Source organism: Leguminivora glycinivorella, chromosome 19, assembly GCF_023078275.1.
Source record: "Leguminivora glycinivorella isolate SPB_JAAS2020 chromosome 19, LegGlyc_1.1, whole genome shotgun sequence".
Lineage (NCBI taxonomy): Eukaryota > Metazoa > Arthropoda > Insecta > Lepidoptera > Tortricidae > Leguminivora > Leguminivora glycinivorella.
The window spans coordinates 15,922,852-15,994,940 of NC_062989.1; the positions used below are offsets into that span (position 1 = coordinate 15,922,852).

The 72,089-nt window shown below is 38.6% G+C and overlaps 3 protein-coding genes and 1 long non-coding RNA gene across 6 annotated transcripts; 1 reads left to right on the plus strand and 3 right to left on the minus strand.

The window, feature by feature from the left end:
• Positions 1–17,596: 17,596 nt before the first annotated feature.
• On the plus strand, positions 17,597–52,781 carry LOC125236383 (hsp70-binding protein 1-like). Of its 3 annotated transcripts, none has more exons than XM_048143165.1 (8): positions 17,597–17,853; positions 43,123–43,243; positions 43,347–43,427; positions 43,775–43,967; positions 45,352–45,570; positions 46,502–46,657; positions 48,668–48,829; positions 52,006–52,781. In XM_048143165.1, the coding sequence occupies exons 1-8, from the start codon at positions 17,597–17,599 to the stop codon at positions 52,146–52,148; spliced, it is 1,332 nt and encodes a 443-aa protein (XP_047999122.1). In that variant the 3' UTR covers positions 52,149–52,781. The 3 variants fall into 3 exon arrangements, with proteins under 3 accessions (XP_047999122.1, XP_047999123.1, XP_047999124.1); XM_048143166.1 differs by lacking the exon at positions 17,597–17,853 and adding an exon at positions 36,954–36,972 and having other exon boundaries at positions 52,006–52,779; XM_048143167.1 differs by lacking the exon at positions 17,597–17,853 and adding an exon at positions 37,867–37,885 and having other exon boundaries at positions 52,006–52,779.
• LOC125236385 lies at positions 37,498–40,229 on the minus strand. Its single transcript, XR_007178203.1, has 2 exons — positions 38,988–40,229; positions 37,498–37,865 (listed from the first exon to the last, which is right to left on the minus strand). It is a non-coding gene; the product is annotated as an uncharacterized LOC125236385 (long non-coding RNA).
• Positions 52,782–55,495: 2,714 nt separating the features above from the next.
• On the minus strand, positions 55,496–58,460 carry LOC125236706 (DNA repair and recombination protein RAD54-like). The gene has a single exon (XM_048143625.1). It carries the CDS (start codon positions 58,363–58,365, stop codon positions 56,077–56,079), a length of 2,289 nt encoding a protein of 762 aa, XP_047999582.1. The 5' UTR covers positions 58,366–58,460; the 3' UTR covers positions 55,496–56,076.
• A 6,438-nt stretch (positions 58,461–64,898) lies between these two features.
• Positions 64,899–70,953, minus strand: LOC125236684 (leucine-rich repeat-containing protein 47-like). Its single transcript, XM_048143593.1, has 6 exons — positions 70,250–70,953; positions 69,672–70,103; positions 69,234–69,393; positions 67,845–67,947; positions 66,874–67,023; positions 64,899–65,844 (listed from the first exon to the last, which is right to left on the minus strand). The coding sequence occupies exons 1-6, from the start codon at positions 70,869–70,871 to the stop codon at positions 65,734–65,736; spliced, it is 1,578 nt and encodes a 525-aa protein (XP_047999550.1). The 5' UTR covers positions 70,872–70,953; the 3' UTR covers positions 64,899–65,733.
• Positions 70,954–72,089: the final 1,136 nt, after the last annotated feature.

Here is a 72,089-nt window from a genome sequence, read left to right on the forward strand (position 1 = left end):
TTGCTTCTTAGGTTAAGCTTTTTATAATATGAATATAAAAGTAAAATACAAAAACACATACAAAACAATATAAAAAACATATAAACACATTATAAAAAACCTAACCTAGGGTGCCGCCAGCAGCGGGGCAGGGCCCAAGCTGCCGGTGGTTAGGGCTGCAGAGAGAGGAACCGTCGGACTATCCGCGCCGTGTCCAAGATCACCGCCTTCTGCATCTGGCCCTTGATCCAGCCACCTAGCGAGAGTCTCTTAAGATGTTGGTCGAGACTCTTCGCTATGAGACCGTTCGATATTAAAATTATTATTACACCGTAGATTTAAGGTGCACCCAGACGGTACAATAAAATTGGCAATTTGATCTTTTAATCAATATACCAACTTTTTTTGTGATTTCGACAGATCGAAAGGTCTGTAGACCCCTAATTAGATATAAAATGTTAATTTCAAACCAGCAATAATGTAAATGAAATTTATATATTTATTATGATAGTTTATTGAATCTTTACAAATGAATTATTACAATAATTATTGTGTTACAGCCGAAAGATGAAAAGATTGTGTAAATCACATAATAAAAACCGAGGACAAAATGTTACAACTCGACCATTTAGTGGACAATGTCTCGGATCGTTTCATTATAAATGTAACTGATGATGATGATGATGATGATGAAGATGACGAAATAACGGAGCTTGGAAATGAATAATATTTTGAATAAAGACTACTCATTGTCGGACAACATATTTTTTTTTACTTACTGGTTCGGATACCTTTTTATGCTATAAAACTAGTGGGTAAAAACGCATTTTATCCATCCACTACCTCGAAAACCGAACAAAACAAAATGTTTACCTTGTATTTAAAAGTAAAATACGTATTTTTTTTATTTAAACTAGTCTGTTATTTGTACTTTACAACTTGTCGATATATTGTTATCGACATATACCCTTCACTATTTTTATTTCACTGTTCCTGGTAACATTTCATCTGTCAGTCATTTGTCAATTTAGTCCGCAGAATTGTGAATTTTAGTTTACTACTACATGTTTTTCTCTCTCTCACATAGGAATGACAGTCACATGCCTACTTGCCTAGGCACTTCCACAGGCGCCGCCTGGCGGGATAAAATGTCAATGTGCCTCCTCATTCTGCGTTGATCGCATAAAACAACCGGGCGTATATTAGTATTTTAAATTTCGAAGTCATAACGTGAGTATTTTTCTCACATTCCCGCCGTGGTTAAGACATCACTCGCTACCCACACGACGCCATGACAAATATAAAATTGTCATGTCACTCACTGTCACGTCGTAATGAGCGTAATTGCTCTTATTACAAATGCATACAGACGTTGTTAGAGTTGTTACCTACTTTGTTGCGTCACATCTCGGACACTGGCGATCAAATATATGAAAGAGGCGCGTTCCTAGCACACATTCTAAACTCGTGTAGGTGAACGCGTACCATGCTTGTATGAGTGAGATATGACAGGTCGATTGTTCGCGTTTTTGACAGGCGGTAACTGTCAGGTAACCGACAGGGGGTGGGCGGCACTTTCAGCGGGGAGCGGGAGTGGCCATACTGTACGATAGTACTCTTTATTATACTGTGGTTGCGTAGAAGCCGCAGCAGTGTAAAAAACTGCTTGAAGGAGCAATTTGGCAGTTGTACTGATGTATTTGTGGCACCTTGTGGCTCTTGTAGAACTAAATAGTAAATACTAAACAAACTATACTAAATTAAATACTTCGTTGAATTTATTACAGTGACTATTGAAAAATTTAACGAGGTTGGATCCATTGGATTTATGGGGGCCTTTTAACTGAACTAATCCCAAAATAATCTCGACTTATTTATCTAATTTTAACTTTTAAGGTTACTGAAATAAAACATTACTGTAAGGCCCACTTAACTCAAAGTTAGTGGGCTGTCAACTGTCAAATTCCATATAAAATGGTGGGTTAACCCTCGGCACATCTCGGACACTGGCGATCAAATATATGAAAGAGGCGCGTTCCTAGCACACATTCTAAGGTCGTCTAGGTGAACGCGTATGTACCATGCTTGTATGAGTGAGATATGACAACAGGTCGACTGTTCGCGTTTTTGACAGGCGGTAACTGTGAGGTAACCGAGAGGGGGTGGGCGGCACTTTCAGCGGGGAGCGGGAGTGGCCATACTGTACGATAGTACTCTTTATTATACTGTGCCCTCGAGTTAACCAACTATTTTTGTTGGTGCAAGTGACCCTAACTAATATACTGTAAGTACATATTTAAAATACCTGAGCGCTTAAATACCAAGGCTTACTTATTATACCTACTTCTTCACTCTTTGCTTGTAAACTTAACCCAAATAACCCAAATTACACTTTTTACAGACATATCCAAATCCATATAAGTAATATATTTAATTTAAACTGGTTACTCACGTTTTAATTAAGTCGAAAAACTCTTTGAAAAAGATCCTCGATATGGGTCGAAACATGTCGAGCGTTTTTCGACTTAATCAAAACGTGAGTAAACCCGCTCAAATTATATGATTGAGTCTCACGGGAGTTTTATAGTTAAAAATATTTTTACAAAATTCCTAACATTTTCCACAGATTTTCCCAAAAGTGTAGTAATATTCGCAGCGTCACGTTAATTAATGTCTAGCGACACGCCCGGGGCAAAACACACAAAAACCTTCCTTTCCCTCTAAATATAATATTAAAGCAAATGTAATCCATCGTGATAGCTCTGCCTCGAGCTATGTACAGAATACGAAGACACTGTGACTACCATTGGTTTTTTTTTTTTTTAATTATAAATGGGCGTACTCTTGGCCACAGACTAGCCAAAGGCAAAGACGTGGCCTACGATGGAGTGAGCTCGCCCAGAAGATGCCTGTTCACTCTTGGTTTTTTATACGCTAATACTCGGCACTACTCAGCAGCGATAAAATCACGGAGAATCATCATCATCCTCCTGGCGTTATCCCGGCATTTACCACGTATCATGGTAGCCTGGGGTCCGCTTTAACAACTAATAACAAGATTTGGCGTAGGCGCTAGTTTTTCGAAAGCGACTGCCATCTGACCTTCTAACCCGAATGGTAACTAGGCCTTATTGGTATGTAACCATATGTAATGTGGTTTTAGTCTAATCTAAATATATAAAAGAAGAAGCTGACTGACTGACTGACTGACTGACTGACTGACATATCAACGCACAGACGAAACCGCTGGTCCTAGAGATTTCAAATTTGGCACGTAGGTTCCTTATATAATGTAGAGGAGCACTAAGAAAGGATTTTCCAAAATTCACCTCCTAAGGGGGTCAAATGGGGGTTCAAAGTTTGTATGGGGAAACAAGATTAGTTTGACTATTTTATTCGAAACTTCACAGGAAGATTCCTTAAGAAATATGACTGAATACGTGTTTCAGGTTTTTTGAAAATTTCACCCCTAAAAGGGTGAAAAGGGGGTGATAAAGTCAAAAATCAACATGGGTATCGTTTTTATGGTTTATCGGGTCGCTGATCACGATAAATACAACGTTTTTAAAATCTAACGAGGCTGGAGTGAAATACCTTCTCCCCTGTTGTGGTGCAATGGGGTTTAAATATCAAAAAAATATATAAAAGAAGATATTGACTGACTGACTGACATATCAACGCACAGTCGAAACCGCTGGTCCTAGAGATGTCAAATTTGGCACGTAGGTTTTCTATATAGTGTAGAGGAGCACTAAGAAAGGATTTTTCAAAATTCGCCTCCTAAGGGGGTCAAATGGGGGTTCAAAGTTTGTATGGGGAAACAATGTTAGTTTCACTGTTTTATTCGAAACTTCACAGGAGGTATCCTAAAAACACATGACTAAAGACGTGTTTCAGGTTTTTTGAAAATCTAACCCCTAAAAGGGTGAAAAGGGGGTGATAAAGTAAAAAAAACAACATGGGTATCGTTTTTATGATTAATCGGGTCGCTGATCACGATAAATGCAACGCTTTTAAAATCTAACGAGGCGGAAGTGAAATATCTTCTCCCCGTTATAGTGCAATGGGGTTTAAATATCAAAAAATATATAAAAGAAGAAACTGACTGACTGACTAACTGACATATCAACACACAGCCGAAACCGCTGGTCCTAGAAATTTCAAATTTGGCACATAGGTTCCTTATATGGCGTAGAGGAGCACTAAGAAAGGATTTTTCAAAATTCTTCTCTTAAAAGGGTGAAATGGGGGTTCAAAGTTTGTATGGGGAAACAAGATTAGTTTGACTATTTTATTCGAAACTTCACAGGAGGATTCCTAAAGACATATGACTAAATACATGTTTCAGGTTTTTTGAAAATTTGACCCCTAAAGGGGTGCAAGGGGGTTAAGTCAAAAACACAATATGGGTATCGTTTTTATGGTTTATCGGGTCGCTGATCACGATAAATACAACGATTTTAAAATCTAATGAGGTGGAAAAGAAATTTTCTCCCCTGTTGTTGAGCAACGGGGTTAAAATATCGAAAATAGCCATAAGTATAGGTTTAGTTTTTATCTTTACTTCTGGTTCAAGAGATTTCAAATTGACACGGAAGTTCCTTAGAGGAGCACTAAGAAAGGATTTTTCAAAGTTCACCTCCTAGCGTGATAATTTGACAGGGGCAAGGACAGGGACAGGGACAGGGTCAGGGACAGGGACAGTGACAGGGACAGGGACAGGGTCAGGGTCAGGGACAGGGACAGTGACAGGAACGGGATAGGGTTAGGGTTAGGGATAGGGATAGGGATAGGGATAGGGACAGGGATAGGGATAGGGATAGGGATAGGGGTAGGGGTAGGGGTAGGGATAGGGATAGGGATAGGGATAGGGATAGGGATAGGGATAGGGGAGGGACGGGGACAGGGACGGGACGGGGACGGGGTCGGGGACAAGGATAGAGATAGGGCCGGGGATAAGAATAGGGATTGGGGTCGGAATAATTGGTCGGCAATCGATATCTAGGCAGTGTAAAATGCAGGTGGCTCAGTGGGAAGGGATTAGTAAGTAGGCATCGGCGAGTATCCTGCATCCGTAATAACTATTACATTCAATGTGCTGTAAGAAGATCGTTGTTTGCTTGCCTTTCATATGTTTACGTTTGCAATAAGTATAAGCAAAATGGAAAAAAATGTAAGCGATAATGCAAGGAAGTACTTTTTACCCTACCGACCATAGCGTCGAGATACTGGCTATGTGGGTTGGATGAAGTTTCCCCAGTATATTATTTATATAGGTAAAATACATACATATTCGTACCTACTACCTACGCTGTGTAACAATTCTACAATCATTGCAAGAGTTCTTGGCTGACCGTACAGCAAATAGATCAGTTACAATGGCCCCCCAGTCGAGAATTGCCCCGCTTTACCTTAATCGAAATAATCGCGGACAGATGTACCTACAAAGAAACCTACGGATCCAAATGAAAATCTTATTTTTTGTAAACGTTTTATTAAGAATACTTTTATTACGCGGGCGAAGCCGCGGGTAAAAGCTAGTACCTACGATAAGTCATTAAATTTGTGAAAATGTCGCTTTTCGATGATCGTAAGGAAACCGGTTCAATCCTTAAAGTCTAGTTACCCTTCGGGTTGGAAGGTTAGATGGCAGTCGCTTTCGTAAAAGGAGTGCCTAAATCTTGGGATTAGTTGTCAAAGCGGATCCCTGAATCGAAGATTGAGCTGTGGCGACTGACTGATGAGTTTTGTGAACTTTTGTGTAATGTCGAGTCTTTCATAAGCCAAGATCTAATAACTCTGCCCACTTTACGCAGTGGCTTTCTCCTTTCAAATCAAATTTTCATTTTCCATGACGTTCTCGCCATTTCGAGTTACGTATTGAAGACTCGTGGTTACACAATACGAGGAAATCTTGTCACTCGTTACGAAAAAATTGCTCGTTAAAATAATGTTTAATATTGGATACAGATTTTGGTAAATTCAGACGAAACGAAATTAAGGACGTAGTCAAGGTGACAAATTGACAATCGTTTCGCACATCGAAACGCAAATAAAATCGAGCACATGTGCAAAAAATTAATGTGATGATTTTCATACATCATTTAACTTTTGAATAGGAATTTATAGGTTTTCTACGTGACTGAAAATAGTCTTTCACGTGAAATAAGGAACTTTTTATCCGAATTCGTGAGGATGAAAATTATCTTTATTATTGCACCTGAAGGACCCTTTTGCCATGTTTATCGCAATAAAACGCTCCAGGGGTGGAATACCGCTAAGGTGAGCTGACACCGTGAAGAAAGCTTGTGGTTCCATGCAGAATGGCAGTCCATATGGCCCTAGACCGCGTCACGTGGAGTGAAATCACTGTTGGTCACGATCCTCAGCCATGAGGGAACGACATTCATTCATTCATGGTAAGCCACACTTGCCTTCTGTTATGGTAAGCCACACTTGGGTGCCTTCCCGCCAGAGATGCGCTGGTTTGATATCCACGAATCAGCTTAGTTGAACCTGTTCCCACCAATGCTATGCTTTGTGGAATGGAACAATGAACATGATTGGTGGATAATTGGATATCAAACACATCCACGCAACTCAAGCAAGGGCATCTCTGCTGGAAACACACCTTTGCTCAGTGTGGAGATATTACCTACATTATTGAACTTCATGCGAATATGTGCTACTAATGTAACCTAGGTAATTCATCTTTATTTGAGAAAAACATGATTAATTTTGTTAAATTTTCTTCGGGAATCTTGGTATCAGGATATCGGGATCTTCGTGGGTAGGATGGGATGGGATTCTGAAAAGGGTGAAACAAGTTAATTCGGGTAAAGGGAAGATTAAGGTGAGGGTAACCGTTATCTAACAGAGTATACAATTTCTAGCTGATTGGAGAACACTACTGAGTGAGATTACCAGATTCTTCCTATCAATACATTCAATATATTGAGAATTCTAAATATGCGTTTTTAACAAATCGCTACGATTTTGCGGCGCTTGCCATCGAAACGCTCGGCCCGTGGTCGACCGACACTAAACATTTTATAAAAGAAGTGTCGGTCAGACTAATAGGTGTCTCGGGGGACTACAGGACAGGGTCTTTCTTTGCCCAAAAATTAAGTCTAGCAGTGCAAAGGGGCAACGCCGCCAGCATCCTGGGTTCACTTCCAGAGGTCGGTTCTCTAGGTGAGATTTTTTATATTTAGTTATAGCGTCAATTTTTTTTTAGTGTGTATATTTATATGTCTTGTTTAATAACTATTTGCACTACACCTAATTTTCACACTTGCGGATGTTTCCAGATCATTCTAGAGGTATTCTAAAGGACCACGACCTAGCACGATAACGATAGTGTGAACAAGAATACATGCTATGGACAATTACGATACGATACGTCAAAATTCAAATCAAGGGCATCCATACATTCTGATTTCGAGGGTTTGAAGCCCGCTAAACCGCTAAAGAACGTTGAGGACATTGCACATACATAAGTATGTAGTTCGAATTTCATAAACCAGTTAGCTCAACTTATCTGGTTTGACCACTAACCCCTAGATTCTGTCCACAGACTGCCTAGATTTTAAGATCCGATCGCTGTTGTCACCAAAAAAAACACCGTGTTTTCTTCGACTTAGAATCGACTAAACCAACTCTTCTTAAAGCTCGGCCACACGTGCGCGTTTTGATAGCGTAGGCGGAGCGGTAGCGGACAGTGGAGCGTCAGCGGAGCGCACCGCTTTCAATGCGCTGCTCCGCTAACGCTACCCTATCAAAGCGCTTTATGTGGCGGAGGATTTAGATCTAGATTGAAGTACTAAGTATTACCTGTGCATCGGCTGTGTCCTCTGTGTATATTGCGCCATGGCCCGGACGCTGGCATGGCTAGAAGCGCATGCCGGGGCAGGCGGACGCTAGCTGCTTGTTTGCGACACTCCGCACATAACGCACTATCACTGCACACACACTGCACCTGTGGGCAAACACATATGTGGAGTCAAAATCTGCTGCGTGTGATGACGGGTTAAGAGGATACGGTAGCGAAAATGCTAAAATGGAAAATCCCTTTCAACTTGGGAATTTTAGTTACCTACATATACAAGTGTTATTAACTAGATTTATCGAAAAAAAAATTGTCCATTTAAGAACAACTCAGTCAAAAGACATTTCAAAAAAATCTTTAAAATCGAGGTTCCGCTCTCGACTCTTTCCTCCTTCAAAACTTAATCAATCGGAACGAAATTTGAGAATCTGAAAAACAATGAAATAACCTATGTCGGACCGTTTAGCTTTTTTGGTTAATTGTTACCAATCTTGAGTATCACACCTTTTTTTGCGCCACAATGAAAAAGGCCGTTTTTGGAAATTTTTGGTTGGCTCTAGAGTCTTTAAAAAGCAGAATATCGAAAAAATGAAAACGGTCCGACACAGATAAAAATAATAACAATCTGTGTTGAAAAAATCATTGTTCTATCTTCAAAAACCAGGGAGGAAATAGTCGAGAGAGCGTTTGTATGGAGAATTGACCCCTACCGTATCGTCTTAAGGGACCGTCCATACTCAAGAGACGCATGTCCGCCGACGCGGAACGGACGTCAACGCCACGCCGCCTGAATACATACATACATACATACAATCACGCCTGTTTCCCAGAGGGGTAGGCAGAGATCACGGATTTCCATTTACTACGATCCTGACAAACCACTGCCGCCTGAATGTAATTTAAAAAACGTCTCCTCAGTACATTTTGTATAGGAAGGTCGCAAGGGACGTCGCTTGGTGCGCCCCAGGCGACGCGTCGCTTGGCGCGCGCCGCGCCGCTTGGCGTGCGCCGCGCCGCCTGGGGGCGCGTCTTACGTCTTTCCTATACAAAATGTACTGAGGAGACGTTTTTTAAATTACATTCAGGCGGCGTGGCGCTGACGTCCGTTCCGTGTCGGCGGACATGCGTCTCTTGAGTGTGGACGGTCCCTAAGAATTTCACCACCCTCTTTCTTCCCGTGGGTGTCGTAGAAGTCAGCTGTGGGATATGGGTTAAATTGTGGCGTAGGCGAGAGACTGGCAACCTGTCACTGCAATGTCACAATTTGGATTTTTTTCAACCCCTTTTTGCCAAGAGTGGCACAGAAACTTAGTAGTTCATGTGCTCGGCCTGTTACCCCTTTATGGCGTACAGACGTGATTTTATGTATGTAAAATCTGCTATTTCCAGGGTCAAGCCTCTTCTTAAACACGGGAGGAATTGAGCTGGACCAAAGCGGATTAGAAACAGGACCAGCATTTCCCTAATGTATTATAAAACTCGCAACAGAATATCTTTGAGTGGGCCCTGAAAGTACTATATCTGAAAATCTAAGCGCTCACAACATATACAAGACTGCCAATAGTTGTGAACCAAAATTGGTAATGTTTATTATTTGATTGGGAGCCCAGTTAACTTTAAAACCACTAAATTAGACTTATATTGTCTTCGGATACCGCGATAGTTACTAATGAAATAAAACTATGAGATGTATTGTAAATTCATTATACGCGATATAATCCGTTTCCATAGTTTTATTTTCTACGCCCTTATCTCTCTAGGATTTCGCCACGATGATTTCTTTCATTAAAAACTTCATACCATCAAAAGCATCTCTCAAATTGTAGTCACTTTCATCTTAAAGATACTTCGTGGCGTAAAACAAAACTAAAACCAGAACACAAGCTACACTGATGCTTTAAAAAACTCGTATCTATCATCTCACTATGACATCGTCAGAGTCTTAACTGCATTAGTACGTTTTCACATTATCGGATCCGATATCGGATGCGGCAGGATTTCAAAGGCAAAAAATAAAGATGGCGTCTTTAAGCCTCCGCCACACATAAAGCGTTTTGATAGCGTAGCGTTAGCGGAGCGCAATGATAGCGGTGCGCCGCGCTCGCAATCCACGCTCGTTAGTTCCCGCCGGCGTCCGCTGGGCGCAACGCCAGCGTTCGTCCGGCGCACCGCTATCGTTGCGCTCCGCTGACGCACCGCTACCGCTCCGCCTACGCTATCAAAACGCGCATGTGTGACCGAGCTTTTAGTGTGTATCGGTCCTACATTCGACATCGGATCGGATAATGTAAAAACGCACTTATTCTTCGCCACATTCTTACTTCTTATCTTACATAACAGTACACAACCTCAGCGGAAAAACCCAGAAACTACAGCTAACTAGTTTCCTCAAACGTGGTTTATTCAGTTAAATGTACCAGAGACAATTAAGACTATTAGCAATCAATAATCATTAGAATACAATATACTTCATTAATCTATTTATATGCTAGTTGAGGTGCTGGCGAGTTCAAACATTCAAAATGGTTGCACGATGCACTCTCATCTATCGGAAAGTCGAAAAGGTTCCTAACTTTTGTAGATTTAAAACATAAAAAAAAAATAAGTAAAGTTTATTGTTACAGGGCAAACCCGGTGTATCCAACTGTACATAATTAGGCATTAAAACACTCGTGTTATCTTATTGATCTTATTATGTAACTCGTCTTCCACCAACCAACTCCTTCATTACATAAATTTACTAATTATAAATATCCTTTTAATTAAGTGGGGACTACTTATTTAAGATTTAATTATTTACGTATTTCCCGGTAATCTAATAATTGCACTACGAACTAACGTAGAATGAGACCTTGGGGTCTAGTATACACTGTTAAGTGATTTGAAGACCTTGGTCAGAGGAGAAGGGCAGGCATGCTTCTATGGCTACGTCATGTTATATTTTTAGACAGGATAGTAATTACTAATTATCTTAGTGGGCTTTTAGATACAGGATAGTATATACATTTTGTTATTAAGAATGTTGTCAGATATCTTGTTTAAGCGTACAAAATTGAATTACGAGATTAAAGTAATGATATCTTTTTCTTGGCAATATTAAAAAATATTTTACATGGCGAAATAGGGCACCAAAGGGCGATTTTAAGTTCCCCGCGGTAGATACATACTAGACTAGATTGAGACCAAGCTAGGTTAGGTGCGCAGTGTGTAAATGTTATTGTAAACGTCAAATTCTATGAAACTATGGGTACTTAAAAAACTTGTAGCGTTCTGCCTACCTAACCTAATTCTCAATACACCGCATTGATAACGGGAATTATGTTCCAAAAATAACCCAAAGACCAAGGTGCTGCATTTACAAAGAGCCTTTCTCGATTTTGCATCCATACAAACTGCAGTGTCACTGATAATATCGAAATTGGGCCCCATCCTTTCATTTAAAACCTTTGTGTGCTCACAAAGCGACTTCTACCTACTACCTACCTCACGATAATTCTATACCTTTAACGCGATAAATCATAAAATCAGGCCGTCCCTATCGCACTATTTGTAAGTGCGATAGGGAGGCCTGATGTTTTATCATTTATCGCGCGGCCATGCTTATACGCCTGGACTGTACGACGGTATGGATCGAGGTACCTGATACCTTACCTGGTACAATACAAACTCACGCCCAAAAAGGCTTAAGTTTCTTGTGTTTCCTATAAAGATACGCGTTTGGGTTACTTTCCGGAGTGACAGATGTACCTGAGAAGTACAATTGTTATGAATTACTGATAACATTCGCAATAGCAGAACAGAATATACCTGGGGTCCATATTTAGGGTTCCGTAGTCAACTAGGAACCCTTATAGTTTCGCCATGTCTGTCTGTCCGTCCGTCCGTCCGTCCGTCCGCGGATAATCTCAGTAACTGTAAGCACTAGAAAGCTGAAATTTGGTACCAATATGTATATCAATCACGCCAACAAAGTGCAAAAATAAAAATTGGAAAAAAATGTTTTATTAGGGTAGCCCCCCTACATGTAAAGTGGGGGCTGATTTTTTTTTTTCATTCCAACCCTAACGTGTGATATATTGTTGGATAGGTATTTAAAAATGAATAAGGGTTTACTAAGATCGTTTTTTGATAATACTAATATTTTCGGAAATAATCGCTCCTAAAGGAAAAAAAAGTGCGTCCCCCCCCTCTAACTTTTGAACCATAAGTTAAAAAAATATGAAAAAAATCACAAAAGTAGAACTTTATAAAGACTTTCTAGGAAAATTGTTTTGAACTTGATAGGTTCAGTAGTTTTTAAGAAAAATACGGAAAACTACGGAACCCTACACTGAGCGTGGCCCGACACGCTCTTGGCCGGTTTTTTTTTTCTTTTATTTTAGGATTTTTCGGTAAATTCAAATTTAAAGTAGATAGATATACCAGTTTCCAACCCAACAGATTTAAGATTAAAAAGTGGCATCAACTAGGACACTGTGTCGACCACTGGTTACTTTACCGACTATTTGTTTGTTTTGGGACTCATTTTGCAAATCAGTACTGACAGCAAAACAGATTACTTCGTATTTATGATAAGCGAAAAGTCGTGATATCGTGAAAACAACTCATTTGGATACAATGTATGAAAATCGTGAAATACCAACTTGCAATGGCTCTTACATTGTATGAGTCCTACCTATTCGAGTGTTATTATTTAATTCTGGTTTCAATTATATCCGTTTCATGTAAATCCTGCCTACGTTATGTCATTTTAAATTTAGACATTCCTTGATGTAATCCAGGAGTCGTCAACTTTTTAGAAAAGAATATGGTATTAAATATTTTTTATGACTTTCATAGAATGTGTGTGTGTGAGTAATTATTTATTATCGAAATTCCTCCACTTCCCAGCAAAATTAGTCACACATTTTATAAATTACGAAATACATCATCACAGATTGATCAGAATCTGAGGCATCCTCGTGAGACGAAACCGTGTCGAATTTTGTATTTGGTTAATAGATATATTTATTTGCGTGTATTTATTTTTACAGTTAAATTCATTTAATCTCCTTCTTCTGCCTTGCTTTACCCCAGCATTTTACCCTGGCTCCTGGAAGGTGAAATTCGAACCTAAACCAGAAGAGAATGTAGTTATTTTAATCCTATCATTATAAGAATATACCTATAGGTAAATAACAAAGATATGTAATCTAACTCCGTATAGACGGATAGTCTAAGAAAAAAACGTACCTCAAAGCCCTAGAGAAAAAGGTACGGTGGCCTAGATGGCGTTACACGTTTGGGGAACGCTCGGCTAGATGGAGCTAATATTAATATTTGACATTTTAACTCATATCAAGCTAACAACATGGGCCAAATTGTCAAAACTGAGGTTCAAAAGTTTTAAGCTTGTGTCGAGAGATGGCAGTCTATGCACTGTGATTACAAATTTTACTTTGACAGTAACTCTCTATTAAGACTCAATACTCTTAGGTAAATTAAATACGTGAACGTAATAAATAAGTGACACAGCTAATATTGACACGTATAAGTATGTTGATTCACATGACCGTAAAGTCCTCAAAGCTTGTCGCATTAATTACAAACAGTTTGTCGTAATGCGATCCCTCGCCGATAATGGCGATAATATAATGAAAACAGTTTACTTACAAGGAATGTACTCAATGAAATCATCACTTGCGACAGTTGCGACGAGCTTGAGCAAAGTAACTAGGTACTTTATGAGTATAAAAGATGAAAATCGATAGAAAACAAAAAATAGTACATTACGATACAAGTGCGAAAATAAATAAATAAATATTATAGGACATTCTTACACAGATTGACTGAGGCCCACGGTAAGCTCAAGAAGGCTTGTGTTGTGGGTACTCACACAGACAACGATATATATATAATATATAAATACTTATATACATAGAAAACATCCATGACTCAGGAACAAATATCTGTGCTCATCACACAAATAAATGCCCTTACCGGGATTCGAACCCGGGACCGCGGCGTAGCAGGCAGGGTCACTACCGACTGCGCCAGACCGGTCGTCAAAAAAAAAGAAGCTGAAAAATTAAAACACGACCGAAGGGAGTGTTTTAAATCGACACTAGTACGACGTTTTTTAGTACAGGCCATGCGAAGTTTTGACCTGACGTGTGTTTTGTACTGAAAGACGTCGTTTGATACACGTGCGGAAAGGAAATTCGTAACTAGTGTCGATTTAAAACACTCCCTTCGGTCGTGTTTTCCTTCCTCTTTTTCGCACTTGTATCGAAATGTACTAGTATTTTGTCTGTACGTACTACGAACAAAGCGATTCACGACCAGTATTTCTCTTCCAAAACTATAATCTGCGAAAAAATGCATACAATTATGTTACAAGATTTTTTCAAATGCCATTTCAGGTTAATTTTTCTGGTATCTTTACAAAGGAAAATTAAGATTTTAATCCAAGATTTCTGACCACGACACACTAAAGTTGTCAAAAAACTTTTTAAAATCCTCTAAATAAGTTAGAGTCATTTCAAATCACAGAAATGCTCGGGTAATTTCGAAAGTGGAATCTGGATATCATGGAAATAATGGTGGTTTTTATACGACTTTCGAGATTACCCTAATACACCTTAAACAAAAAAACATTCATATGACCTTAACTTTTCGCTATACAAGGTGTCGTTGTAGCTGACTGTACTACCTACATGGCTGAATGCTTGTTTTTGCTGACACTCGACGGTAGCGAATTTTGAGAAGGTAACTCGATATTCGATATTGTCAAAGTGATCGGATATCTGCTATTCCAGGGGTGACAAACATTTGGCCAAGCTATTTATTTATTTAAACTTTATTGCACATAAATAAAAAAATGTACAAATGGCGGACTTAATGCCTAATGGCTTAATGCGTTATGGTTATAAATCCTTTTTAAAAGTTTTACGTGATAGCAAGCATGAAATTAAATACCAGCACGTTATAGAAAAATGTAGGATGCCATTATTTCTGGATGTAATACAATTTATATCTTTAAAACATACGGAACTTTATAAAGTAGGTAGTTTAACCGTGAGTACCATGACGTCACTGTGTTACGTATGAATCGTATGATATTAAATTCTACAGTAAGAAATCGTTTTGACAGTTCGAAAAAAGGAGCCGATTTGATTAGTAGTCAAGTACCCTATTGGGTAGCGGTCACCTAAGTCACCCTCACACATGACATGGATTTAAGTCTTAGAAGTCACTTATGCGTGGCGACCCTTAAGAACCCTTTTACCTGCCTAGAACCTCATTTCAGTCAGTTCGGAGCAGTAGGTATGAGTTGCGGCCGTTGCGGGTGGTTAGTTGGTTACGGATCATACTTATAATTTTTTGTACATGCATTCAAGAATTCTAGCAATTATGGTCTGTTGCTAACTGATAATATTCTCTTAAAAAATAACAGAAAAACGTATATAAAACACAACTTCCTGGTATTGATGCAAAGAATCATACTTAATCAGTCTGAAAGACTGGAATGCTCTTATGCTCCACTCGAAATAATAACTAGCTGCTCCAATAGTTACGAGGTATTTTATAAAAATTAAATAGGTACCGGATATATGAACATGAATTATGAGAGATAAAAATATTATGTCGATGGCGTGCTAGACGTACTTTACTTGATAATTTATTTTTATGAGTTAGCGTCTTTGGAATCTGCCACGTGGTAGTGAGCGTACCGATGGTTGGGTACCCCTGGACTTTATAGACGCTATACACCGACATAATTAAGGTAGGTACTTATACGGTATACCAAGGGTATTTTGACGTGCTATAAATATTATAATACTTGCTGAATCTCATAAAAATGGTCACAAACATATTGGATGCAACCAAAAAGGACCTATTGGACCCTTTTCCTTTATTGCGATATTTAGACATCTACATTACAATATGGTCATAATTTTTTGCTTTTTAGACCAAAATTGAGGTTATGATTATTAAAACTATATCAATTACAACTTATTTTACCTATTATCGAATAAACATTACTGAAAAGCATTGAGCAGAGACTTGCGTCTCATCTATAATCTTGAGGTTTTTCGATTAAAATCAGTTTCTCAGTTTATACGAATTTGGGATATGGCATTTAGGGTGTCAAAATGAATAGATTTTTGTGTAGAATCGATTGGTGTCATTATTGACCGATATTTTTTTTTTTACACATGTGTCATAAAGTAAGGTAGGTCTACCTATATGTCTATCTGATCAGCCACGTAGGTAGGTATACAGTTGAAATCAGGGTAGATCATAATAATTCATACTGTAGTTAATTTCGTAGGTAGGTATGTAAGGTATGTAGTTTTGTTAAGAGGGCTAGATCGATAAAATTAGTCATGGCGCTGCGTCACACATTCTACGATTTCTACGTGTGTTCAGAGTCAGTTTTTACTTATAAACCGATATTTGAGTAAATTTTAACAGTTTTCACTCGACCTAATTGTAACTTCGAAACTAAAATCTAGATTCGGCAAAGTGGGACTTTTTTGACGAAGCTAGTCACATCACAAATAAAAAAAACACATAGCAATAAAATTCCACGAAATGACCACGAAATTGATCCATAGTCGCATAGGTTTAGGTTGAGTACTTAATTAGTTTTTACTAAATGTACGAATCAAATCTACGAATACGGGCCTAAAGGGTCCTCAGGTCCCTTTCCTAGGCATGAGTAGTGGCAAAAAGCCGAGATAACTCTGAAGATGACTTTTGAATGAAAGAGACCAAGAGACTACTTATCAATACTTTAATAGTATTTTGTATATTTTATTGATGTGATACATAGGCAGCCATACTAGCTAGGTAATGAATTCATTCATTATTTCTCCATGCAATTTTGCAGCTGATAGTACTTTAGGTAGGTGTAGATATTTTAGTGGAATAGGTAGGTATCGACGATGACGAGCCTAAATTTTATTGAAAAAAACCTGAGCAAATACTTTATTTTAGTAATATTTCACAGGATTCTAGCATTCAATAAGAATTTTATCATCGGAACGTAACTCTACTCGCAGTTCACACGGCTTGCTTTCACGCTACCTCGTATTCCGATCCGAGGTTTTTAAAAAAAAATCTGTTTCCCGGCTTCTAGAATTTTTAGACCTGGCATATAGGGTATCAAAATGGACCGATTTTAGTGTAGAATCGTTTGGTGACATCACTATGAAGATTAGAAAAAAACGTTTTTATTTTTTTGCCACATGGCGTGACATGGCCCGTTAGATGGTCGTCCACGTTGGCATAAAGTTAACTTAAAACACATGGGTTATATTTAAAGTAACTGGAGATATGAATTTATCTAAATATTTCCGTGTTGTTAATTGACGGATGTGCAAAGCGCCGTGCTATTTCTGCAAAGCCAAAGGGCGAGAGGACGAAAATAACAATGTCTCTAGCCACTAGATAAGCTTATCGTATGCCTTATGTAATGGTTAAAAACACGTGGTCTACTACCACATAAGCTACAGGCCTGTTACCCTGCTTTACGCGATGCCTGAACCGTTATATGCGCAGCAAAATGAACTAGAAAACTATGACGAAATAGTAAAAGTTTTGAGAAATGTTAAGTCAATTTTCCACTAGCGACACTTATTATAAGCAATTTTCTGATATCCCAAATGGGTTTTGAGTACAGGAAAACCGGTTAAAACGTACCTTTTTAGCTGTAATCCAACGTGGTGGCTCCAAGCAGATCGCGACACCACACAAGACACGACAACGGAACTTCGCACTTAGAAAACACACAAAATAACGCAAATGAACGCTTTAAACAACACTTACGACGATTTCCTAGTTAACACATGCCGTTTTACGTATACTGACACGTTTTTAGTTTTCAGAAAGTCCATTGAACTGTTTAGTATGAAATTTACGTCGAGCGAAATTATACGGAGTGGCAACGCCGTAGAGACGATCGTGTTGCGCGGCGCGACCGCCAGGCGGCGCGGCCGTCGGGGGGAGGGGCCGAGCGAGACGGAAGCGAGTGGGACAGAAGACACACAAGACGCCACGTCGTAAGATTATTTTTTTTAACTATGGGATAAAATAAAATTTTATGAAACTGCGATTGTTTAGCCAAACGAAGACATTAGCGGACGGTGGACGCCGCGGCTGGTGACCTTTCAGATCGCGTCACCGCGGGTGGCGATAGCGAGGTCGACGCGCAACGTTGCGAGCTCGCCCAGGCATTCGGTACCACGTTCCACGGATTACGAAAGTGCTGGGACGGGCGAAATCCCTCGTGGGCCTTTTGATACCTGACTCTGGTATAGATATAGAGATCCTAGCTATAGTAGCTATCTAGACATATATGCGCATTGCCCTAACCCACATAGTTGGCAGAATCGCGAACTATGCTAAAATCGTGTGGCGTACGAATCCGGCCTTCCCTACGGTGTCGTTTTCATTTCACGCGTGGAATTTTTATGAAAAATTGCACTTTGAGGCAAAATTACGTTGGAACTTGCCGATAAAAATGCCTGGCAGAGCATAATTCCGTTAGGTACACCTTACTTGTTTGTATCGTTGAAGTGTTTGACATAACAATAAAAATACTTCATAAGGAAACTTATTGCTGTTGCAATCCAGAGTATTGCGCTTATTATTTTAGGTTTTTACCTTCCTATTACACTGTAATACTTGCAAAGCCAGGTGGTCCGTGCCTTCGGAGTCCTCGGACCTCAGTCCCAGTTGCATGAAACCTGTTTTGCACCTTAGTTGTGCCCAGCGCAGCGTAGGTAGGTAATACATTATTCGGTAGATAGGTAGGTATTCTGTGCGTTGGAAGTTTGGCACGAAATTTAGAAATTGCCTCGGTCACGATTACTATCGGCCGCATTCGAATTAAAATGTGTCTTGACTTGGCAAGCTGCGGAACTCCTGCACTACGGGATATAAAAGTACCTAGAATGAGAGGAAATGCTTACTTTAGTTTTTTAGGGTTAGTGTGCTAGTTTACGTCCAGCGCTAGTTTTCGTCCATTTCACGAAATTTTATTAAAAGTCCTTTTTGCCACATTGCCTATTCTTTTAATATTTCCTATTTGAATTTTTTTTTTTAAATCATATGCAACAAAATGTGTATACTTATATCATGTATTTATGTAGAATGAAAGAAAATGCTTGTGTTTATGCTAAGCCTTAGTGACCGGCCACACCTCGGACTAATGTTGAGACAGCTCGCCTAGTGTATCATAGTTATTTTCACAGTGTAATGTCATACGGTATTCTGGTTTGGGGCAAAGCAGCTGACATACAGACTATCTTTGTATTACAAAAGAGAGCCATTCGTTCTATTTACAACTTAGGAACACGTGAATCAGTAAGAGAACTCTTCAAAGAAATTAATATCTTAACTGTAGCTTCCCAATACATTTATGATAGTATAATTTATGTTGTTAAGAATTTAGACTGTTTCACTAAGAATTCTGATATCCATAATTATAACACTAGAAACAAAAATAAGCTTGACATAAAGAAGTTTCGTGTCCGTAAAGTACCTACAGAAGTCATTTGTTGGGCAATGCATTCATTTTTATAATAAGTTACCTGACACTGCTTTGAGATTACCCCTCCCAGCTCTTAAGAACTACTTAAAAAAATCATTGATGTTAAAGGCTTATTACAGAGTCGAGGACTATTTGACAGACAAACATGCATGGCCCGAACCAGAAACTACAAAAAACGAATAGCAATTAAAATAATTGTATTATGTATAGAGGACACAGTTCAGATAAGAAAGCACATCAAATATTTTATATTTTATGTTGTGTAGGTAAATTACATATTTAATGATATTGAGATTCATATTATCTTTTTCTTCTATGACAATTTGATATGTTTTCTCTGAAGAAGAACGACGTATTATTAAGCAATAATATAATTTATTGAAATTGATTTCCATAGAGTACCTAGTCTGTTCATATTCTTTGATGAATACTTTTGCATGTTAAATTGTATGTTGTTATTTAATGCATGTTAATTATAAGATGTAATGTTTTGAAAAGAAGTTGCCCGCCGAGTTTCTTGCCGGTCCCATAGTGGATACCCCCCTCCCAACTGAGGGGGGACTGAAATCTTCTCGAGGCTGAGGCGTAGGGTTAGAGCCGGCGTAGCTTTATTTGACGTTCATATGCGCATTGTAATATGCCTACTTGAAAAATAAATATTTCATTTTCATTTCATTTTTCATTTTCACCAGAGCGTCGCGTGTCTCGGGGCGCGCAACGGGCGTCCGCGCCACGCCGCTTCAGTGTAATTCAAAAAACGCCTCCTCAGTACATTTTGTATAGGAAAGACGTAAGACGCGCCCCAGGTGGCGTGGCGGCGGCGGGGCGCGCGCCGCGCCGCTTGGCGGCGCGCCTTACGTCCTTCCTATACAAAATGTACTGAGGAGACGCTTTTTGAATTACACTCAGGTGGCGTGGCGCGGACGCCCTTTGCGCGCCCCGAGACACGCGACGCATAAGTGGGAACGCTGCCTTACAAAGCTTACATTCATAAATCTACTGACAGTCATTTGTCATATCATCCATACTAATATTATAAGTGGGAAAGTGTGTGTGTCTGTTTGTTTGTCCGTCCTTCACGGCAAAACGGAGCGACGACGTATGGACGTGGATTTTTAAGTGGAGATAGTTGAAGGGATGGAGAGTGACATAGGCTACTGTTTGTCTCCTTCTAACCCCCCACTTCCCAAGAATAGGGGGTGGAAGTTTGTATGGAGCATTCCGCAATTTTCGAATTTAACGCGAGCGAAGCTGCGGGAAAAAGCTAGTATGATATAGTTGTAGGTACTTTGGCTGGTTGAAATTTTGAACACTGATGAGTAGACATCCACAGACCGAAAACTAAATAGGGTAAGTGTGCTGGTTACCGACCATGCTTTAGTTTTCGTTCAGATCTTAAGTAGTTAAACGGTAAATTTCAAAATATATTTTAAGCCGATATGGTTAGATATCTATGAGCACCTTCGCAGCTCCGATATTTCTGCCAAAATGTCTATAATATCGCAAATAATAAGTAGACGGTACAGCATATTCATTAAAAGGGACGAAACCCTTCAAAGTACCTACTGCGGAGGGTTGGGGGACTAAAATTGCAGGAAATACCTATTACTACGTAAAAATAGCCCAGTGCGCGACGGACGAGAAAATGTAGGGAGGTAGGTACATATTACTATGACGAGTATTATGGTATGCGAAGGGCGCGGCCGGCCCTTCTGACTGACCCTACCTGGACAAGGTACCTACATAGTTGCCTAGATTTATCTCAGAAATTTTTCATATTCAGTTTAGGATTTTTTCTTATCCAATCCTAAAATATTTTTTTTAACAGAAAATAGTCTGCCAAACGAGGAGCAATGAAAAAAGGGCAACATTGTAACTATATCGTCTCTTTCATATCAGTGTGTTTCATACTTATACGATAACGGGACAACACTACGATATTGCTAATCTTTAGAGTTCCGTAGTCAACTAGGAACCCTTATAGTTTCGCCATGTCTGTCTGTCCGTCCGTCCGCGGATAATCTCAGTAACCGTTAGCACTAGAAAGCTGAAATTTGTTACCAATATGTATATCAATCACGCCAACAAAGTGCAAAAATAAAAAATTAAAAAAATGTTTTATTAGGGTACCCCCCCCCCCCACATGTAAAGTGGGGGCTGATATTGTTTTTCATTCCAACCCCAACGTGTGATATATTGTAGGATAGGTATTTAAAAATGAACAAGGGTTTCCTAAAATCGTTTTTTGATAATATTAATATTTTCGGAAATAATCGCTCCTAAAGGAAAAAAAAGTGCGTCCCCCCCTCTAACTTTTGAACCATAAATTTAAAAAATATGAAAAAAATCACAAAAGTAGACCTTTATAAAGACTTTCTAGGAAAATTATTTTGAACTTGATAGGTTCAGTAGTTTTTGAGAAAAATACGGAAAACTACGGAACCCTACAGTGAGCGTGGCCCGACACGCTCTTGGCCGGTTTTTGACTTCTACTAGTACTCTTATTTGCCAGGCTGTATAATCTTGTGATCTTTCGGGAAACTTTGCTATTGCTAACTGTAAGAAAAAGATCAAAATATTCCTGGATGTCACGTTTTAACTGTATGTTAGTGCTGCAGTGGAAATTTAATTTTGGTTTGAAAAATATCGTTATTGTTATAGCTACCTACAGAAACATTCCAATTCGGAAAACGCTTGCCACGTAGTGTCTTTACAAAAATGTTGGCTTTCGTCCAAATGATTGTGACTGAGTTGTTGATGGTCTATTACTAAATGTGCGGATTATATCACTGTAGTTAGTAGTTTGGGGTTTCGTTTCTAATATGTATAACTACTACTAATATTTTTAAGACTTTTTTTTTTAACTTTATTTTTTTAACTTTTTATATTGAATAAAACACGATTTAGGACAGTTATATGTCCTGTTATTACAGTATGAGCGATGCAACGAAGTTATAATATTCAAATTTCGTGTCAATGGACAAAAACTAGCGCTCGCTGGACGGACACTAGCACATCGACTTTATAAAGAATTGTTACATTTTTGTGTGATGAAATATTTTATGATTCACACTCAACTCAACGCGTGACCATCCGGAAAACACGATGTGGAATAAAATAGTATTTGAAGCGTGAACATAAAAAGAGTAAAAGATTTAAAGTAAAAATACTCTATTTTTATTGTGTGATATTTTTTTGTAGAAAAGTTTGGAAATCGAACTGTCATGCTTTTCGGAAACAAACATAATGACTAGACACGTCAAAATGACGAAAATGACAATTTCACTACGGAGTGATCGACGCGTACGGAGGTCGGGTGCGCTGCGGAGTATGGCGTGCACGCTTTGGGACTTTGGAAGACAGTCTCATATATGTTTTTAGGGTTCCGTACCAAAAAGGTACAACAGGAACCCTTATTTTATGTGGATTCAGTTCATGGTGCCAAAATTGACATACCTATATCGAAAAATAGCGAATGGGACTATAGAGGTAGCTGTTATTTCTGTCGTTATTCTATGGGTCCCCCGTCCCCCACATCTAGCGTCTCGCGAGCGTCGCGTCGGGCCAACTGTATGGGCAAAGCCTGACGCCGCGTCGACGTCGCGTCGTGTACCCATCGCTATATTTTCTTGTCATAAACTCTCTCTCGACTATTCACATGTCCTGCTAGCTACTAAGTAGTACTTGAAAATGGAGATGAAGGCTCTCCGAAACATATCGTTCGAGTGTTTAAAATAAATATGTGCTCTGAAAGAGTCCATCCGAGGTTAGAAAAGGCAGATGTTGCTTTTTCTTATGGAAAAAAGCAGAACTTTTTTAGGGTTTCGCTAAAATATCCTTAGTCACCGTGAAGTGTGGAATCCCTACCTGACAGGGTAGGGCAGTAATTATGTGACGCGTCCACGAAGGTCGCCCCCCTCTCCCCAGAGGGGAGAGTACTCCCCACCCTCCCTCGGGGCCTGTAGCTATGTATGTGCGAGTTTTCAGAATGGATAATATATTTACGCATGTAGATGTAGCTATAGGTTTCGAGGCTTCCATACGATTTGCAGGCAAATAGATAAAACTTTTCAGCTGCGAATGTTGGAAATCGAAATTTCGTTCACTGCCTCTATCTATCTATATCGTATTTAGTTTTGCATATTCATTTTGGTTTAGTTATTTTATATAAGCGGTTTTCCATCAAAATTGTTTCAATACTCTTACGATTTACTATAGATAGTCTAGCACATTTGTTTAATAGCGATTAAAAAAGGGTGTTTCTGTTTAACAAGTATTCGTTATTCAGATTGAAATAACTACAAAAAGCAATATAATTACAGTTTTGTAACGTAGTACATTTTTACTATACGTAGGGTGACATACTTAACATAGTTTAGTCCTTCCCTATAGTCATTGGCCACTGTTATCAAGGCAACAGATTAAAGAACTCTCAAGAGTAGCAAAATATGGTGGGGTAAATATTTACAGCAGTCACCATAAAAAGTTATGTAAATGGACACTATGGACAGTATATTACATTAGAGTCATTAGACACTAAGATTAGCTAAACTCATCAGACTTGAATATAAATACAATTAAGGCTCTGGAAGTAATCCAAGAAAATAGTTGACAGCTGGAACTTTTTCAATATTTCTGCCGAAAAGTTGTTTGTGATTTTTTCTTGGCGCTAGTCTGAGTTTTCGGAAAACAATGCCTAACCTAAGTAAGTTTATAGGTTGTTTTTATAGTCGAGCTCGAGCGGTCTTGGTATTATGTATTTATTATTGGCACGTATTTAACCGGTTTAAATAGCTTTGCCTAGTATTAATGTGCATTTTTTCTCAGAATCTTCACAACTATTACAATAATTATAACATTTATATTATAAACTGAAATAAATGTCATATACAAAGAAAAAATTACCAAGGCCTCCAAGTGTCCGATGCTGGATAATAATTATTGGTAATTTTTTCTTTGTATATGACATTTATTTCAGTTTATAGTTAAATAATAGTAGTGTGTCTACTAAAAAACACAAATTAAAATATTTCCTATGAAATAATTTAATTTGGTCTTAGAGTGATTTATATTATAACCGCTATGGTCCAGCTCTAGTCCATATGACGAAATTTTTCTGTAAAAAATCCTTGATGCACAAATGAGCATTTTCTGCAATCCTCGTTGTCTAAATAATATGTATATCTAGATGAAAAATATAGGTATTTTGAAACTAGTATATTTTTTATTTCTTGCTACTCCGGCAAGTGGACGAAATGTAACGCATTGACAGAAATAAGCACAAGACTCACAAGAGCAAACACCTAAAGAAAGTTTTGAACATTACATTACGATCATATCCTATCGCGAAACTTATTAATCAATAGTTGTTTTATGGCTTTCCCGTAAAAAAACTCCAAAAGTAATAAATGAAAACTTTTACCCCAACTCGAAAGCTTTATACATATTTCAAAAGCTTTAAAAAGCTTCTTGCGAGCGTAGGTTTTTTTGCAACACATTTTAAAAATTGGCTCTATAACGATTGCTATTAAATACTTTAAAATTTGATGTGGGTTTTAGGTCTGAGGATTTCCTGTTAAAAACTTTATAAAATGCTTTAGGAACACACTTTTCACACATGTTCATACACACTTAACTATGTGTGTACTTCTACTTAACATGATATAATGGCTATCTGTTATGCGTAACCATTGTGAACTTTAATTTGGTTATATTATAACTGCTGATGAAATATCAATAACATTTGTCTAAGTAAGTAAGTGATCATACGTTCTGCTTAGTTATAAGACCTAGTTATTAATTTTCTGGGTGCCCTGAAAACCAGTGCCGCGTCTATAAGACACGGTATTCGCTGAGTGGCATCCTATTTGGTGTACTAGTTATTAAGTATTATGTACTTGTTTTTATTATGTATCTGTATGCCAAATAAATATTTTCTATTTTATTCTATTCTAAAAAAATGTTATTTAGTTAACTGACATGCCCCGGAACGTGAATTATACTGTGGTGAATGTGGTGATACACTATTCTCACTAGAAAGATACGTATTACACCGAACTTTGTTTAAGCATCTAATATTCTTAATCATTTAATTTGAATTAAAATGCCATACGATAAAAAAAAAACAAGTTTTATTAAAAATTAAATTACAAAAAAAAGTTAATTATAAAATAATAAACCAATATTGATTTAAGCTACTACATGTCAGGAACTCCGGAAAGTGGACGAAAACCAGCGCATTGTACCTGGAGCTGGACGGAAACTAGCGCATTAACCTTACTTTAAAAAAACTAACCTTATATAAAACTTGATCAACGTATTACTAATCTTCGTGATTAGAACACCTACAGGTAAAACTGTATTTCAATATGCATTTAAAAATTGATCGAGTGGTCTCTTATAATAATTTAAATTCAAATAAGACGCCTACATGCGGTCAAGATACTTGTGGTTCTCTTGGAAAGGCGTGCACGGAGTGGCAACGTCGCCTGTATAAATAGCTAGCTATACTTGCCATAGTACCATCGTCGTTATTTGCCATGCTGCTTTCATTTTTATTTATCTTTTACAAACTTTATGCTCAGGCAAACTCAGGTGACCCTGAGTTTTGATAAGACAAGCAAATTGGGCATTATATTATAATGTTGCTACCTGAGTATGATGCATTGTAATATGTTATAGGTAAGTCGTAGAAGTAGTAGCTACTACATAAACGTATGCATGGACTGTCCTCCTTTGATTGATATATTATATCAAAGGTAGACTTCTCTAATAAATAAAACAACTAAGTATTTCTCCGTACGATTTCTCCGACCTCTCTCACATGGTGCCATGTAGACAGCAACTGAATGTTGCCAGCACACCGCCATTTATTGGAATACCACATCACGTACTACTGGCTTATACAACTAAACAATTACAAGCCAGGCAACAGGGGCCCGTTTCTCAAAACTGAAAGTTACAAGTTACAAGCGGAAGTCTCTTTCTAACTTGTCATATTAGACATTGACAACCACTTGTAAATTGTACCTTGTAGCTTCGAGAAATGGGCCCCTGGTCTTCACGGTAAAAATTAAAATAAATAACTTTTATGTATTAAACTATACACAATAATGCCTTTTCTTTTAGGGTTGACTTACCTTACCTACCCACAAAATCAAAGCCATGATAAAATGTATACATGATACAGCCCTTTTTCTGTTTTCATTTAATTTCAGAGTGATTTAATTTAAATAAGTGTTTCATTTTGCTTGCACGTTGTGTCTGATGTAAAAAAAAATATCCTGGAAAAGAACAGCTTAAATTAGAAACAAAAACAGCTTACATTTTCTACGTATAGTCTGTTGCATACAAAATAAGAAAATTTTGCACATACAGTATTCGATGAGTTATTTTTAACCACCGACGCAAAAACGACGAGGTGTTATAAGTTTGACGTGTCTGTCTGTATGTGTGGGTGTGTCTGTCTGTGGCAACGTAGCTCCCGAACGGATGAACCGATTTAGATTTAGTTTTATTTTATGTTTGAAAGCTGATTTAGTCGGGAGTGTTCTGAGCCATGTTTCATGAAAATCGGTCCACTATGTCGCGGTCAGGGTTTTTTCAAATTTTTAATTTTGTGGTTAGGTTATTTCAACTAGACAGACACAGGACACACGCTAGACTAATAAATACAAAATAACATATTAGGAATGTTACGGTCATTTAGCATATGTCACAATCATTAATTTTACGAGTACGACGGAAACGAACTATTGCAGCCGAAGTGAAACTCATAAATTATCTAAATTAGCCGATATTAATTGAGAAACATTCATTAAATAATTATGGTTGCGACCTATATCACTTTATCGTTATTTGAGTTTTTTTTTTTTTTTTATACTACGTCGGTGGAAGTATACGGTCCGCCTGATGTAAAGCGGTCACCGTAACCTATGGACGCCTGCAACTCAAACAGTGTCACATGCGCGTTGCCACCCCATTAGAAACTTGTACACTCCCTTTTGCTGTGTTAAGTACACATAGGGCTGCCATCCGTCCGGGTTTCCCCGGATTTGTCCTAGTTTGGAGGCCGTCCGGGGCACGTCCGGGCGGGGAGCCAAGAAGTGTCCGGGGTAAACCCGGACACTTTTCACGTAAGGAATTGAATTTATTTATCAGCGAATTTAAGTTGACTGATTAACTAATATCTGTTTACATAATGAAAAACCTGCCAAGTGCGACTTGGACTCGCCCACCGAGGGTTCTGTATTCTTACAAACTTTCAATGGTTAAAAAAAACTCAGTTCATATATGTAACTCTAATGACTTGGCTAGAAGTATAGGTACTAATGAGCATTATTGTGTATAGTATAGTGCCATCTCTCGGTGAATTCTCTAATTTGCGCAACCTGTATTATATTATGATGGTTTTTCAGGGATAATTCTTTATAATGATAACCGATTTCGACAGTTTTTACTTTATTTGAAAGATAATGTTTTAGGTAAAATCTCGTATAATTTTGAAATATGATTTGAAATATAATATGTAGGTATATGCAAGGGTGGTAAAATTAAAAGTTAAAATTGAAAAGTTTTTTGTCAATCAAAAATACAGTTTCCAAGATACACACTCTATTTAATTTTTCCTGTAATATTTAGCATCAAGCCAATGTTTCGTAGAATTTTCACAATTTTTAGTTAGTAAACTTCGGAGATATGGGGGGCTGGGGAAGAACGGTATTTTTTTTAACATTTTCCTTCAAAATGATTTCTTTTTTCTTCAACAAAAAAATTATAAGAAATAGTTTTGATAATTATGTGCAATTTGAGGTCTTTCTAACGATACCCCATTTGACCTAGTAACTTAGTAACCTTAAAAAAAAGACAAATTAAATTTGTTTTGATCAAGAAAAATTGTTTTGTTATTGTTATTGTTTATTGCAAATAGGCATTTTCGCGAAATGAGATTCAAAAACTTTTTTTTGTAAAATAGGTAAATTTAATGTTTTTTCTACTCAGAATCACGAGCCCTTTCAGTCCTACTAGGTAAAAAAAAGCGTCCTAAATTTTTTCACTTCGTTACCGTTTTTCAAACACTGTACAGCGGTTACAAAGTGGAAAGTATGCAAAATAATAGAAATTTTTGTGACCACTTTTTTGTTTTTTGTCCTAGATCGAAAGGGCTTGTCATTCTGAGTAGGAAAAACATAAAATTTACCTACCTTAAAATAGTACATTTCGTTATAAGTGCGAGAAGTATGTCATTACGTAAGAATGACATTCTCGCACGTGTGACGAACGACGTTTTTTAATACAGTTGCGAAAAAACACTACTACTTACTTACAACGAAATAAAACAATCCGAACTATCAATTTTCCCATGGACATTGACGGATTATTTGACAATTCAAAGGCGTATTTTTGAAGCTTTTAAACTTGCGTGCATATTTTCGAGTTTGCTATTCATCTAACATAATTTATTTCATTGGGTGCCATAAAAACATAAACATTTACGATTTGGGACGATTGTTTAATGTACAACTACATTTTAATTTAATCGATCCATTTATGCCCCGACGTATTGCAAATAACGTAAAATAATTATGACAAATCGCGTAACATATTGAGGTTTTTTGAACGTGCATTAAGTTAAAACATGGTAGACGCCTCTACTTTGACAGTAGAAGACGCGTTTCGTTCCAATCATGTTCTGTTTACACGACTCATTATGACCGATTTTTCAATGTATAAACCATTTTATAAATTATGTTTAGTATGACTAAAAGTAAACAATTACATATGAAATATTAACGTTTTAAATATTAATCACTTAATAGTATGTTTATAGTTTTATTCTGTCTTAGTAAACTAGACTAATATGAAAACAGCTCGGTAAGTAGTCGTAAAATGGAACGTATATACTTTTTACGCACTAGTTCGTAAAAAATACAACTTCTCGCACGCTAAACAGCCAAAAAACGGGCACTTTTTGAGCAACTGTATTAAAAAAAATTTTTTGTGTTTCTTCTCGCGAAAAATGACCAAATTACACATTGTGAGAAATGAAAAAAAATAAATTGATGAAAATTGAAGGTTATGTTTTTTAAAAATAAATTCTGACTCGTCCGGGGAAAAATTGCGAATATTGCGATTTACGCCAAATGTCCGGGTTTTTTTGTATCTTTGTCCGGGTTTGGCGAAATTCGAGATGGCAGCCCTAAGTACACAGCAAAAAGGAGTGTACAAGTTCCAAGGAGGGTTCGGGTTGCCGACGACTCAAAGGACAATAGACGGAACAAGTTAGTTCCGTAAGTCCTCCCGTCATCAGCACACCGCACCCTCGTTGAGCTCTGGCAGCCTTACTCACCGGCAGGAACACAATATATTTGGTATACAATAAAGTTTTTTTTTTGCTTATTGAACTTTAAATTCTTAGCAATTATGTTTTGGAACATAATTATTGTCTATAGCATTTACAGCATCTAAAATTAAATGTAGGTAGAAATACATTGCTGTACAATGATGCAACTTTGCCCACCCTGCCTAACATTGCCCGTTGGCTCGAAAATAATAGTACTCCATAAAATAGATGTCTATAAAGATGAAAAGAGAATATAGATGTTATAAATAAATCTATTTTTGGGAGGTAGGATAGTACCCGCCGTTATTAAGTAGCTTAATTGTTAAATTGACAATTCGGTAAATAATCACAATTTTTCCAACCCGGCAATATTAGGCAGGGTAGGTAAAGTTGTAGCATTTGACGCTGGTTTTAAGCTGGTGACAGTGTTTTTTGCAAAAAGTTAAAAACAAGTACACTAGTGATTTGAAAATATATGCACAATAGAACCTAGTACTCCGTGAATTCCCTGATGAATAGGTATATAATCAATGAATTGCAGTAATATAATCAATGAATGCTTCTTTCAATTAAATATTTGAAATTATAATTGGACTGAAATTGTATTAATCTTAATTTAATTGCTGTTTAATAATTTTATTGATGAACGTGTAATATTTATAATATTATTAATAAAATGTCTATGTCTATCTAGTTCTAGAATCGTCCCACGATATGTCTGCATCTGTTTTTAATAGCCCTGGGGCCAGTTTCTCGAAAGGTACAAGCCTTGTATTACAAGTGCGCGAACTGTCAAATCGTATGGGTTGTCATGGAAACACACTTGTAATACAAGGCTTGTACCTTTCGAGAAATGGGCCACTGGTCTCTGCTAGGGTTAAGTAAATGTCATAATTTCATTATAGTTTGACGTTTAAAATAACAATTGCACTAGCGAGGCTGTGAAAATCGTTGCAAACGTATCGTGGATCGTGGATTATCCATATATTTTTTTATTAACTTACTAATTTAATTATTCCAATGACCAATAACTAACGACTTAAGCACACTATAAAATTGTGCTAGGTAATATCAAGCAATATATATGACACTGATTATGGTATTGGTATAATCTTCCAGTGTGGGATTATAATTATGTGAAATTAATACAGTTTCCATTATAAAAACCGGTCTCACAAACAAACATAATGCGTAGGAAGGTGCCTTTGTAGGAAGCTCTCACGAGGCGTATTTTACTGCACTTTCGAATTCGCCATTTCATTCTTATAATGCGACTCAAACACAATCATACAATCAAGGACCTATTTTAGATATTAGCTAGCTTTTAAGCTTATATTAGCTTTTTAGTCTTAATTTCTTATAATTATGTTCATTCTTAATAATTATGTTCATGTAAATAAATATAATATTTAAAGTAAAACAATCATGGGATACCTGTTGATGATTTTCCCTTCTCAAATCTAGATCATTCATAATAGGCTTATAAATTATTAAGTGACGTACTATTTTGAAATATGAAAATAGGATTTTTTTTCTATAATATTGTTATGGAAATGAGGGTTCAATACAATAGGTAAGTAAAGTACCTACTTTTTTTAAATATTAATACGGATATTCCTTCATCAGGACGAACACTAGCGCAGAGCGATAACTAGCACAGTGACCCTACTCATTGAAGTGAGCAGAATGGGTTTTATTGTGTGAAATAAAAATATTGCTTTTTTATTCTCGCTCGTGACGATTGTCACAAAATATAAAGATAGATATCATTCCAATCCAACTTATTCAAATCTTTTAAATGAGGTCGACGAAAACGAACGCATGGACGAAAACTAACAGACTTATACATTAATGTAAAGTAAAGACAAAGACCCTATCATTGTGACAGGTTTTTTTTTAATTTTGCCTACGCTGTGTGCCTGTCGGCTGTCCGTACACTGTAGTCCATGGGCCAGTGAAGAAGTCGGTATAATTTGGGGGTACTAAGTTTCCTTTTTACAGCAGTTAGGTAGGCTTAAAAGGATGTTAAAAAACCATGATTGCCATCTCAAAATAGTAGCTAAACAAAATGGCCGCCAATCCAAGATGGCGGATATTGAGTTTTAAAAAATCAACCATAACGCCAGAAGTATTGGTCCGATTTCAATTTTCTTTTTTTCAAACGAAAGCTCTGTTTATGTACTCAAATACTTGTCATATTCATTGTTTCGATAAATTCAACCATTAGTTAGTAATTAACGAAAAATGTAAAAAAAATATCTTTTTTTCTAAGACTTTTTGTCAAAAATCATGTTTCTACAAAATATCTTGCATATTTTAATAAATATTTAAATGCAGAAAAATAGTGCCATTAATCACCTTTAATTTGATGTATAAAAGATACAGACTTAATTTACAAAAACACATAGAGGCTTAATTTTAATTCTGTCTTCGTTGAAATTCACCGTTGTGCATACAGTACTAAAAGCTTCAGGTCGAAGTAGTAGATTACTAATATGCTGTTTTTAGTATATTTATTTATTTATTGAAACTTTATTGCACAGTAAAAATATACAGTTACAAAAGGCGGACTTCATGCTACATTGCATTCTCTACCAGTCAACCTTTAGGCCAAACAGAGAAGACCAAAAAAGGTGCGGGATATGTAAAGAACACTAATAAAGACATGATTATATATAGTTATATGATATTTCTGCAATTGTACTTACAATTTTATTAAGAAAAGAACTGAACATGATAGTATCCGAAATCCATTAGCTTTCAGAATATGATAGTATCCGAAACATGATAGTATCCGAAATCCATTAGCTTTCAGAATATGTATAATAAAATACGTCATAGGACTCATAGGACGTAAAGTACAGTTTTAGATATTTGATTATATGTATAAAATTTCTTTAGTTATGCAGCGCCAACCAACCGAGATAATACAAAATAAATAAACTAGACATTGTTGAGTTCCTATCTCATCACATTATTCTTTTGACCACCATGGTGGGATATTGCCGTCGTTGGAAATGCTTCCTAAGGACGCTAACCATGGCCATCAGTTTTGCCAATTACATTTGGGACCCATGCGGGCCTTCTTAACGCCTAATTTTGCTCAAATAATCGCTATTCACGTCTGTCTGGTGTCCGGGGCACGACATATTCTTTTTCACTATTTGGCGTTTAAAAGGTTAAGCGATCTCTGATCCGTGTTCGAGAAAACTTATATTTAGTTAAAATAATCCTTGCATACAAAAGGTGAAGAACACACCCCAAAAGAAAAATATAAAATATATATAATGCATTAATAAGGCATATCTATGAATAAGTATCCGACTACTAATAAACAACGTGATATAGGTACCTACCGAATAAACCTTAATTCACCTACGCACAGAAATATATTACTTATTACCGCTAATGTAGATTGTAGAGCCAATATCACTAATATCAAGCCTTCAAGACAATCACAGGTAACAGATTAATTTTCTCCTAATTTTTCGAACTTTTATGGCAGGTCTTGTTTCTGGTTTCTGGGCTATGCTTCCAAAACAATACACGCATATTCCACCTCCAATCACGACTTGCGTGCCCTGGCCCGGCCGAAGCCCATTTTAGAGTAGCAATCCGATCTCTATAACTCTGACCCGTCGCCGCATCAGCATCATCTCGTTTCGCTTCCATCGTAGAAAGACATACCGAACTTGTTGTGCTCTATATGCAACTTTTAGCCTCTTCATTTAGTACATTGTTAGTGTCCACGTCTCGCAAGCTTATGTCACGGTGAGAAGTACCCAGTTACACACTGATCAAACATGTTGGTCTTCAGTGACTGGTATTCTGGCCCTTAATACGTCCTTTAGCCTAGAAAAGGCATCCAAGTCCTCCCTGTGATCTCCGCCGGCAGCGAGGCCGACCCAAGTCTCTGTATTGTGTATGGTTCGCCACAACTCGACGTTTTGTGCCTATTTTGCGTGATGTGGGGGATTTAGCTAGTCCTGCCCGCTTATCTCCTCGAGAAATCCTATTAGACCTTTAATGTTGAGTAGGAGAACTTTGGAGAGGTCTCTCGGGGATCCGAGATGTTTTTTCCTGTATAGAGCCACTCACTCCATCACCAGGTGAGAGGCACCCTCGTCACAGGGGAATGTTCATAGCATCTGTTATGAAAATATGTTTGTTAAATAGTCTACGACCTGTTCTGACATTGATGGTTACCATTCTCATGCGGACTTTCCCTAGTTGAAGCAGCGTCTTTGTGAGTTTTCCATTGATGCTAGGCTTGGCTTGTTTGAAAGCAGCATTTGATCTGGTTTTGCCAGTGTGCTGTGTGTAGTTTCCTATTGAGCATACCTTGTTGAGGGGCATCAGGAGAATCGGCAGTCGACCCCAGCTGCCTGGCCAGCTCGTAGACCACATCATCACCTCGAGATCCACTTTGGTCCATTGAAGGATGATTTTGTTATTATGACTTACCTCTGTTAGTCGTTTATGGGATTCCTTAACCCAAGCTTTATTGGTTGTTCCGGATAACTTGTCCTCTGTTACTTGTTATAAAGGCTGATATATGGAGCTTTGGATAAGCCTGTCCTTGCCGTAACTTTCAATTTGTACATATGTTTAACTACTTTAACCCAACACTCACCGACGGCATACAGTTCCTCCAGCATCTGACGGGGAACATGTGCTTCTTTGAAGATGACGATGTTATCCGCATATCGAAGATAATTGAGGCATACATTTATAATCTATCATCCCTATTGAGGCTTTTATAAATGCTTTCCTGTTTAAAAACTTGGCCAAATTGCATAACCCCGGAGTTCCTCTCTAATAATTGAAATTCGTCGATACGGGTGCAAACTTTTCTTCTGATTCCATAGCAGGTTGCATAGAAACATTCGCATTTTGGTACACCTGTTATGAAAATTCAACTCACGGTAATTAAAACGTCTGTTATTAACGTCTAACATTTTTCGTTCGGTAATGACCAACAATACATGTTAATAATATTTGGCTCTACTTTAAGCGGTGATAAATGTCTCAAAGTTTGTCCAACCGGTATTTCACGGCTTCGTTGTTTAGCAATCGGTAAAATATAGGTAAGGAATATCTATTAATGCTGTACTAAAGAACATTTCTAAAGTTTGCCCGAATTCTGGGGGTGCTCTTCACTAACCCGCTCGTGCGTAGGTTTTTTTTTCAAATCTGAGAGTCCTTGAATGCGGAACGATTTTCAATCCGGAATACGATCTTAACCCTTAAACGCGAGATGATGACGGAGTATTCCGTCTCCCAAGCACAATCGAAACAGAATTGCATTGCGAATTCGCGAATATATGAGCTAAATTAGGCATTACGGAGTCCCAATTTCATTGCATTTGGCATCCGTATCGTTGGCGTCCTTGGCAAGAATTTACGGTGACCACCGTGACCGTCCGTGGCGGTCAAAAGGTTAATGGTTCTATCTTGACAGTCTCGACACATGTTCGTCATATACCTAGTACACTTAAATACTTAATTTTCATCATTGAGGTGTGTTGCACATATGGTATCTAAACAAATTTTATCCTAGTAGGTACTATCGAATACCCACAAATTCATGGATACTATCATGTTCAATACTATTATTATAATTGTACAATTGCTAAAATAAACTAAAAATAGCATATTTGTACTCTACAACATCTTTTAGTACTGTATGCAGCCTAACTGCACACATCTTTTAGTACTCTATGCACTCCAACCTGAAGCTTTTAGTACTGTATGCACAACGGTGAATTTCTACGAAGGCAGCTTTAAATTTAAGCCTCTATGTGTTTTTGTAAATTAAATCTGTATCTTTTATATATCAAATCAAAGGTGATTAATGGCACTATTTTTCTGCATTTAAATATTTATTAGAATATGCAAGGTATTTTGTAGAAACATGATTTTTGACAGAAAGTCTTAGAAAAAAATATTTTTTTTACATTATTCGTTAATTACTAACTAATGGTTGAATTTAGCGAAACATAGAATATGACAAGTATTTAAGTACACAAAAAGAGCTTTCGTTTAAAAAATAGAAAAATGAAATCGGACCAATACTTTTGGAGTTATAGTCGATTTTTTAAAACTCAATATCCGCCATCTTGGATTGGCGGCCATTTTGAGATGGCAATCATGGTTTTTTAACATCCTTATAAGCCTACCTAACTGCTGTAAAAAGGAAACTTAGTACCCCCAAATTATACCGTTTGGCAAAATTGGACCAGCTGGCCCATGGACTACTGTACCTTTACATATTTCATTCACGTGTCCTTACATTACATCAGAGGCCGGGAAAATGAGGATTTCCGGCCAAGTGGGTATATACGGCCGAGCGAGCGTGCGAGCGAGGCCGGATAGGGATACGAGGCCGGGAATCCGTTTTCACGCCGAGGCATGTATAGTGCTTTTCTCAAACATACAATGAAATAAAAAAAAAATGCTCTAAAGGACAATATTTTATAAAAAAAAGTTACTTTGCAGGCCTAGGCCTAAAAAATAATATGAAATCCCTTTATAGTCCTCTCGAGTTGTTGCGCCCAAAAAGCGATACTTCCCAGCCCATTTTAAGGAACGTAAAGACAATATTTCATTGCATGTTTGAGAAAAATAATTTTAAATTAATTATTTAAAATGTACCTAGATTTAAAACTCTTACCTACCGTTCACTCGTACCTGAAGTCGTGTACAACATTCTAGAATCGTTCCACGATAAGTCTGCATATATTTTAATAGCCCCGCCTCTGCAAGGGTTAAGTAAACGTCATAATTTCATCAAAGTTTGACATTTAAAATAACATCTGCACTGGCGAGGGTGTGAAAATCGTTGCAAACTTATCGTGGGACGATTCTATCCCATTACAAATTGCAACTAAGTTGTAAGGCAAAAAGCGTAGTAACAAACCTATTTTTATAGTTATAACCTAGCTGGGCAAAGAAACAAGTCTCTCTTTGTGCAATAGGTTATAAGTATACGTAAACTCCATGGCGCTTACTCCCTTCTTTACGTACTCAGTTCAGACCGGGCCGCTTGCCGCTTTCCCCGATCGATAAGCGACGTTGCCGTTCCGTGCGTGTTTATTTTTATTATTTGTTGCCAATCAATTGTGATGAGGGAATAATGACACCTGCCGCGCTGTTAACATTTGTTTTTACATGTCTGTTGGAGCGTAGGGTTGTGCTTAAGTTTTTAATTTTACCTTGTAATCCGGGAAGATATCTTACATAGTCTGTTTGGACTTTGGAATGACGAGTCGTGGAAATCGGAAAGTAAGGGAACCCATACATTTTACAAGTCTTCTTTTTCTGCACAGACTCTTGCCTGCAGTCATAATACATAATTATTATCTAAAATAACAATTATATTACCTTACCTTAGCTGTCACTGTAATATGATACAAAGTTATGCTTTCTAAAATAATTTCGAGTCTTTTCCCTTAATTAGTGGCACTTACCCTAAATAAAATACAGTCCACGATTAATTCGTAAAAACTGAAATAGAAAACCGAAAAAACCAACGATCTTATCGCCATCTAGTATTTTTTTACATAAACATTCTGCTAATCATTATTCTCAGTTTCAGCTTCACACATCTGACGTTAGGTGGCGCTTTTATTACTTTTGTATGACATGCGAATTAATTAAAGCGCGCCGGTGTTTATGTTTGGGCGTTTTAGGGCGTGTATGTTTATTGTAATTTGACATTAGAGCTTTTAATTTTATCTGTGATTTTTAGAGACAAATGCCACATTATGGCATATTTCATATATGTCATTTAATATGTAAATAAAAACACTCATGGAAAAACATTTATTTGAGACATACAACATAGACTTAAATTAATATTATAGATACCTTATCTTAAATACTTAATTAGTATTAGTAATATGACTTTTAAAATAAAATTGATCATGTCAAGTTTTCGAAAGTGACATTGCTTACACAGCTATATTATTTTGTTTTGTGTTGTCGTGATTTGAACAGTGCCACCTAGCGTCGGATAGCGACGTTGGTCCTGACGGTGTTGACGGGAGGTCGTATGTAGACAGCGGGGTGATCCTGCGGAGGGCGCTGCAATCGCCCGGGGGCTGGGGGGCGGGGGGCAGATTGTATAGGGGCGCGCTCTGGTGGCGGCGATATGATCTCTTCTCGGGGAGCCATTGCTGAAATCATAAGGATCAAAGTTATACTTACAATTACATAAATGATCGTTGATATTGAATATAATGTACTTGTACAGTGAGCTGCGAAATTGCATGGAAATTTTTAAATAAATAAATTAATTATTATATGGGGACACCTAATTATGTAATTATGAATGAATTAAGTGATACATTTGGCGCTCAGTAAATAAAATGTTTTTATTGGCATCTTTAATGTATATACAGGCTGTAATTTTTATAACCGGCAATATTTTCGATTCGACGGGCTAGGTAGCTGAACAGCCATGTCGCCACTCGCGCACTTTTCGAGAATATTTATTTGGAATCTTTCGCTTGCTTGTGTACCTACAAGGCTATTAACTTATCAATATTATCTACTTTATCTAGTATGAGTAGTTCACTAACAACAACATAGCTCCCTCGTATGACAAATACATAACATTTATTTATATATTATACCGACGATCTCGGAAACCGCTCTAACGATTTCGCTGAAATTTGTTATGTGGGGGTTTTCGGGGGTGAAAAATCGATCTAGCGTAGCCTTAGATCCCGGAAAACGCGCCGCTCGTGCGTCGATTCCGCTTAGCTCAGTCGTACGAGGTCGGTCTAATGTACGCAGATAGATCGTAGGTGTCAGGGTTTCAAATCCCGGCCAGAAATTAAGGTTTTGTTTTTTGTCTTTTTTTTTTGTTTTTGTATTTATAAGAGTTTTTTTTAATCTAAAGACGTGATATATTAAAATAGAACCGAGCGAAGCTCGGTCGCCCAGATATTGATGTATTATATCTAGTACCTACAATACCCAAATTGGTAATTTAACTACTTGGCTTACTTTTTAAACACAGACAAAGATCTACCCCGCTCAACTCGAAGATGTTGAAACAGTCTAGAGGGGTGAATGGTCAATCAAACCCAATAAGTTGAAAAAAAAAATGTTTTTGAAATTCGAACTATGTGAAATTTCCGTAACGTTATTTCAATGAAAAATAATTTCGATTTATGGGGTTTGACCACTCACGATCATTATACTTTAATATCTAAATTTAGTATACACTAGAATTTCTAGACGCAAATCGCAGCCAAATATCATGTTACTTTAATAACAACAATATCACTTACCAATATAAAGTTCCTAAACCTTTTTTCCAAGTATTTTACACTGAAATGAAATATATTTGTGCGTTGTTATGTATCGAGTGATAGCCACTTGGGTTGTTTTGAGCGTTGCAAGAGCTGAGATACGTTATCATTATCTTGGGATCATAGTGTGATAAGTGATAATATTACATTATGTATAATTATTATAATTATAGATGTGTTTTATAAACCGGTGTGATTTGTAAAATCCAGTGCTTTTATGAATTTTATTAGAAAATATAAATGTAACGCAAAAAGTATGCTTATTACCAACCTCTTAACTCAGGGTTAGTGGGCTGTCATCTATCAAATTCCATATAAAATGGTCGGTTAACCCTCGGGTAAATGGAGGGTTACCATTTTCTTTGGTGCAAGTGGCCCTATGACAGCCCACTAACCCTGAGTTAAGTGGTTGGTGCAAGTGGGCCTTCCTATCTTTCCATAGTCTAATCGTAATCAGTCAATCAGTGCAGTAGTTTAATTTTGATCACTGCGGCAACGCCATCTAGCGACGCCCTGTACGTGGCGTCTTGCCGGCGCTTCAGTTGATAGGCCGCCCTCTAGCTCTTAAAATTACTTGTATGTTCATTTGAGTGTTAGAGTTTTGGTTAACTCTCTTTCTTTTTTTTTTGTCTGTACCTACATACGTAATATAATAATTAGAGCGAAATTGATACTTAATTAGTGCTTCTACTACTTAATAGGTGATTTATTTTTCTATAGATAGTGGTAACGCGTGAATAAGCTGATTGTCACAATTGCACGTAATCATGGAACGCTAGCCCAGCGGCAGTCATTGGGAAACACAACCAACATACAAAATGAGGACAGCAAATAGATAGTCTGATCGGTGCAGAAACAAAAGAGTCACAGAATTACACATTTCACGACTCTCCTGTTTCCGAACATACGCTACGTTCTATATTACGTATTCATTCTGTATTTTGTGTTCTTGTCTCTTGTACGTAAAACGTACAACAAACGTAACAAGAAAATACTAATTTTGAATATGTAGGAGCGAGAGTTTAGTGTCCCATAGAAAAAAATAATTTCGCGCCTCTTTCTGGTGACAAACTGGTTTGGCAGACTATAGTAGCTATGTTTAAGAAACATTTTTAATTATATCTTCCAGTTTAATTTGGACCCATCACTTTTTGTCATAGTGACAGCTCAGCACAGAATTACAGTTAAACCAGAATGAGTAGTTAGGTCAAAAAGTGTGTCCACATGAGAGGTCATTGTTTGGGCTGGTGTCCCTCTCGCACTTACTGACAAATTAAACAAACAAAAATTTCCACCTTGGTTTGACTATAGTCTACAAAGAATATCCAATGAAAAAAATAAAATTAGAACACGCTACAAAAAATATAAAAATCCAATGGATGCACTAGAGCTGAAACTGATTAGTAAACGATTGGATAAATTAGTAATTGCTAAATATAATAATTATCTTAAGCTTACGGAACAAAGAATAAAGGATAATCCTAAGTTGTTTTGGACATATGTAAAGACTAAGCGTGGGGGTTCTAGTGCATATCCACTGTCTATGACGGATGGGGCAGTTGTTGCCACAAATAGTACAGATATCTGTGAAATGTTTGCTAAGTATTTCTGTAGCGTTTATGTAAAAGATAATAACAACCAAAATGAGTATGACATTAACCAACAAATTTCAATATCAAACTGGAGTCTGAATCTTAATACCCCTATTATTGATGATGATGCTATATTAACAAAACTTAAAGGAATTGATATCAATAAGGGAGCAGGACCGGATGGAATCCCCCCCTTTTTCATTAAGTCATGTGCCTCAGAGTTAGTTAGACCGCTGAGTTTAATTTATAATAAATCGTTATCAACTGGCTGTTTTCCTGAGCAATGGAAAAGGGCAAAAGTTGTGCCAGTATTCAAATCAGGAGAGGATCACTTAGTCTCAAACTATAGGCCGATATCTATTCTCTCTACATTTGCGAAGATATTTGAGTCCATTGTGTGCCCTTATATTCAGAGTCACTTTAGAACTTATTTAAGTAGTTACCAACATGGATTTGTGAGTAATAGATCTACATCAACAAATTTGGTCTTGTTTACTGAACTACTGGTGAGGGCGATTGATGGGGGTAAGCAGGCTGATGTAATTTATACTGATTTCAGCAAAGCATTCGACAAAGTTTGCCATAAAATATTGCTAAAAAAATTGTCAGCATATGGGTTCGGTGCTTTGCTGAAATGGCTGGAATCTTACCTGGTGGACAGGCAATTTCAGGTGGTAGTGAATGGGTTCCAATCCTCGTCTTATAGCATAACGTCAGGAGTCCCGCAAGGATCGCACCTAGGCCCTGTCCTTTTCAATATATTTATAAATGACCTCCCAAATAGCATTATTCATTCGAATGTTTTCATGTACGCCGATGACTTGAAGTTTGTTCGTACTATCGACTCCGATATTGATGTAAAATTGTTGCAAGCTGACTTGTGTAGGGTCGTCGAATGGTGTCATAATAACAAAATGTTTTTAAACGCGAACAAGTGCATGCATATAAAATTCTTTAGAAAACATGATAGAAACGCGATAGATTCTAAGTATGACATCAACGACACACCTATTCAGGAGGTGAGCACAATACGTGACCTAGGTGTACTTTTCGATCAAAAGCTCACATTTTTACCTCACATAGAAAATATTATTAAGAAATCATCAAAAATGTTAGGATTTGTCATAAGAAATGGAAAAAATTTCAAATCAGGAACAACAAAAATATTATTATACAACAGCTATGTGAGAAGTGTCATGGAATACTGCAGTGTAGTGTGGCGTCCGCACTATGCAACCCATTCTTTAAGGATAGAGCGTGTACAAAAGCGGTTCGTACGTCACATATCATTTTCTGCTGGTATTTTAAAAAAAAAGCCCTCATATAAAAGTAGATTACAACATTTTCGGATGGACTCCTTAGAATTACGTTTTAGAATCTCGGATGCCATTTTCTTGTACAAATTGTTGAGGTCAAAAATAGATTGTTTAGAGTTATTACAACTATTGTCTTTCCGCGCTCCGGCTCGAATTCCACGCAACCCCATTACTCCTTTATGTCCACCTCTCAGACGAACTGTTTATGGCAGCAGCTCGCCTGTACCACGGTTCTGTAAGCTTCTTAATGCGTGTAGTGATCACACTGACATACATTTTGACTCGCTAAGTAAATTTAAACAGCAAGTACATAGTTATCTATCCACATCTAGTGTACTGAATCATCTGTAGAAGAATCAGTTACCTTAATTATATATTTAATAAGTTATTGTTTTAGGGACCTTTTCTAGTATTTCTTTGTATGAAACGCATGCTGTGTTTACCTGTAAACCATTTGCACTTAGTCTGTAAACCATTTGCTTGTATAAATTCCAATTTTTTCATAGGCCAGAGTAAACAGTTGTTGGTGAACCAAATAAAAAAAAAAAAAAATGTCAACATTATTCAGTGACGTCATCACTGTCATACATTGGGGATACCAGTCAATTTTCAAAGTTACTACCAAATCTACTAATACCCATTTGAACGTATTTTTTAATTATACAAATCTTTTAATTAATAATTACATTATAATTATTTTCCAATTCTTTGAAATATATCGAAACCCTAGTTTGAATATAACACTAAAATAATATAAGAAGTTATAAAGTCAGGTAATATACAGATAAAAATACTACTACTATGGTAACCTCATTAACACTGGCCACACGTGCGAGAGGGACACCAGCCCAAACAATGCCCTCTCATGTGGACCGTTTTCGCTAGTCTGATACGATCACCTTTCTATCTCAGTGATAAGGTTCAATTTAGTATGGCAAAAAATGTGATTCCACAATCTAGTTTAATAATTCTAAATCTATGCAGCTCAGTTTTGACTTTGACACTTTAAATTTTGAGAATTGTGAAAGCACGGTGTTGTCGGTGTTTCTTCGAGAACCTCAAAGAACACAACAATTTCTAGAATTTACATCAGCTTTTGTGAATCGTTCCAAACGATATATACCCACGCTAATATCCATATTCAACCAGTGTCACAGTAGTGTGCAAAATTTGTCTTGTTAACCTCAAATAAATTGTTTTCATTAGAAACATGGCATCGAATAATCCTGGTGGTAACAATCCTATTGCTGGAGCCCTGACGTTTCCCAGCAGGAGTGAGGATGTTCAGCGTATGGCAGAGCAGCCTCGGCAGCCGCGGAATTTACAGGCAAGTATTTAAATTACGTTTAAATACTCATTTTTACACCAAAAAACATTAAAAATTTGGCACGATTCTGGCTGTGTAATAATATGTTTAATGATTATTTCAGGGTCTCCTTAGGTTTGCTATGGAAGCAACCAAGGCTGAAGATGCTCCGGGGAATTCAGAGCTAGGTCCTATGGATGAAGAGGCAAGTTACTAATGTTATTATAGTTATACAACATGCTTTAGAATTTTGTTTTGAAAACTGTGCGCGGGTTTTTTAATTTCTGAAGCAATGACTGCTGAAGTTACAAGTGTCTGTAATCAATTAAAAAAAAAACATTTCCATACAAAGAAACGGCTAAATTAAACAGAAAAGGTTTTCCACCTTAAAATAATAAATTAAAAGTTGTCTCAGAACAGATATTAAATCATTTAAAAATATATTTAAGTACATTTGTGTAACAAATACTACTACTGCTCACACACACATCTTCAATCTTATAAGATTCATAATGAAAAAAAACTTTACCAATTATTTATTTATTCTTTCAGCGCAAGCGTTTCCTAGAAGAAGCCCTCAAAAGCCTCACAGTAGACGTAGCCAAGGTGCTACAAGACGCCATAGCTGTTCTGACAGATACGGAGAAGATGCACAGTGTTCAGCTTGGGCAGTCACTGCCGGATGAGATCAGCCAGGCCTTCACGAGCATCATGGACTTTATTGATGACATTGACACAGCCAATGGTAAGACCCTCAAACAATAGTACTTGGAACCACAGTATTAGGAAAGCACATGCTACTTTCATTCCGAAGGTTGCAGGTTCGAACCCCGGCTCGCACCATTGAGTTTTTCGGAATTTATGTGTAAATGTCATTTGATATTTTCCAGTTGCTTTTCAGTGAATGAAAACATCGTGAGGAAACCGGACTAATTCCAATAAGGTCTAGTTTACCCTTCGGGTTGGAATGTCAGATGGCAGTCGCTTTCGTAAAAACTAGTGCCTACGTCAATATTGGGATTAGTTGTCAAAGCGGACCCCAGGCTCATTTTAGCCGTGGCAAATGCCGGGATAACGCAAGGAGGATGATGATGATGATGACAGAGAATATGCAAAGCATTCAGTTAGGGCAGTCGTTGCCAGATGAGATCAGCCAGGCCTTCACAAGCATCATGGAGTTTATTGACGACATTGACATGGCCAATATATCTTGAATCAAAGACTGGGATGGGGGAATCAAAGAATGAGTAAAAATGGAGTAAGACTAAAGAGTAAAATGTAGTCACAGTGCATAAACTGCTATCTTTCGACACAGAATTAAAACTTTTGAACCAAAGTTTTGACAATTTGCTTCATCTTAGAACAAATTAAATTATTCTCATTTGAAAATATTTTAATTTGTATTTTTTAAGTAGTAACACTACTATTATACTATAAAAATCAAATAAATGTCATATACAAAGAAAAAGTGACCAAGGCCTCCAAGTGTTCCGAGCTGGAAACGAACCAGCGTACTCCGTTATACCGGACGGATGCCTGTAAAACCTTTTGGCGGGGGGCGCCAAGCCTTCGGTAATTGTGTCATATACTTGGAAATTTCGACCTTTGCCTTCGTGATCCGATGGCTGAGAGATTTTACAGGCATCCGTCCGGTTAACGGAGTACGCTGGTTCGTTTCCAGCTCGGAACACTTGGAGGCCTTGGTCACTTTTTCTTTGTATATGACATTTATTTAATGTTTATAATTTCTTCATATTCTTAAATAAGTATTCAAATAATCAAATATGAACATTACCACCGTCTAGACAACCTTATTCCTTATATCCTTCCTATATCCTTCTGTTGAAAATCAGGTTCTTCCAGAAGCTCCGATTCTTAGCTAAGCATTATTGGCCTTGTTTAATATGCAGTTTTAACTGTCCATAGTAATAGACCCGTTTTTTTTTATAAATGGGCCTTACTCTTTGCCACAGACTAGCCAAAGGCAAAGACGTGGCCTACTATGGAGTGAGCTCGCCCAGAAGATGCCTGTTCACTCTTGATTTGAAGGTTGCCGGATTATATGAGCTATATTTCCACCTAAATATACAATAACTTGGAATAATCAATTATACCAACCATTTTTTCAGATTTTTACAAACTTGGAGGCTTTTCCATCTTCCCCGTATGCTACGGCAGTGAAAACGAAGAGATCCGCGCCCGAGCCAGCGGCATACTTGCAGAACTATGCCAGAACAATCCCTTCTGCCAATCTCGGGCTTTGGAGAGTGGCCTGCTCAATGTGTTATTGGCATTAGCGAGGACAGAGCGGGGAGAAGCGTTGGCCAAGTGTGTGGCTGCTGTCTCATGTAAGTATTCTCGATGGTAAGCTAATCCAGTTGTGTTTTATTAGCAGGGATGTTGCGGATATTCGCATCCGCATCCGCACGCGCGGAACTTCCGCATCATTTTCAAAATCCGCATCCGCATCCGCCTCCGCAAAAATCAATACGGAGCATTCGCATGATGCGGATATTGAACAGGTATAGGAACGACTTAGACGCGGCCCACGTGCACGGTAAATTCACCATTGGCCAATACGAGTCTCGTTACACATCTGTGATTCGTGGATCGCGGGATTTTTTAGTATCGTTGGCCCACCTTTATCTTAATTTCTAAGATTTTTAAATATGAAAGGTTATTTTTTTGAATAAATATAACTTCTTTGATCAAATTTTGTGTTTTTAATATGCCTGAGTAAGTGCCTATCCTCACATTCGCATCCGCATCCGCATCTGCAGATGTGGGACTTGAAAAATCCGCATCTGCATCCGCATCCGCGGATGTCAAAAAATCTGCCTCCGCAACATCCCTGTTTATTAGTAGACCTATGTTGATAAACTAGAAAACGACGTGAAACGACAAAAGATCCGTCTCTTCTAAAGTACATCTAGGCTAACTGTGAAGGTGTGAAGTGGCTGAAGTATGTCAGTAAGGTCAATAGTAAAATTAGTAAATATATTTTTTATATAATATTGTCTTCGGTTACCGCGATAGTTACTCATGAAATAAAACTATGGAAACGGATTAAATCGCCTATAATGAATTTAAAATTCATCCCGACGTTTCGAACATTTTACAGGGTTATATTGTTTGTGCATTGCACATTGTAATTTTTCCTCAGTCACCCGTTGACCACGAACGCTGTAAAGTTTTCGAAACGTCGGGATAAATTTTAAACTCATGATACGCGATTTAATCCGTTTCCATAGTTTTATTTCATATTTTTTATATTTTTAGGTGCGTGCCGCGAATATCCACCCTCCTGCAAAGAACTGCTGGCCCAAGGAGGCTGCGAGACCCTAGTGACAGTCTGTGGAGCCACAGACGTTCGTGCCAGAACGAAAGCAGCGCTGCTGGCGAGGCATCTTTGCGACCATTACCCTGATGCCAGAGGTAAATCATAATCTATACTCCTGTATTGTCCCAAGAAGGCTGTAACACCCTATAATCTGTGGAGGTACAGATGTTGGTGCAAAAAAGTAGTGCTGCTGACGAAGCATCTTTGCGACCATTATCCTGATGCCAGAGGTAAATCATAATCTATACTCCTGTACTGTCCCAAGGAGGCGAGACCCTATGATCTGTGGAGGTACAGATGTTGGTGCAAAAAAGTAGTGCTGCTGACTAGGAATCTTTGCGACCATTATCCTGATGCCAGAGGTTAGTTATACTCCTGTACTGTCCCAAGAAGGCTGTGAGACCCTAGGATCTGTGGAGGTACAGATGTTGGTGCATAAAAGTAAGTAGTGCTGCTGACGAGGCATCTTTGCGATCATTATCCTGATGCCAGAGGTTAGTTGTATTCCTATACTGTCCCAAGGAGGCTGTGAGACCTTAGGATCTGTGGAGGTACAGATGTTGGTGCAAAAAAAGTTGTGCTGCTGACGAGGCATCTTTGCGACCATTATCCTTCTTCTTATCGTGTCGAGGTTCATTTCTTATACAGTAGATGCCCAATAGACAGCAGCATTAACAGCCCTGGGTGTAGCGTCTCTCAGATTATCCTGATGCGAGAGGTTAGTTATATTCCTGTGCTGTCCCAAGGAGGCTGTAAGACCCTACAGTCTGTGGAGCTACAGATGTTAAGAGGGCTTTCGTGTGAAAAACAGTGAAATCGCAACCGAGCGCTCGATCATACCGTGTGTGGTATCAAATTAAAGGGCTTTGCGAGTGGTTTACAAATATATATCACATTATAGGACTTTTTCTACTTGGTCTAACAAAATATGAGAAAATGTCCAAAAGTGGTAACAATTGTACCGGTGAAGGCTCGTTTTCAAAAAATTGCCAAAAATTAATAATAGCAATTTATAATTACTAAGGCATAAAAGCAATTTAAGTAAACGTTGCAGATTAATTAAGTACAAAAATTACTTCGATGTGATGTAGATTTTCAAAGAAATTGACACTTAATTTTGGGTGATTTCTGAAAAAATTGAATTCGTCTTAGCCTCGTTTACTCTTTTTCAAAACCTTATAATAAAAATGTAGTCTGAGAAGATTGCAGTACAGGATATACTAATTATAAATTTACCTGTTTTAGTATTCAAAATTTTCCAAATTTTACAAATAAGATCGACTAATTCCGCTCTATATATGAGTTTTTCTAAACGTGCATTAGAGAAAAATTCATAATTAATTCAGTGAGTTAGTTTTCAAAAATCCAGTCTTACAAAAATCAAGATAATAAGACGCTCTAACTGAAACTTGAAGTAAATAAATCCATTGGATAACGGAAAGTGTAGTATTTCACCGACTAAAACTATCAATTTTACATTATTTTGACGTTTTTTTTGAAAGCAGCCTTAATGCAAGAACGAAAGTGCTGCTGGCGAGGCATCTTTGCGACCATTACCCTGATGCCAGAGGTTAGTTATTACAGACATGCTTAATAACGACATTTTAGTCTTTTTACAGTACTAGCTTTTGCCCGCGGCATCGCTCGCGTTAAATTCGAAAATAGCCTAATAAACTTCCACCCCCCATTTTAGGGAAGTGGGGGATTGGAAAGAAACAAAAATTAGCCTATGTCTCCACCCCCTTCTCCCACTTAAAAAACCACGTCAATTCGTCGCTCCGTTTTGCCGTGAAAGATAGACAAACAAACAGACACACACTTTCTCATTAATAATATTAGCACACCTCGGACACTGGCGATCAAATATATGAAAGAGGCGCGTTCCTAGCACACAGTCTAAGCTCGTGTAGCTCGCGTGCTATGCTTGTATGAGTGAAATATACAGGTCGACTGTTCGCGTTTTTGACAGGTGGTAACTGTGAGGTAACCGAAAGGGGGTGGGCGGCACTTTCAGCGGGGAGCGGGAGTGTCCATACTGTACGATAGTACCCTTTATTATACAGTGATATTAGTATGGATATTAATACCAAAATTTAATTTTTCAGAGAAATTCATCCAGTTGAACCTAGTAAAGACACTAGCGGAGCAGCTGTCTGCCGGGAGAGATGCATCATCAGAACACTTGCTGAACACATTGTTGACACTCGTCGCGGACTTGGACGACAGAGTGCTGGGACAATGCAGGGACCCCGCCGCGGGACTTAAAGGTATTGCATCTTTATTGCAGAACAATCTAGGACCGAGGCGAGTTGTGACAGGGGAGAGTTGTGACAACGTCGCTATAGCCAGCTCGCAACTGTGCAGGATTTTTAGTTAAAGGGCAAACGCTCGTTAATAAGTTCTAAAAAAAAATCGACGTTACAACTCGCCCCTGTCACAACTCACCTCAAAAGGTGTTAAAGATATTATAAGGCATCTACCGGGACAACCTCAAGGCTAGGGCATGTTCAAACATTGGCTTTTAGTATTGTAATGAGAATTTATAATACAAGTGATGTGATGTGACATACTCAAGCAAAAAGTACCACATCGCTTGCTACGAGGACGCTCTGACTCCGTATAGACAGCTACAGTCTAAGAAAAAAACGTACCTCAGAACCTATAGAAAAAGGTACGGTGGCCTAGATGGCGTTACACCTTTGGGGGACGCTCGGCTAGATGGCGCTAATATTAATATTTGACATTTTAACACATATCAAGCTAAGAACATGGGCCAAATTCGACGACAACAACGTACAAGGCGAAATCTGCGATTTTTTTTTGTAGCAGATAGCACCTTGTACGTTGGTGGGTAAGGTGCAATTTTCTGAAAAAAATAATTGCAGTTTGCACCCTATACGTTGTTGTCGTCGAATTGTCAAAACTGAGGTTCAAAAGTTTTAAGCCTGTGTCGAGAGATGGCAGTCTATGCACTGTGAATCATACAGATGAAAGACAGATAAAGTCTAAGAAAAAAACGTACCTCAGTACCATATAGAAAAAGGTACGAACGCTCGGCTAGATGGCGCTAATATTAATATTTGACATTTTAACACATATCAAGAGTGAACAGGCATCTTCTGGGCGAGCTCACTCCATCGTAGGCCACGTCTTTGCCTTTGGCTAGTCTGTGGTCAAGAGTAAGCCCATTTATAATTAAAAAAAAAAAATATCAAGCTAAGACTCAGCTATCAGCCTAAAACTGATTCGCACTCCTACTACTACTAAAGCTGCATATCATTCCCTATCCAATCGTGTTGTAGCGGCTTGGAACAGTTTACCGGATAGTGTTGTTACTGCTCCCTCAGTGAATGTGTTTAAAAACAGACTAGACAAGTGGCTTTTAAATAATAAGATAGTGACATGACTTTGCTAACTATAAATCATGAGACACTGTGTGACATAGGCTCATCAGCTGAATAGCTGCTCGCCTATAATTGAATAAATATCTGGGTGACCGAGCTTCGCTCGGTTTTATTTTATTATATCACGTCTTTATATAAAAAAAAAACTGTTGTAAAAAAAATAAAAACAAAAACTTAATTTCTGGCCGAAATTCGAAACCCTGCCCTGACACATGCGATCTGTCTGTGAACATTATTAGATCGACCTCATCGCTGAGCTAAGCGCAGCTATATGGTCGTTAATTTCGCCGCCCGAGAATTCTCTCTTAACAATACAACTACTCCACACGAGATGGCGATAAGGCTTCGCTAGATCGATTTCTCACCCCCAAAAACCCCCACATAACAAATTTCAGCGAAATCGTTAGAGCGATTTCCGCGAACGTCTATATAAATAAATAAAGGAATATACAAGAATTGCTCGTTTTTACTTGTTCATAGTTCTAAAATAACAGTACTTGCTAGTACGGATTACAATTAACAGATGGCGGTATGTGCCTATTATTTCCGGATAATTCTAGAATGCACTTCTGTTTGAAGTATTTAATTTTAAAAATACTACTGAGATAACGGAAGAAGCTTAAAATTCGTAATAATAATTAAAGCACTCAATGAATACGCAAGTTTTGTCATCCGCGAATCATAAGTTAGTCAATGTTTGTTGTTTCGTATCCTTGACCTGTGTCGCCATCTAGTTTGATAATAAATAGTACCTACATCGATCGAAAGAATTCTCAGTCTTAACAATACAACTACTCCACACGAGATGGCGCGCTTCCGCCACAAAAAATGTCATTCAAAAAAATTGTGTAATTTTCTATTCGTGGTAAGTATTTTTTTCAGTAATATGAAATGACTTGAAAAAATTATTACACCTCGCCCGCGATTCATAAGTTACTCAATGTTTGTTGCTTCGTATACGGGGCCTTGACCTGTGTCGCCATCTAGTTTTTGCAATAAATAGTACCTACATCGAGCGAAAGAATTCTGTCTTAATAATGCAACTACTCCACACGAGATGGCGCGCGAAGAAAAACTCATGAAAACGCGAAAATTCGCGTTTTCCGAGACCTAAGGACAAGTTAGATCGACTTTTCACCCCCGAAAACCCCCACATAACAAATTTCAGCGAAATCGTTAGAGCGGTTTCCGAGATCGTCGGTGTATATAAATAAATAAATAAATAAATATACAAGAATTGCTCGTTTAAAAGTATAAGATAATAATAAGAATATGGGCCAAATTGTCAAAACTGAGGTTTAAAAGTTATAAGCTTGTGTCGAGAGATGGCAGTCTATGCACTGTGATTACACATTTTACTTTGACAGTAACTCTCTATAATACTCGATCCTCTTTGCTACGAGTACAAGGACGCTCTGACTGTCCATACAGATACAGGTAGATTTTCACTTTTCCCTGTGAGGCCCAATGTCTTATATTTAGAACTTATGATCATAGATGTAGGAATTAACCCTTAAATGCATGACCTTGACAAAGATTTATTCAAATTTGAATTTTGACGTGCTGTCAATAGAGTCAATAATGATGCATGACGCATATATATATACATGGAGTAGTTCATGTGCTCTGCCTACCCCTTTATGGGATACATGCGTGATTGTATGTATGTATGTGGGCCATTTTTTCAAAGTTGTCCACTTTTTTTTGGATTTGGAAAATTTTATGTGATTTGCACTCAGAATCGCGAGCTCTTTCAATCCTAATAGGAGGCGAAAAGTGTCCCAAGGTTTTTCTTATTCCGTTACCATTTTATCATACATTGGTAACGGAATAGAAGGTTTTAAAAATGTATGGAAATTTTGAGACATTTTTTTTCTCCTATCTGTATAGAAAAACCTTGCGATTCTGAGTATGAATCGCGTAAAAAATACCCATGTTACAAAAAAAGTGGGGTGGACAACTTTGAAAAAAATGGCCTCTGAACTTATGATAGTAAAATATCGCCCGTAAAGTTTAAACAATATTATATTCTTCCGCAGGTATCCTAGAAAGGCATCTCAAACACCCGGACCTAAAAGATGACACGTTCAGAGAAGAAGTAGACTACTGTCAAGAGATCCTCTGTAAAGTGTTCCTCAACAGACCGGACGTGGTACCAGCTGATGAGGAAGCGGACAGATAACTTATCAAGTTTTAATTGTTGTTATTTCAAATCGATCGAGGGCCAATTTTTATTTTGTTGTCGATTTTACTGTTTTTCCTTATTGGATTTTTTTTGTACTTTTTTTACTCAGAATCGTGATCTCTTTCGATCCTGATATGAGACAAAAAATGTCCAAAATTGTTCATACAATTTTTCATATTACCCTGTGTTATAAAAGTTCTATGGCAAATTGTAGATAACTCAGTGAAAAAAAAATGTAAGACATTTTTTCCGCCAATTTTTTTTCTGCAGAATTGAAAGAGCTCATGATTCTGAGATTTTTTTTATTAATTTATTATAAATGGACAATTTACTTTTGGCCACAAACTAGCCAAAGGCAAAGACGAAGCCTACGATGGAGTGAGCTAAGATCTCAGGGTAGAAAAAGTATAAACATTCCCACATTTGAAAAAAGAAGTAAAACAGAACAAAATAAAAATTCGCACTCAAAACGACAGTAATGCAAATATTTTCTTCTAAGAGCATTTATTGTGCGTTTTTAAAGGCGGGCATGAAAGATATGCCCTTTCAACAAGTTTTTGTAAAAGAGAATACCCATTGTGCTTAACTTATTTGTATGTATGAGAGAATGGAATTTTAAGATCGAATATAGCTTTTTTTTAAATATTGATAAAGATTTTATTGTCACGTAGTACTGTTTACCTACATTGTTAAATACAAAAGACCTAAACTGCGCCTAGGCGGCTGATGCGGGTTCGAGTCTCGCCGGAAGCGTAAATTTTTCAATTTTTTCCTTTAATATAAAAACTTATTGTTAAATATACTTTTAAATAAGTACTTTCTACAACTTAGGTATATACCTAGCAGTTTCTCATGGTTCTACAAATAGGATCGTGTGATTCACAAATAAAGGAAGTATAAAGTAAGTAACAGAAATGAGAATCACAGCCAAAAAGGAAGGATTTTTTCTTCATTTAGTAAATGAAAATTATCTAAAATTGTAGGCAAATGGCAACAGACAGATAGGCGTGGAGGAATGAAGAGGAGGCCTATGTCCGTAGACGAGCGCTGTAAAGGCTGCTATAGATAGATAGATATAATATAAGGGGGGTCACGTGGTAAAGGCCCAGGCCCCAGGGGGGGGTCACGTGGTCTATTTGTATGGCCAACCTAGGCTCCGGGGGGGGGGGGGGGGGGTCAAGGGGGTCATTCCCCCTGGATTCACGTATGAGTGCCCGGGGCGCACGTACGCTGCAAACGAACATATTGGTAGTGTTGGGGTAAAGTTTGACTAATGTCATGGTAGATGGCGCTGTTACGTCTGCAAACTGTTGTGAGGAGTTCAGGCCCCGTAGCCGAATGGCATTGCTACGACGCGAAACGAAAACGAAACGCCGCGAAAGGTAGTCTGGCTCTGTCGCGCCAATACGCAAGAGCGATAGAGATAGATATCTACGAGCATTTCTTTTCGTGAGCGTTTGTGCACTCGGCTACGCACGCTGTTCATTCCAATATACATACATACATACATATAATCACGCCTGTATCCCATAAAGGGGTAGGCAGAGCACATGAACTAACAAGTTTCAGTGCAACTCTTGGCAAAAAGGGGTTGAATGAAATCAAAATTGTGACATTGCAGTGACAGGTTGCCAGCCTCTCGCCTACGCCACAATTTAACCCATATCCCACAGTCGACTTTTACGACACCCACGGGAAGAAAGGGGGTGGTGGTGGGATTCCAATATGTCCTCGATGATTCACAAAGTGGAATAAAAATCTGTGTGTGGAAGAAAATTAAAGTTTGTCGCAAACTAGCACAAGGACTTTACATTTCTGTTGACCCGCGGCGTTGCCGAAATAGTTATTTGTTATACAAGGGGGCAAAGTTGTATTTTAACGCCGAGTGTGGAATTGAAAAACGAGCAAGTGAAAGGATTCTATAGTTCAACCACGAGCGAAGCGAGTGGTTCGAGAATAGAATCCTGAACTTGCGAGTTTTTTAACACACGAGAAGTAAAATACATTTGCACCCGAGTGTAACACAAAACTTTTCCCCTCACTATAGCGAGGAAACTACAACGCAAAAAATGCGTTTATCACTGCTTCCAGTAGTTCCACAGGTGGTAAATCAACTTTATTACTAGATTCACCTACTTTTATCAATTTAAAAGCAGTTAATTTGACTTTATTCAAGGTCAAATTACTTTACCCACTAGTGGATAAAATGCGTTTTTACCCGCTGGTATTAAAGGACAAAACACGTGTTTCCGAGCTAGTGAGGGGAAAAACTCATTGTACCGTAAGGTCCGTAAGTGCCATTTCACATGATCCTATCCAATATCGGAGGACAAACATCCGGTAGGTTTAAAGGCGCCATCTTTGACATACTTACTTCCTACATCCGATATCGGATTGGATAATGTGAAAACGTTCTATAATGCCGCTTCCAATGGGTTACCCCGAAGTTTATAATAATATGTTAGGTACTATTATATATTCTGTGATGTTAGTTAAAGGCCGCTTGCTATTGACCTTAATGTCCTTAATCGAGCCATGGGTTACACGCTCGTTTGCCACCATTGAGGCCACTGAGGGTTATATATGTTATATGGTTATGGGCTCCGGTTTCCGCACTTAGCCTCAAAGATAGAGGCCATTGTGCGTGCTGTATTTGCCAGCTAGGGGTCTAGCCAGCCTAACTCCGCCCAGAAGCGCAGGATCCTCCTGGTGTCTCCACAGGCTTCTCGGAGTGACCTCGTCGTTTTGAGGATTTGAGCCCGTTGTGTGTTCACTCCCTCGCATTCCAGGATGACGTGGGCGACCGTTTCTTCGGCCGACAGGCATCCTCGGCATAGAGGGCTGAATATACTGAGGGTTGAATATACTTATGTAGGTACAGGCTTAATTACCTATCCTATAGATATCTATTAAAATGTCGATCGTCAGTCGTTGAGATAGTGCTTAGATTATCTGGGATAATTAATTATTTATCAAAGATTATACCAGTCATTCGAGATTGAAGGTGAATAGGTAATTGCCAAAGTTTTATGAGATTGTACACCTATGCCTACAGCTCAGAAGCTTGCGTCATCTGCGGTCTTACAATCCTCAGAGTTAAACTTAAAATATTAGGCGGGTCTACGAAAAGCGAGTAGCCTCGCGAGGCAATGCCCTCGCGCGGCATTGGCCCAATTTACGTCACATGCCTCAGCCGAGGCAGGTTGTTGGCCCAAGAAACGCGCGCACTGCTTGAGACGCAGCACGGCGGTGGCAGGCTTTATATAAGAGCACGTGTGACGTGTTTGAAAACAAAACTGAAACTATGTAGGTATCGTAGAGATCTGGAGAAATCAAATGCAAAATTATAAATTTGCAAAAATATAATCACTCTTCATAATAGTTAACTTAACACAGACTTATTTACATTTCAAGTAATTTATGTCAAACAATAATTTCTCATTTTGGAGGGGAGGGTACAACCCTCACTGGAGGTTTTTACACATTTCTAGGACTGCCAATGTACAAAACATCAAATTATTGTAGGTAAAACTTTCTATGCAGTTCAAAACTCTCGGAAAGCACAATTTAATAACATAATTTCTGCCTAAAGAAAAGAAAAAGTCACTGAAAATCTAACATAATTTATCCGCGCATAACATATGTGGCTATCCTTTAGAGGAGTTTTTACAATTTCCGATGGAAAAGATCTTATTGCTCTTGAAGCATTAGCCGGGTCCACAGAGCGAGGCAATGTGCTCGCGCGGCAAACAACCAGTGTGTAAACGTGCCTCGGCCGAGGCAAGTTTACGCACGTTTGCCGCGCGAGAAAATTGCTTCCTGACGTGCCGCTCTGTGTGGATCTAGATTACCACATATGTGCCAGTATTGACAAATAATAATTAAAGTGTCTGAGAATCAAAAACAAAATATCACATGATCTAAATTACGCATAATCTTCATCAGCACTGTCATCCGGCTCCGAATAATCCTCATCTATCTCAATCTTCCTTCTCTTTTTCTCCTGTACGTTTTCTTTATCCTCTATTTCATTCTGCGCTTCAGTCTTAGCGGAACGGTGATGGAAAACAAAGGATATACTCTTTGCAAGGTCCCAGCATTGCTTAAGAACAAGATCGGCCAAGCTTTTCTTATCGGCACAGTGATACCAGTTCGATAAGTCCGATGTACAATCAGAGTTCTCCGGAGGTACAGTAACTTGGATGTTGTTTACACATCTTCGGCATTTGAACTTGCTGTGGGTATCAGATAATGTGTTCTCTTCTAATCTGAACAGGTCTTTCAAGTCTTCTGATGTGAAATGCCTTAGGGATTCCTCATTTTGGTCAACAACAGTGTCGCTTAGGGCTTTCTTGTGGGCTTGTCTTTGGAATATCTTCTCTTCTATCGTCCCTGTAGCTAGGAGTCGGTAGATGTAGCAAGGTTTCTTCTGTCCGTCGCGCCATACGCGAGCCATAGCTTGATCGTCGTTGGCCGGGTTCCAATCAGGGTCGAACATGATTAGACGGTTTGCTCCGATGAGATTCAATCCACAGCCACCAGCTTTAGAACTTAACATGAAGATCCATTCCTTAGATTCTTTGTTGTTGAAGCTTTCAACAACTTTAGCTCGTTTTTTGATGGTCATAGAGCCATCCAGCCTTACATATTGGTAGCATCGTTTACGGCACAGCTTTTCAAACAGATCTAAAGTCTGTGTATAGTTTGATACAAGGACTATCTTGTCATCTGTGTTTGTTTTTAGATTAGCTAGAATGCAGTCTAAAATCATTAGTTTTCCTGAGTATTCGGGCTTTACATCTTTGATGTCATAATTGCTTGGTAGCAGGTCTTTAGCTTTTTCAAAGCCTTCTGATCTTTCTAGGATCTTGTCATAGATTAGATCAGGATGGTTGCAGAGCTTTTTGAGTGTTGTGATGCTCGACAAGGCACTCAAAGTATTCTTGTCTCCATTGCCTGAGAATTTGTTTCTGATTGCATCAGAATTGATGAAGTTTTTATAGATCTGTGTCTGAAGTGGCGTCATTTTCACGCAAATGACCTGTTCAAACTTGACCGGCAAGTATTTGGTGAGCAGGCTGCTTGTTCTTCGGATCATACATTTGTTGACTATTCCTGTGAGAGTTGCTAGGCATTCCTGTGCCTTTTCTCTCTCCGAGTCTGTCGCTAAGGCATCCTGGCCTCTTAAAATTGGATTTTCATATTTCTTCTTGAATTCCTGTGCTGTTCCTAAAATACCCTCATTGACAAAGTGAACTAAACTGAAATATTCAGTCAAGTCATTCTGAATAGGTGTGCCTGAGATCAAAATCCTTCTCTTAGCTTTCAAACCCATCAGTGCTTGATATGTTTGATTCTCACTGTTCTTTAATCTATGACCCTCATCACAAAGAACCAAGCCCACTTCTGATGAGTGCAGTATATTGGAGTATATCCTAAACGTCTCATAGGATATGATCAGCACTGGAGTAGCAACTCTAGTGGCCGAGTATGTGTTCATGAATTGCTGTAGCTTCAAGATTATGTCTGCTTTAGAACCTCCATCCATAGCTAAAGCGTTAATCCTCGAAGCTAGCCATTTCTGGATCTCATTATACCAGTTCTTCACCAGACTGCTCGGGCACACAATGATGGCTTTACAAATGGTAGGTTTGCACTCCGGGCTCTGTCTTAGCAATGTCCATAGCAAAGTTATGCATTGGAGAGTCTTCCCGAGACCCATTTCGTCCGCCATAATACAGCCGAAGGCGTTTTCTATTTGTTGTCCGGTCACGCAGTCGTACATGAACTTGACTCCGTCGCGCTGATGCGGCCTGAGTATGTTTCCTAGCACAGGATCGACCACAACAGCGACTCTAATGTCTTTCGGGTTCATTTTCATCTTCTCATGTTCAGGTATATGTGGAGGGCGGTACAGGACCAAGGCATTCGGCTCATCCGGGTCGTGTAACGCTCGTCTGACTTGTGTGCGTTTTAACCCTAAACTTTTGCTACAATATGACGAAACGTAGTTCGGGATGGGCACTCTGAACGGCTTGCTCAATATCTGCTTGATTAAGTTCTCGTGGTCTGATGCAGACATGGATTGAGTGAGGGTTCGAGGTGCGACTGTCTTCGTGCATTCTCGCTTCTTGCGTTTGGACGAATTTAGCAGAGGGCTTTTAAAAACACTATCCCCGGAGCCGAGTTGGCTCGGCGCTAGACTGCGCCGCATTTTGATATGTTTTTTTCAGTTCACCATAGCGTAATAAAAGCTAAAATATTGAAAACAAACTATTTTTGAGGGAAAAGAACCAATTTGAAACAAATCACGACTTGTTTGACGACTTTGACGTTTAACTGACAGTGTTGCTGTAATTTTTAAAAATAATGTGTTAACCTTGCAGTGTCTAAAAATGTAGCTCGAACAGACAGGAAGAATCATTTTTTCCGCATGGAAGTGGTAACGCCAAGCAAAGAGCATTGAATCACTACGTTTTAAGAGTCGGCACTCTCGAACAACCCTCGAACCGCTTCTCAGTTGAACTAATTTTGAGGCGTTTGCAGAAAATTCCTATGATTTACTGTGCCTGACGTTCATATTTGGCACTGCCTCCTAGTTAAGAGTTTTGTTATAAGCCAGTATTTGTTGTTTCAATCTTCGTGTTTCTTGCATGTTTACCAGGGAAAGTATTTTTTTCTTTTCATAATTTTTTTTTTTTTTTTTTTTTTTTTCATGGCTTTTACTCCTCGCTAATTTAAGCGGGGTGAATTCTGCCAATGTCGAGGTGAAGACTTTTGACTTTTTTTTTTTATTTTTTAACGAGAGTGTTCGGTGAAATTTTGATAATGTTTTTGGAAGGATAGGTTGGGAACCTAAAACGAAAAAAAAAACAACGTTATGGACGACACAGACAAAAACAAAACATATTACATAACACATATGACACTGTACCAACATTAGTGAAAAAGAGCGGGAAGCGGATGACAGTTTGTTAAAGCAAGCAACATAGCGGATGAAATAGAGGAAGTCTTAAAAAAAACATAGAAATATATATTATATAAATTATATATGATATTTTTAACAATGACTAAGACTGAAGTTTACAGTTTTATGTTATGTACGTGTATATACTTAATTAGAATTGCCGTTAAGGGAGGATCCATAAGAGCGAGAAGTGTATTGAAATTAACAGGACGCGGAATAGTAACAGGTAAAACGTCATACAAAGAGTAATTGAATCTCGAACAAGAAAAGAAAATGTGATCTACCGTGCCTTCGTCCAACCCACATTCGCACAATGAAGTATCCCGGACATGTATCTTAGCAAGGAACACAGGCGTACAAACTGGTCCTAGGCGTAACCGACATATTGTTGAGGTAACCCATTTTGGCTGAGTACGAAATCTGAAAAACCATGGCTTACGAGTAATCTTCTGTTGAATGCGCCCATAATGTTTTCCTACTACCAGTCTGGAAGAATTCCAACGGTTTTGCCATGTGGTGACTAAATCAGTTTGAGCATTGCTAAGAAGGTCAGAACTATATATACTGTTGTAGCCTGGTGATCCCAACTCAATAGCTTTCTTTGCCCATGAGTCTGCAGATTCATTACCGTCAATACCACAATGGCTGGGTATCCATGCAAGAGTAATTTTTAATCCCTTTGTGTCACATTTTCTTAACAAAGCCTTTATTTGCAGAATCAATGGGTACTTTGTCTTCATTTTGAACTGATTGCCCATAATAGCTTGAAGGCAACTCCTGCTATCAGAGAAAATGATCACTTTTTGTATATTATGGGAGTCAGCATATGCTACAGCCTCTAAGATAGCAACAGCTTCACCTGTAAATATCGAGGACTGTGGAGGGCACTTGAACATTAAGACAATGTTATATTTGGGAATCACTACTGCTGATCCAACACAATTTGCGGAATCTATTTTGGAAGCGTCAGTAAACACTGGTAAGTATCCTGGCCATTTTTTTAAGAGGTTGTTGAATTTACTCTGCGCTCCTGGGTCATCCTTGTATATTCCCAGATCCAAAATGATATGAGGGGAGAAAATTAAAGTTTCAAATTTTGATTCATACATGGGGTTTGTTCCTGAGCTGTACATTATAAAAGGGTTTAAATTATTTAATTTAGAAAAACTTATTATGATGTTAGGGAATGGCTTATGCATCCAATATGGGTTTTCAGTGACCGTTAAAGCAAGAGACCGCAAGCGTGGGATCAGCAGGTGATTGGAGTTGGAGAGAGCCTTTATGAGGAACCTATCGGCAAGATACTGTCTACGAAGTGCAAGTGGAGGCTCGACACATTCCACCTGCATGGCGTTCTTTGCAGTTGACTTCATAGCACCAAGTATGATTCTTAGGCATTTAGCCTGTATGAGGTCTAACTTTTCCAGGGGTTTCTTGTTACATGGTTCTAGAATGAATGAGCCGTAGTCCATGTGGCTGCGTATTATTGCATTGTAGAGCAGTTTTTGGCAATAAGGATGAGAACCCCACCAAACTCCTGATAGTGCTCGCAAAACGTTCACCCCTTTCTCACATTTGTCTCTTATATGTTTAAGGTGTGGTTCTCCTGACATTTTGCGGTCCAAGATGATGCCTAGGAATTTGGTTGACTCATAGTTGGGAATGACTTCATCACCATAACGGACATCCACAATGGGCATTGCCCTTCTGCGACTGAAGGTCACTACACAGCTCTTAGAAGGTGACAAAGACAGGCCATGCTCTTCCAGCCAATCTTTTAAGTAGCTAAGGCCCATATTCAGTCTTGAAGAAGCTGTATCTTCAGATTTTGCCGACGCATAAAGTACAAGGTCATCTGCATATTGAAGAATTTCACAGAAGGGCAACACAGACTGCTCCAAATCGTATGTGTAAATGCTGTAGAGCAAAGGGCTGAGAACTGATCCCTGAGGGAGGCCCTGCCACAGTGTACGTGGAGGGAGATAAGAGTTGCCACTACGTATCTTGATGGACCTTCCCATGAATAAGTTGGAGACAAATTGTACCACCTTCACGGGAATGCTCAGGTGTAGCATCTTTGCTCTGAGCACCGGAAGATGGACATTGTCATAAGCAGCCGAGATGTCAAGAAAACATCCTACTAGTAGATCATTGTTGGAAAGTGCTAGTCTGATGTCTGTAGTAAGAATATTCAAGCTGTCCATGGTGCTCTTACCCTTACGGAATCCAAATTGGGTGTTAGCCAGCAGTCCTCTGCTCTCAACATACCATTCTAGCCTATTTTTAACCAGATGCTCAAGAATCTTGCCCATAGTTGCAGAGAGTGCAATCGGTCGGTACGAGCTGGCATCTTCTGGGTTTTTAGCAGGTTTCAATAACGGGATGATAATTTGGGTCTTCCAATCTTCCGGGATCTCACCTGTATCAAACACCTGATTTAAAATACCCAAAAAGTATTCCAGTGATTGTGAGCTTAATTTTGTCAAAAAGCTGTATGGGATACCATCTTCACCTGGCGAGGTGTTGCGCAGTCCTTCCAAAGCCAACTTGAGCTCAGCATACGAAAATGGTTCATCAAGACTACTTGTCGAAGGGGGAATCGGAGGAATAAAAATACACGACAATTCTGGAACAGTTGACGGGGCCAGTCTGTCAGCAAAGTCTGGTAGCCACAATGAGCTGTCAGCCGAGGATACAGCATCTGGTCTAAAGGATCCTCTGAACCGCTTTATACTTCTCCAAAGCAGGGATGGAGGAGTTCTAGGGGACAAACTCTCACAGAATCCCTTCCATCCCCTTTTCTTTGTTTTAGATAAGAGGCGTTTGGTGCGTGATGATATTTTTTTAAAAGTGATGAAATCCATGATGTCACCAGATGTATTAAACCTCCGCTCCGCGTCATCTCGTTCCTTTACCGCTTTCGTACAGTCAGCATTCCACCATGGTGGAGAAGGGATTTTATCCCTTCTGGGTTTCTTCTGAGGGATATACATGTCCGCTGCTTCCAAAAGTAAGTTTTTGAATTTTGCATATTTTTCTGAAATTATATTCAAATTTGAGTATTCTTTAATCCTTTCTTCGACAAATAGAGAAAATTTCGGCCAGTCCGCTGACTGTAACTTATATTTCAGAAGCGGTTCAGGGGCCGGAGATGGGAGCACAGATGAAGGCTTAGAAATAATAATGGGGAAGTGATCGCTGCCAAAGGACTGACGAAGTACAGTCCAAGATAGTAACGACGCCAAATTAGGAGAGCAGGCGGTCAAGTCCGGGACGGATTGTGGATTTTGTCCTGGATATACTCGATGAGTGGGAGAGCCGTCATTTATCACGCAAACGTTGAGGTCATCAAAAACCTCCAACAGAGATAACGAAAACCTGTCCGAATGGTACGATCCCCAAGAAACATTGTGCGAGTTAAAATCACCTAAAATTATATGAGGAGGCGGGATAGAGGATAGTATAGAAGACAGTTCCGGGATAAGATCGAGGTCTGGATGAGGTATATAGATAGAGACGAAACTAATGCCCATGACCTTAGCGGCAACGACATTAATTCCATCCCCATGGGGTGGAAGAGGAATTTGACAGAAGGGGTAACATTGCTTAACAATCAACGCACACCCAGCGCGCCCGTCATTACGGTCCTCCCGAAGACATGAGAACCCCGGTACCCTAAAAGAGCCCCAGGACGTAACCATGTCTCCGAAATGGCCGCAACGGACACCGCTTGGTCATTGATCATCTGAGTAAGTTCAGGTTTCTTTGGGATTATACTCCGACTATTCCATTGTAAAAAATTGACCTGGTGACCTATTGTGAAAGGTGAGTCGCTCTGCAAGTGTGACCATTAAAGGCGCAACGTCGTTCGGTAGTATGTCGCTCCATTTCGCGATGATGTTTGTAAGGAGCTTCAAGCACAGCTCCATTAGGTCCTCCTGAGGGGTGACTCTATTGTAAGCACCATTCAGGGCCTGGCCATTGGGGAGCTGTGGTGGGGGAGTTCGGACAATATTATTGTGAGCCTCTCTGTCATAACCCGGGGAAAGAGAGACCCTCGGCCGGGGTGCCCGGTATACTGTCTTGCGATAAGAAGTTGTAGACGGAGGTGACGGCATAAATACATTAGGATGGCAGGGTGACTCCGACGACCTAGAGGGGTCTGGAACCTGTTCGAACATGACTCTTGCCACGTCTGAGTATGGCCGACGAACTGCTGAGAACTGAGCGGCTGCCTCTGCATAAGAAATATTCTGTTCGGACATAGCAAGTTTGATAGCTTTCTGCCGACCAAATTCGTTGCATGTTTTATCTGTAGCATAATGTCTGCCCGAACAAAATAGACATCTCACATGTTCCGGAGCAATGTTACATCCATCACCAGGGTGCTTTTGTGAACACTTGTAACACCTAGCATCAGACCGGCACTGTGCTTGGATGTGACCAAACCTGAGGCACTTCCTACATTGGATGATTGGCAGCTGATACACTTCCACAACTAATGAGGTGTAATATGCGAAGATCTTAGACGGCAAGCTTTGTCCCTCAAAAGTCATGACTACCGATTGGGTTGGCACCCAGGATGGGGAGCCATCATCTTTTAACACCTTCCGTTGAAGCCGACGAGCTTTAAGGATTTTCCCTTTACCTTCTCTGATGGTTGTCCCGTTGACCAATTCCTCCATGGACCAATCTGAAGGAACTCCTCGTACCACTCCCATTCGAGATACATGATATGAAGGGATATCAGCGGTAAACTTATTTTTACTTAGAAGCGGGTGTTTCAGGAAGTTATTTGCATCTGCCGCTGTGGAGAAAGTGACTGCTACTCTGTTGCGACCTACTGATTTAATGCCACCGTCCCTTTGGATGTTATTAACATTTGCCTGAGTTAGTAAGAGGCCTACATTTATGGGTTTTAGAGTGGCACTGGAAGCAGGGGCGTCCTCCCTAGAAACATGCACAATGAACGGCCCATCATCGTCGGCACCATACTCTCGTGATTTGCTGTCTAGACTGGGGTGTTTGTATAAATGTGGGTTGGATTCAGTTACGGAACTATTGTTTATTTCAGTTGACTCTATTTGATTGTTCGCGTTTGACTCTACCACATTACTATTACCGGACTCCTCAACTGTAATACTTGTATTAGCCTCCTGTTTTTCGGGCTCTGCCGGACCAATTACTATTTTTTTGGGGGAAGGCTCCAGCTTGGTTGGTGATAAATCAAAGTTACGCTTGCGTGTGGCAGTGTCCCAGCTCATATCATTACCACCACCCTCGTCTGGAGGCTTCTCCTTCTCGTTTCCGTCCATCTATACTAACCTATGGCTTTATTATATTAATAAACCACCACCTGATTAGTAAATAGGGAAAGTTGTTTAATTTACGGGAATATAACCTAAAAACGAACCACTCCTCGCGCTTCTCCTGTCAAAAGTCCAAAATTCATAATCTTAAAAAAAACTTGTATGCAATCTGACAGTTCAAACTGACACTGACAGATCTGTCAGTGTCAATTGCATACAATTTTTTTTAAGATTATGAATTTTTAAGACTGTCTGTGGGAAGCCTTAAACAAGTCAATTTAATCATCAGGTCGATTCGGCCCGATACACGTATTAACTAATTGTGATGTGAAATGCCGGTTAAACACGTTTCTAACTAGAAAAAGGAGCGAATTTCAATTTTATAACACATTCCGACAGGAAAATAGATTATACTGTTTGGAATGGGTTATTTAACAATAATTTAGTGGTTCCATTGAGACAAAACATAAATACAATGAAAAAATATTTATTAGAAAAACAAGCGTTGACACTTATTCATAACATTAGGTACTTGATGTTTCACATCTACAAATTGGTAGTATCATCACAGAAAAAATTAAGAAAGAACCTTAAAGCTAACACACTAGTTAATTTCAATTGATAACAGTAATATGGCGTGTATGCGACGTAATTTAGTGTAAGGTTTATTCAGAAATCACTGGGAAGATTTAGAAGTTGACAATAGCAATCATAAACTGCAAGGAAACAAAGAATTTAACAGTTTTCACTTACAACATGGATATATTTTAATTATTTACCAAACAAAAGTTGATTATAATAATCAACTCAAAAAAGAATATTACTTAGAGAAAAAAAACACCATTATTCAGGAAATAATCATGAGAAAAAAATGGCCACACCTCACACCGTAATCTGTATTTGCATTAAAAAAAAAAAGTTTATTCCATTCTCTAGCACTCTAAATTAAAATACTGTGTGGAATAAACACCTTTTGATTTTATCATGAAATAATGTAACGACATTCACTTTTTGAAACTGAATTTGGAAACTGGTTATTATTATTAAAGTAAGACTACAGTTAGGCAAAAAAGAGTAGAAATGGAGCTTTTTTTATTTTATTTATTATAGCAACACTTACTTTTTTTTAATACAGAAGTGTCAAAATAGTTGCCACATCCAAATCAGTTACGGTGGCGCCCTTATTATTTTCTATTATTTTTTGCCAGACCGTATTAAAGTATAAATTTAAATCCTGAAAATTGTAGACAAGTTATCAATTAGCAGTTTTTCACTAAAGGAAAATGGCGGTGCGTGATGCCACACCTTATTTCTTGGGCAGCCGGAACACTTTGACGTTGGCCGCGTCCTCGTAGACGCAATCCGTTCGCGACGGATAGACGCTCTTCAGGTTGCCTTCTGTGTCCACTATCTTTACCTGGAAATGGATAATTTATTTCTAGAAAAAAAGCACTGTGACCTGCTTAGAAATAGTAATCAGCAGAAAAAGTCCACGAACTGTGATTGATAGCCACAGAATGTGAAAGTTATCATAAAAATCACTATCACAGCGTGTAAAATACGGGTAAAAGAATGTCACGTCCTCTAGGACACAACGCTTTTACACGCTTGGCTAGCAGAGTGCAGAGTTAGCATAGACAAGACAGTACAATTGTTGGTTTCGTGTCGTCGTCAGAAGTATGCACAGCAAAACCTGTCTGCTGATAACGCCGAATAAAAGTACGCACGAAATAACGGCACCCGGCAAGCCCTAGTGGATTACCATCCACAATTCAAGAAAAGTTGGCAATCAGATTGTATAGTGGTCACTCCGAAGCACATTTGTACGTGTTCCAGCCGTTCCAGGTCTTACAGAAGTTATCTAACCTGCTGTACGTTCAACGTGTGGTACTGGTCCGGACCAGCCTGTCCCAGCAACAGTGTCTTCAGCAATAACTTGTCCAACACGGTCTTGCAGGAGCCGAGGGACGCGTGACGTCACTTCCACGAGACATTACAGAAGTTGACTAACCTGCTGCACGTTCAACGTGTGGTACTGGTCCGGACCGGCCTGTCCCAGTAACAGTGTCTCCAGCAGGAACTTGTCCAACACGGTCTTGCAGGAACCGAGAGACGCGTGACGTCACTTCCACGAGACATTACAGAAGTTGTCTAACCTGCTGCACGTTCAACGTGTGGTACTGGTCCAGACCCGCCTGTCCCAGCAACAGTGTCTCCAGGAGGAACTTGTCCAAGACGGTCTTGCAGGAACCGAGAGACGCGTGACGTCACTTCCACGAGACATTACAGAAGTTGTCTAACCTGCTGCACGTTCAACGTGTGGTACTGGTCCGGACCAGTCTGTCCCAGCAACAGTGTCTCCAGCAGGAACTTGTCCAAGACGGTCTTGCAGGAGCCGAGAGACGCGTGACGTCACTTCCACGAGACATTACAGAAGTTCTCTAACCTGCTGCACGTTCAACGTGTGGTACTGGTCCGGACCCGCCTGTCCCAGCAACAGTGTCTCCAGGAGGAACTTGTCCAAGACGGTCTTGCAGGAACCGAGAGACGCGTGTGACGTCACTTCCACGAACATGCTTGTGCTCTCGTGCGACATCTGTGAAGGTTTACAATATCCGAGTAAAATTTAAAAATTCAATGTAAAGTATGTCAGCATAGTGGGACTGCGACATTTTTCGGATACATAGACATCAAGAAAAATGACGGCATGTTATATCTCCGTAACGAGGAGCATTTTCACTGAGCACTCGCGATGCCGATGGTATCCCGACGCAGACTGCGGGCCGCAGCTAGCTGCGACCGTTGACTCGGCGCGGGGGTCTGCGGGCAGGGGCGGTGCGAAACTACTCGAGCGCACGGCACAATGAAAATGCTCCTCGTTACGGAGCGAAACATGTCGAGCGATCTTCGACAATTTTACTTGAGTTATCCGATTTTACATGTTTAATATGTCAGTGTCTCACAGCAGTTTTATGATGTTATATTTCTATGATAGTGTAATAGAGTCTGGCTAATGAAAGTTGAACCCAGTATTTTTTTAAAACAGCAACTCTGGATGTCATATCATCGATTGTCATCTGTCAGTGTGACTGTCACTTTAACGAATTTCGGTAAAAGTTAACAGCGAAATCTATAAATAATAATGAATATCACCATAAAAATTAGTAAAGTAAGTGCTGTAAATAAATTAGAAATAATAAAAAAGAAACCATGTTATCAATGTGTTGCCAGCTCCAATTTTTTTGAAATTGCCACGTTTTTTCGGGCTCAACTTTCATTAGCCAGACTCTATCAGCCTTGGTGATGGTAGGGAAACTGATGACTTCTGAACATGGGTAATTCAGTTAGCCTCCGAGTAGGCATAGATATTTGGAATACAATTTGCATCTGTGCATTAGACTTGGCCTTATTTTTTACCTTAGTGATTTCCGAGTTTGTGATGGGCGGGAAACTGATGACTTCTCCGTTGGCGCCCTGCAGGCATGGGTACTTCGGTTTGCCTTCCAGTAAATATAAATACCTGGAAAAGAAAGTAAAGTTCTTTAGTAGTGGTTTACAGCCTGGCAAAATTGAGTAGAAAATATTAGGGGCGCCATCGTCTATTTAAACTGCTTTGCATGTGGCAACTCATGGACTTTCAATAGGGACTGAGCTCACACTTTTTTTAACATACTAAATTGAACTTTATCACCGGTGTAGAAAGGCGTTCTTATCAGACTAGTAAAAGTGTGTCCACATGAGAGGGTCAAAGTTGGGGCTGGTGTCCCTCTCGCACGTGTGACCAGTGTTAAAGAGATTACTATAATAGTAGTATTTTTACCTGTATGATAACAGTATCTTTTTAGTAGTTTGTGATGATAACTAAATTTATAAACTTCTTAAATTATTTTTGTATTATATCGAGGAAAAGATATTAATACCTTGTAACGAATTGGTAAGTCATTATTATCTATGAAGCCATAAAACCAAAGATTTACACAATAAAAAAAAACCTTTAATTCGGTATTAGTAGATTTGGTAGTAACTTTGAATATTGACTGGTATCCCCCAAATAATGACAGTGATGACGTAATTCAAATGATTTTGACAGCGGCAATAAGTGCGAGAGGGACACCAGCCCCTACTTTACCCTCTCATGTGTACACACTTTTTGGCCTAACAACTCAATCTAGCTTAATAATATATAAATCTATGTGGCAACTATTTCGGCACTTCTCTATGAGGAAAGTAAGTGTTGCAACGACAAAAAAACATTAGTTCCATTTTTACTTTTTTTGCTAAGCTTTATGTTACAACTTAGGAATATGTTTGTTAAAACATGTACTAAAACTATGTTCTAGTAAATTTTTGAATAAGGGCATTTTCAGAAATTGGTACACAAAATTACTGACAGATGTTAACGAAAATTAACTCCATGTCAGTTTTGTGACGACAATCAAGAATAAAATTTTTCAAAAAACCAACTTTTTTCATGTTATAAATGTAGTTTATTGTTTAATGTAATTAACAAAAAATAAATATTTTTATTGAAATTTCATGCTTAATTGTCGTCACAAAACTGACATCGAGTTAATTTTTTGTTAACAACTTTCACCACCATACTACTACAACTTTCACATAATTCTTTATAGGCATTGGGACCTAATTATAAAGAATTATTAGTTTAAATTGATGACTCTTTGAAACTTTTACTGTACTTTTATATAAAAAAAAAACAATAGAAAAATTGGCAAAGTTATCTTTTAAACATTTTTAAACTGTGATTCATACAGCATGTAATTGTTATACGGTAGCCAATTTTCTTACTTATGTATCCCCGAGTAGACATTCCTCTTCTTCTCCTTCCTGAGTGCGTCTGCCTCTGCCACCAGTTGCTGAAACAGCTGTTCCCCAGTGTACGGCTTGGAGCGACCGAGTGGTACCAGTTTGAGGACATTTGGGGGCTTTGCTGTGTAGGTCAGGTTGCCTGTACGAAAAAAAAAAATTATAGGACATTCTTACACAGATTGACTGAGTCCCACGGTAAGCTCAAGAAGGCTTGTGTTGTGGGTACTCGGACAACAATATATATAATATACAAATACTTATATACATAGAAAACATCCATGACTCAGGAACAAATATTTGCACTCATCACACAAATAAATGACCTTACCGGGATTCAAACTCAGGACCGCGGCTTAACAGGCAGGGTCACTACCGACTGAGCCAGACTGGTCGTCAACACCTTATTTCTAAACTTACCAGGAGCAATTTTCTTTAAATCGTGTGTGGCTATAGTTGCAATATTTCTTTTCTCGCATACAGTGTCATGAAGCTTCGTCTGCATCTGAATAAACTTCTTAAAAGATGCCTCGGTAAAGCTCAAATCATTAACAATGCAGCACAGGATGTACGGCCGGACTCCACCTACTTGAGATTCAATGATTTGGACATTAGGGATATTTTCTTCGACATATAGGATCTTCATTGAGTGGCATAGATCACAGACGGCTTCCTCGACGGGTGTGTCCTCTTGTTTTTTAGCGCCTTTTTTGCCTTTTCCTTTAGTCTGGGCTTGGGCATCGCTCCTCGGGCAGTGTTCCTTGACGTAATCTAGGACTTGCTTGGTGCGACACTGGTCAACTAGTTTCATGAGACGCTTGTCTGCTAGCTTGTTTCCTTTGAGGTTCAGTTCTGGAAAATATGATGCAAATTTTCGAACATTAAACCAAATGTTGTGCAATATTTATGTAATTTACTACTACAATTTCACAATATTGCAATTTTTCCTGCAAAATGATTGAATCTTTAGAGTTTTAAGACTTTAGTAAGAATCTTACCTTTCAATTTTTGCAGATTGGCCAGTTCTCCCGGCACAACTTTGATTTTGTTATCACCCATATCATAGTTCTTCAGCGATGGCAAACTTTGTGGCAAATAGCTAGGAATTGTCTCGATAGCGTTACCCTTTAGCTTCAGATCCGTCAAATGAGGCAAATGGGCGCCTTCCAAATCTATAAACTCATTTAGTTTGTTGTTAGATACATCAACTATGATTAAGTTTGGAAAATCAACGAATTTCGGCATAACTTCGATTTGGTTCGAACTGAAATTGATGCTGGTCAATTCTTTCATCTTATTCAGACTGTCAGGGATACTTTTGATCTCATTTCTGGATAAGTCGAGCACTTTTAACTTCGGCAGAGAGGTTATGTTTTCATTGAACTCTTGCAGTTTGTTTCCAAATAACAACAGTGACTGAAGGTTAACCAGCCTCTTTATATCGTCAGGAATAATCGTGAGGCACGTATCACTAATATTTAACAGGTTTATATTGGTTAATAGGAACAAACTATTGTCTAAACCCGCATCGGTTATTCGTTTAGATATTGACGCGCCAGACAGCTTGATTTCATGTCTGTTCTCGTTTTTCACTGTTGTCACTTCTGGCCAGACACCCATTTTGTATGTTAATTACTGAAGACTATAATTGTTTTATAGAATTTAGATGAAAATTTTGTTTTAAACACACCACGTCTTTCTTGTTAGCAAACGGAAAGTGACAAGAAAATGAATTAAAATGACAAAAGGCAATTGGTGTTGCTACACATAAAATCAGTTTGAATTTTAAAACTGTTAAGCTAGGAACATACTACGCGGACGTCCGTCGTAAATCGTCCGCGACCGCGACCGATCAGTGTGCACGGAACAAAACATCCAGCGAGCCAGATTTCGATCGGACGTCCATGCGCTCAAGGCCACGTCAACGTCCGTCGACCGATAGTTTGCACGGTTATGTCTATTTCCACTGTCCAGATTCCCGTCCGCGGTCGATTTACGACGGACGTCCGCATTTCACGAAACGGCCATCGATAGATGGCGTTGGCGCTCGGTACGCGAGCACCGGCAACTCAACGCGCGTTTCAACGCAGACACGAATAATCTTGATAGTTTTGAATTAAATTGCTAATAACATAATTTTCAATTTTATATGGGGACTCTTTATTTAATTTCATATTCATGGTATGGTAGTAGTAAATAAGGTATATGAATGTAGTAAAAGTATAGTATTAGTCTACATATACATATATAAATTCAGGTTTCCTAATTGATTGATTCAACAACCAACACCGCTGAGCCGAAACTACGAAAGCTAGAAAGTCGAAATTTGTATAGATTGCATTAACAAAATTTCGAAGAGATAAGAATCGATTATGAAAATTTACACCCCTAGTAGAGGGAAAAAGGGGGTGAAAGTTTGTAGCGGGATCAATTTGTTTTTTTTATTAGGAAAATTTTAGTTAGGAACTTGAAATTAGAGAATAGTTTAATAGTGATTTCTGTTTTTTAGGGTTCCGTAGTCAACTAGGAACTAAGAATAGGTTCGCCATGTCTGTCTGTCCATCCGTCCGTCCGTCCGTCCGTCCGCGGATAATCTCAGTAACCGTAAGCACTAGAAAGCTGAAATTTAGTAACAATATGTATATCAATCACGTCAACAAAGTGCAAAAATGGAAAAAAATGTTTTATTAGTGTAAAGTGGAGGCTGATTTTTTTTTTCATTCCAACCCCAACGTGTGATATATTTTTGGATAGGTATTTAAAAATGAATAAGGGTTTACTAAGATCGTTTTTTGATAATATTAATATTTTCGGAAATTATCACAGTTATAGTGACTT

Excerpts from the sequence above, each read along its gene's own strand:
- LOC125236383 (XM_048143165.1), top strand. The coding sequence starts at position 17,597 with ATGAACGCTTTAAACAACACTTACGACGATTTCCTAGTTAACACATGC. Across the intron at positions 17,854-43,122 it reads GACACACAAGACGCCACGTC|AAACATGGCATCGAATAATC; the intron begins GTAAGATTATTT and ends TGTTTTCATTAG. Across the intron at positions 45,571-46,501 it reads GTGTGTGGCTGCTGTCTCAT|GTGCGTGCCGCGAATATCCA; the intron begins GTAAGTATTCTC and ends TTATATTTTTAG.
- LOC125236706 (XM_048143625.1), bottom strand. The coding sequence starts at position 58,365 with ATGCGGCGCAGTCTAGCGCCGAGCCAACTCGGCTCCGGGGATAGTGTT.
- LOC125236684 (XM_048143593.1), bottom strand. The coding sequence starts at position 70,871 with ATGGGTGTCTGGCCAGAAGTGACAACAGTGAAAAACGAGAACAGACAT. Across the intron at positions 67,948-69,233 it reads GTCTACTCGGGGATACATAA|GTATTTATATTTACTGGAAG; the intron begins GTAAGAAAATTG and ends TTTCTTTTCCAG. Across the intron at positions 65,845-66,873 it reads ACACGTTGAACGTGCAGCAG|GTAAAGATAGTGGACACAGA; the intron begins GTTAGAGAACTT and ends ATCCATTTCCAG.